This window comes from Zosterops lateralis (genome assembly GCF_965231275.1).
Source record: "Zosterops lateralis genome assembly, chromosome: Z".
In the NCBI taxonomy this organism is placed as follows: Eukaryota; Metazoa; Chordata; class Aves; order Passeriformes; family Zosteropidae; genus Zosterops; species Zosterops lateralis.
In genome coordinates, this window is record NC_139800.1 from 66,568,595 (window position 1) to 66,640,683 (window position 72,089).

Consider the following 72,089-nt stretch of genomic DNA (forward strand, 5'->3'; position numbering starts at 1 on the left):
AGGGACAATGTTCACCAGCTTCCAGTCAACCGAGACTTCTGTGGACTCCCATGAATGCTCAGAAATCGAGAGAGGCTCACGATGAAATCATCAGCTCTTTGAGTGTGCTCAGATGAATCCTGTCATGCCCCATGGATTTGTAGGGAGCCAGGTGGAGCAACAGAACCTGCACAGGCTTAGACTCTGCTGAGAGTTTGTCACTCTCACAGTCATGGTCCTCCAGCTCAGGGCACTTTGGACCCCCTTAGCCCATCAGCAGTGTTGGAGACAGAGGCAAGGAAAGCATTAAACACCTCTGCCTTGTCACTGTCCCTGTTTGGGAGGTGACTATTCAAATCCTCCAAAAGGCCAATGTTATCTCTGCACTGCCTTTTACCATAAATAATTTAAGTAAACTACTTTCACTGTCCCCCAGGGTTCTGGCCAGCATCAACTCCAGTCATGTTTTGGCAGCATGAATTTTTCTCCCTCATAGCAGCATCTCTATTTTTCTCCTGTGTCACCTGACCTTTCCTCCACTGGCCATATATGTTCTTTTTCTTGCCTTAATTCCAAAAGATCCCTGCTCAGCCAAGCCAGCCTTCTGACTTACTTGCTTGACTTGCCACATATTGGAATTTCCCGTGCATTTAGGAGGTGGTGCTCAAAAAGCAGCCAGCACTGATGAACTTCTAGTACCTTATAAAATGTTTTCCCAGAGACCTCATCACTAGCTCCTGAAGTCTGCTCTCCTCATGCCCACAGTTGAGTCACTTTTCCTCCTGTCAAAAGATTTTAAAACTCAACCACTTTGTGGTCACTGTGGCCAAGATGGCTATCAGTCACCTCCTCTGGCCACCAGACTTCTGTTAATGAGCAACAAATCAAGGAGGGCATCTTTCCTACTCCACCCCTTTACTACCCGTGGTGCCTTGGTACTGTCAAGTACCCAGGAGCTTTAGTAATATTCTGGACACCTGAAGGACACCATTATCTGTCACAGCCAACATGGCTTCATGAGGGGAAAGTCCTGTTTGTCAACTTTTTCTGACAAGGTAACCCACCTGGGTGATCAGCAGAATCCAGATCAGCAGATCTGCAGAATTTTGGACTTCAGTAAAGTTTTTGATACTCACGCGATCCTTCTGAACAAAATGTCCCGCTCATAGCTGGATAAACATATCAGGTGATGGGTGAGCAACTGGCTCACAGGTCAGGCACAAAGGGTTACAGTGACTGGGGTGTCATCAAGCTGGTGACCTGTCACTAGCAGGGCTCCACAGGGCTCCATCCTTGGCCCTGTGCTCCTCAACATCTTCATGCAGGATCTGGACACACGACTGCAAAGCCCACTAAAGAACTTTGCTGACGCTGAACTGGGAGGAGCAGGGAGGCCCTGCAGAGAGACCTCGATGAATCAAAGGGCTGGGCAATCATCAGCTGTGTGGAGCTCAGCAAGGCAAAGTGCCGGACTCTGCACCTGGGATGGGGCAGCCCTGGATGTATGGACAGACCAGGGAATTAGAGGGTGAAGAGCAGCACCGTGGAAATGGACGTGGGGATCCTGGTTTATGGCAAGCTGAACATGAGCCAGCAGTGCACTGGCAACTAAGAGGGCTAATGCTGTCCAGGGGACATAAGGCCCAACATCACCAGCTAGGCAAGACAGGGGACTGTTCCACTCTGCTGTGGGCTGGAGCAGCCTCGAGCCCTGAGGGCAGTTTTGGGTGCCACAACGCAAGATACAACGATATTGAAGAATGTCCAAAGGAAGGCCATGAAGATGGTGAAGGATCTGAAGGAAGAGCCTTACGAGGAGGTTGTGGTCACTTGGTCTGTTCAGCCTGGAGAAGAGACTGAGGAGACATTCCATTGGAGTCTGAAAACTTCTTCATGAAGGGAGGAAAGGGGTGGACACTTTAACTTGTAACTGGTTACCAGTACTAGGACACAAGGGAATGGCCTGAAGTTGTGTTGAGGGAGTTTGAGTATTAGGAAAAGGTTCTTGCCCCCAAGGGTGTTTGGGCACTGGAACTGGCTCCCCAGGGAAACGCTCTCAGCATCTGAGTTCAAGATGTGTTTGGACAATGCACTTGGGAGCATTGCACTGAGGGGGATTCTTGGGGTGCCATGTGCAGGGCCAGGAGCTGAACTTTGATGATCCTTGTGGGTCCCTTTCAATGCAGGATATTCTATGGTTCTACTCTGTGTTTGTAGCTGCAGGCATGTATCCAGCTGAACGACCATGTGAGATAAATACCTTCCATATATGTGCTTTGAACTTGCTGCTTAATTCAGAGGAGCTACGAAAAACATGTAATTTTAAGTCTTACAAATTCTGCATAAATCTGTAAAATGGGACATTTCACACTATCACAGACAGTACCCAGAGGCAGATCAACTTATGTGTGCCTCAGAGTAGATCTGTTAAAAGGAATGAACACAGGTGAAACAATCCTGGAGATTTCCAGTATTGCACCAACTTGGATCTAAAAGCTCCATTGTAACACAACCAAAAGCCAAGTGTGATCTGTATGCTGTCCATGAAAGCACAGGTATTTATTTGCCTGTTGCCAGGAGGCCTCAAGTTCAAAGTTTCCTGCCTGGTCTGTCATCAGTTACTGTGTATGAAAGCTTTTATTGTAAGAGACATTGATAGGAAGCCAAGTAATTCTTCACTGGGGAAAACATTAGGGTCTGTCTTTTTTCAGGAACACTGACCTTCTTGAAATCTCTTAAGATTAAAAAAATGTAGTAAGAAAAACAAGGTACAAAATATTATTTATATCAGGCACGAGAGTGCATAAGAATTCTTCGTATTCCACCACAGCCTACTTTCTACAGCCAGTTCAGTATTTTGTAGTTTTCAGTGGTATCTCTTGCTGAAGCCACCTACTGATCATTTGTGTGTCAGCTAAAACTTGAGTACTTCAAATTTAAAATCCAAATTAAAACCAGAAACATTTAAGAATTAAAAGGTTAAAACCACTTTTTCCAGCCCATACTCATTTACATTTTTGCATGGGCAAACCCCCAGCAACTCCAGACAAAATGTATTACGTGTTTTGGAAGATACAAGAAGTATACATGAAAAATCGAAACATGTTAGTTCTTACTGCTGGGAAGAGGACCAAAAAATAATTGCCTAAAGCAAAAGGTTTTTTTCCACCTCAGAACAGCTGCTCTACACTGACAGCATTCTTTCTCACCCTGCTTAAAGTTACAGATCCAAGAACCTAGACTACAAATGTGAAATTGCCAGCAACAAAAGTAAGTCTTTGACACAGTAAAATATTACAGCAGTCTCTAGTGCCACTCTTGAGAACTCATCTTCCCTCTTGAGGCAAGTCCTCTACTTCACAAGGCAAAATGCCCAAAAATCTTATTCTAGAAAAACAGGATTGGCCAATTTTACAGATACATCTGGAAGTGCTGGACTGCAAGATGGACTTAGTTATTGATCCAAGGCAATTGTCATAAAATTGTTGGCTACAGCTGAATTTAACACCTTTGAAAAGGCCAGTTTCATGTACTAAAAACTTGACTGGACAAGGACAATGCTGTCCTTGCTTTGAGGAATTTAGACTGCATGACCTGTTGAGGTCCTTTCCAGTCTGAATGATTCTCTGGCATGGCCATTTTGATACTCTTAGAAATTTTCAAAGAAACCAACCCAGGAAAGGAGTATTTTACCTAAGCTCTTGCATGTAGTTTAATTCATCAAGTTCTTCGACTTAGGAAAGCTGAGGAACTTGAAAATGCCACGCTGGAGTCTATACAGTAAAACATAACACACAAACAGGATTCCTTTACATGCTTCTTTGGTGAATTATTTTATAATACTTACAGTGAATTCTCATTTTATTTCATACACTATACACTAAAATTGCAATCAACAGTATTTCAAAAGAAACCAGTTTCCAAGTTCACCATACTTTCCATTTCAACACTTAGGCATTTAAAATACACAAAAGTTAGATTAATAGTAAGGTAGACCTGATCTGAAGTCAGAACTTACAAAGAGCAACATCTTTGTATTATTTTGCCATGACTACTTTCCATAAGTGATAACTACACAATGATTAATAATTAAAATGCGGATCAGTTTACAGCATTCACAAAAACAGACTTGCCACATGAATGTGAAAAAAGCAGCAGCCTCTCATAATTTAAAAGTGACTTTCCACATGCTTGTTTTATTTGCAAAAACCATCTCCCCACCCCCCATATTTACTGATGAAACCAAGGACTAGGTTATTTAGAATGATTAAAAATCATTTTCAGGCTGAGTCTGAAGGGGGGAGAGGGCAAAAATTATGTATTTCAGTGCTTTCTTTGCACAAAAAGAGAACTTAGTTCTGCTCCATGAAATATTTAAACTAGAAGAGATTTTAAATTACATACATCAGTGCTAAACAGTTAAGGAGACAATTTTATACACACCCCTCCAATCTAACAAAGAAACTCTAGGAACAGCCAATTGTTTTTTATGCTTTTTGTACACTTTGAACACCACTACTACTTCTACAACACAGATTTGTATGATTATTACACTTTCATATGGAGCATTAAACTAAACCTTGAAGTTATCAGTGGAAAGTCAACCAAAAATGGCACTTACACATACACACATCAGTTTCTATTTTGCTTTATTCACACACTTAGTTAATGCAGGCCTTGCAAACAAACTGCAAGACACCTAAATTTGCATTCTGTGCAACTCTGCCCCACACTCATTTTTCATCATTTTTATACAAAGCAAGAGACTCCCGTTTCATCTTCTGCCACACTGCAGCAAAATAAGTCTTTTATGTACCTCTAAATGATAACATTTAAGTCTACTTCAGTCACTTTTAGTTTCTATTTTACTCACAGTTCCATTAACAGTGAAGTTGGAAACATTTTTAAAAGACCAGTAAAGCCATCAATCCCCTACTTGCAAGTTCTTACAACTTAAGAAAATAAATTCCTTTCCACTGGCTAACAGTCCATATTAAATATTAGATGTGATGCTTATAAAGCAGATACTAACAATTCATATCCATTCCTTGTGTCAGAGAACTGATGAGAGGAAAAGTAAATCCTCAATGCAATCACATTTGAAATCTGATCCCCTTTGTATGACTGCATATGACATATTCAATTTGTGTCTGATATTTTTTAAATTTACAGTAAATTTACTGTAAATTTACAGTCCTTTTTTAATTACACTTTGGAAACTATATCCCCATTTTTAAAACAAGTTGTTCTACAGTGTAAGGAGAATCCACAGAGTAGATTCCCTGAAGTTCATTTTCTAAGCCATTTAAACAATAACTAGGTTAGCAAGTTGATTATGTCCAATATGCTAGATCCAGACCTAGACAGATTAAGAAACATTTTGAAGCAGAGTTGAGTAAATAATTTTGGTGAGCTGTAAAACTGCCATATGCAAGGTATATTGTACTATAACAGCTCCAAATCCTTTATAAAAACCTTGCATTCCTTCTTCCCGTTTTATAGTATTTATGCAGTCTTTCATTCCCTCATACTGAGTATTGATTGGAAGCACTTCATAGCCAAGGTCTGTATTGTCAATTATTGTGCGTGTCCCTTGAATATGAAGGCGGTGCAAAACTGTTTCCAGTGGGTAAAGCATGACATCAGCACAAAGGCTAGCAGCAAAGCTAGCAATAAGTTCTGGAAAATACGCATCCAGCATGTTCTGCACAGAAGTTGAGCTCTCAGTTGGAAGGTTGTGGGAATTATCCCTTTTCAAAACAAACAGGACAAGTTTCTGGACGATGGAACTGATGACATAGTGAAGAACCCCATGTAGAGCAGTGGGAAAAGTCAGGACCATCAGAGGAAGGAGACGCTTGCTATGGGGTACTCCCAAGCCTACAACTCTGCCAATTCCTTCTTTCACGCAGTCCAGGATGCCAGGATTGTCTCGAATGATTTCACTCTACAAGCACAAAGAAGGAGTTACAACTCATACTGAGCACTTCAGTATCATCCTGACATCCACTCTGACACTTCATCACTGCGAAACTTTAAAAAAAACAGAACTGAACAGTTGCTGAACACAATACAGCCGTACAAATAGAAGTCTTTTGTTATAACGCTCTTCACAACACTTGACTGAGCTTCTTTTTAAAGAATGGACCCATCTTAAAGAGGTGAGACGTTTTAATGTATATTGTAGTCATCTGTGTTTCTACCAAAGAAATTCAACTTTTAGCCTACAGCTGAAAGTATCAGAATGCAAACAGTCATGAACTTAAAATGTGTACATCTGGAGCAAAATGTGAGGAAGTACTTATTTAATTCAAAATTCCTTTACTTTAAATAGTATGAGTATAACCTTTGAAGTTGAATCTACATAGTAAAGACTTATATAATTAGTGTTGAAAAGTCATTTTTGATATGAATTTAATAGGTTCAGTTTTGAATGTTTTCATGGCATTATATGCACTTAAAGTAGTATTCTTTACCCATGCTGTCTCTTAGTAAAGGAATAATTCTGTTCATGTACTGGCAATAAAAATCATGTAATAATTATTTACTGTTACATTCCACCGGTGAGTGTAGGATTAAGCTAAAAACATTATTTCCTCTACCAATGGTTATACTGCAGTGCTTTATTATGTGGTCTACATCCAAAATTCAAGATTTTGTTGTTCTCCTAAATGTCCAAGTCTCTGAGTCCATGTGGTCTGTGTCCTGATCTCATGCCAGAATAAACTACCAGAATATCCCTCAGTATTTTGAGGAAATACTAAACAGCCTACAGAGCCTTCATGGTCTTTTCTATGTGGGAGAGAAACTAGTTTAAATGCCTGAAAACATAATGTTGTTGCAGACTCTAAGTACAAGTTAAGCAGGACATCCCCTGACTCCTCTTCTCCTGTCCCATATCACTACAGTCACAGCACTTCTTGCTTTGGCCTAACACGCCACCATGAGGTTTGAGATGCTAATGACAAAAGAACAAATTCAACAGCTACAAATTTCCACCATTTACAGCTATTTTGATGAAATGTGCTGACTTGGATAAGTGTCAAACAGATACTGCTGAACAGTATGGTTTATCAGAATTAAGACAAAGTCAATATAAACTTGCTAGTAGGAAACCCAACAATCCTTGACTTTTCTGGTTTGTCACTGGTCATTGTCCTCTTGCAGCACAGGAATGTATCGCAAACCTGGCAAACCAAGTTGCTCCCCTGCACCGACTAATACGGCATAAAAATCTTCACAAACACTATCATCACCTCTCTTGTGCTTCTAATAAGATTATGATGATGTTTCCAGTAATTCAAGAACATATTTCATACATCACACATACACGCACACTTGTTCACTAAAATACTTGCACACAACTGAAGCTACTGATCTCAAAATCCTCAGATCTCAGCGGAATTTTCATAACTAATCCATCACAGAGAAGACTGCCTGCCTAAAAGGCTGAGAGAGATGTTTTTCTGGTTTTTTTATTACTTTCCTATAAAGTTGCTTTCTAGCAAAGAAACCTGATACTTCTTTATCTGCTGGAACACATAGATAAAGCATGTCACTATTTCACACGCAATATATTCCAATTATCTACATTAAATGTCCTTTCTAGTTCTAGATTTAGAGTTAAGATAGTACACTAATATGTCCCTCATAGTAAACACCCATTTCAGCTAAATCATACAGTCTCAAACAAAACAAATGGAACTACTGCAACATAAACCTGAATTCAAAGATTCATTTCTCCACACAATCTATTAAGAGTAACAGTATCTTTGTAAATGTTCCAAATGTAAGTAAGTTACCTGTACAGTTTCAATCAGACTCGCAGAATAAAAAGGCATTGCTATCACATGTGTTAACCTGTAGAAATTAACAATGTAAGAATTAACATAATGACAATACTATAATTTTAGCCAAACAGGCACCTGAAAGTTGATAGTTATCTACCAAATTATTCCTGAAAGCGAATTACCAAAGCATAACTCAATTACTAAAATGTACATCAGCAAGTTGAGATAAGCTTCAGTCAAAAGTTTAGTTAAATTCTATTTCCATGTGACCAGACTGATAAGGATCTTAAAAAATCTTATCTTTTACATCAGTTGAGTTCCACAGACACAGGGATCTAGTATGAGAAAACCTGTGAAAGTAGAGTATGTAATCAAGATTGTTCAATAAATCAGCATTTGAAATGTACTGTTACCATCTTGTCAAGTAAACATAGCAGCAGACAAAACTTGCATCCATTTGGTAGTTTTATTATGTTTAGATAGTAAGACAAAACACACATGCTATACTTACCCTTTGAGTAAAAGGTGTCCACCTATCTGCTTGAGGTTCCATTTATGTGAAAGCTCTCTAAAACGAGAAGTATTTACCACAATATGAAAAATCACCCACACGTAGTTCTCAAGCAATTCTTCCATTACTGCCAACAACCAGCTTTCATACTAGTGTTCTACTATTTATGTTGAAGCATTTCCCATATTGGAAAGACACAGCAAAACATTTAGTAAATCATGCTTAACTTCTAGCAGTTTTTCAGGCTTGTCAGACATTCTATCAAAAAAGGTTTCAGTTGTGAATTAATAAGATGTTTGCAGCTCTCACAGGAACTGACTTCAACCAGTTCTGCATTTATTTAGCAACCGTATGTACAAGTGGTTAAAGCAATTTTCAGGGATTACTGGAGTACTTTACTTATCTTCATACTTTTCCTTTATCAAGAAATCATTTTTATTCCATTTTGGCTTGGTTGCACTCTTCTGTTCTTTAGAGATTATGTTTACCCTGCTGTTGTTTCTTTCCTGAAAATCTAACTCATATACTGGCAGTCAGACAAGAACAAATCAAGTAGAAGAGATGACACTAGAGGTTGCATAGTAATTCTGTACAGACGTAACTGAAGTTTTTTGTCCACACTTTTACTTAAACACTTCAAAATACAAACAGGAAATGTTTACATCCCACTTGACAGAAATGAAAATCCATCTAGGTCAAGATACCATTCAAATACCACATGTATTTACAGTGCATATGATAAATACTCTAGCTGTGAGGTATAGACACTTGTCTAAAGTGCTGGGCACACTAGACTTGGCATTTTTTAATAACAAGCTATATAGGGTTCAGCTTCAAGTATTGTCCAGGAATCACAATCAGACACTGCCTGTAGTTAAAATAACTGTATCTAAGAAAGGCAAGATTTTACTCTTTTTGGAGAATTTCTGTTAATAGCTACCACATTTAAAATACATAGGTTGACAGGAACAGATGATCATCTTTACCATTAATACTTGGATTACATCCACTTACCCATAATACTTAAATGATGTGGAAAATTAAATCAACCAAACTAATGCGTGAAAGCCTAACTGTCAATCCACAAGGCATAACTGTCCCTGCAGTGGAAAAACAATTATCCAAGAAGTTTGTCTAGTACAAAATGTTCACACCAATTTCTGGGCTCCTTCCCTAAAACAGGGATATTCTTTCACATAACTATAATAGACAATTGACATTTCACTTCTTGTGCTCTTTGGAGGCTTATAATGTAGTTAAATAACCTTTAAAATGAGATTTGCTGGCACTGCTGCTACAAGCAATAACCTTCTCCTTCCTGTGACCACCCAAACATGCAAGCCCCCATTAAAAAGGAACAGAGAGTATTCAGTAGAAACCTGCTGTGGGGTCGTGCATGTATGAGACAACCATTTAGCCAGATCACTTTCTCAGTCAATTTCCTGACTGTTCACAAGATGGGAGTAGCACAGAGGAAGGAATGACCTGGTTCCAGCAGAAAGGATTGATTCTGTCGGCAGCAGTACCAGCTGCTGAACTGGCCCATGAGTACAAAATCATTCCTCGCATTTATGAGAATTCAGAATTATGAAGATAGAAACACTGTATCACATCTCATGAACTTAAGCGTACCCTAGAGCTGTATCTGAAACACACCTGGAGGAAAGAACATGCCTGGAAATTTCAATTACCAATGAAACAGAACTGACCAAACCCCTTAAATACACACTCTATACAATTTAAATATGAAATGCTTTTGCTAATGCTTTTGAATTTACAAATGCCTACTTTTATTAGTATGGATGTATGCATCATAACAGTATTTGATTCAGGATAACTGCATTTCTTATTTTTAAACCCAGAGTAGTTTCCATGTCTCTGAATATTTTTAGTAAAAACTAAACTTCTGTAGCAGAAGACTGACACAGTGATGAAGAATGATGAATATTGCTTTAAATTAAGTCAGTAATTTTTAGTTGTAACATCTTTTTTATGAGAGTACAGAACAAGGTACATATAGTTGCTGGTCAAGGAAGGCAGAAGACAAGGCTGCCAGTCACAAGGACATTTATTTACCATGTCTTCTCATTTGCTAATGCAGGCCATTCTGTTCTCCCACCTACCAAAGACAATGCAAATACTCAGCAAAATGTCAGTGCTGGCTCATTAGCTGTGCAAGTTTTCTGTATTTAGATTAATAAGACTGAGAATTTTTACCTTAGATATGGTATTTGCTATTACCACACAATAAACACCTAAATAAAAGAAGAAAATTATGGGCTTTTAAAATTACAGAATTGAATACCAAAGACCAACTTGCTGCATTATTTCTATACTCAGACCAGTAAGTAGACACAAATAAGTAAAGTTCCTAGAAAGAGTCCCTCACTATTTATGGATTATAAGGTTGTCCTTTCAAGACAACCAGACTGTGTTTGGAAACACTTATTTAATGTCTGGTTGTTCTCATGAAGTAGTATTTTGAAAAATAGCCTGACTAACACTTCGAAATTAAGTTATTAACTTATAAATTTGTTAAAAGCAGTAAAAAACCCCACGCAATACCTGGGTAAAGGTGTAAATTCACTGATGATGCCTTCTGTTCCCAGGGTTATCCCCTGAACAATGAAAGTGCTGCCCATTCCTTTCCAGAGAGCCCTTGGACCCTGTGTGTTGAAATATGCAACATAAAACTCAAAAATATTTTCACCTTATTAATTAAAAAAATTCAGTAAATTCAGACCACAGAGGGCTACAGTTCCACCATTCAACTTTGTAATTAAATTCAAGTAACAACTTTTTTAATCTATGAAGAATTTTTTGTTTTTCTGTAATTTCGAAGACCTGTCAATAATTTTGAAAGCACATCTCCAACTGTTAATACTTTATATTATAAATTTAACACCATTTTCTATGGATAAAATGAGCTTGAGATGTCAAAAGTACATGCATAAGAAATTCAGATTTAAGAATTTCTTCCTGCCTTCTGATCTGATTTAAGGATTGCCATTCCCCTGCAGAATTGGAAGTGTACTCAGTACTATCTTTGGAAGGAGTCGCTTCAGCAATAACTTTATCCACATAACAATTAATGATCTTTTAGAACTAATGAAAAAAAAATTAGTTTCAGGGACCTTTAGTTTTCTAACATCCATAAATCTTTCCCCACTAAGCACTGTACTTCTGAAAAAAATAATGGTTTACTTGATCTTCTTGACACATTTCTGTAATCACAAAAATAACAAACCCTTATAATAGCCATGTTTTTGAACACCATCTCTATAAACACTTGGAGATTTCAATGTACATACATGCTGTAGGAACTCCCAGGCTCAGATATAGCCTGACACCAAATACTAACCTGTGTCTTATTGATGCAGTACATGATATTGACAATAGTAAATGGTGTGAGATGATAATTCCGTGCATGATAGTTAACCTGTTAAAAATATAAATAATGGCAGTCTTAGAAACACACTTGCAGATGCTACAACTCTGAAGGATAAAGCCTTTTCAAATGTAAGAATTTTATCTCTGTAAAGATCAGCTAAAAATATGAGTAAGTTCTCACTGAAATTTAGAGAAATGGGCAGCCATTTACATATTTTTATGTTGAAAGTTTAAACCATAAATCATACATACATCAGAATTTATGAAACAAAGCATCCTGCTCATAAACGGGGCTCTGCAGACCCCAAAACATTTACTTGCTGTAATTTGCTTTCCACTGCCCAAACAAAAACGAGCCAAATTTTTCAAAATAAGGTAAACTGCGGAAAACATGTATTCTACAAGTAAAACTTGTTAAAAACAGTAGCAGAGCCCCCCCAAAAATTGCAAAGCTTCCTACACCACATACTTTCATACAGAGTATGAAAATACAGAGCTATGACACTACACAGGAACTTTGGAATAGGGAATATAAAAGACATACCTGACACTGACGACGTAGAACAATGCAAGGATGTGCCAACACATTTTCTGTGAACAGGCTTTAAAGGAAAATTGTATTTAGTATATGGGAAGCCACTAAAAAATCCTTAGAAAAGGCTTGTTAATTTTCTCTAACAGCAACAGATCAGTATTTGGAAAAACAATGCATTTTCTAGTGAACATGGCTACTCAACAGCCTCTTGAGTAACAAGTTACATAAAATCTGACATACAGATTTACCATGACAAAGCCCCATATATATGTAGTATGAACGTATTTTTATAAGCAAAAAAATTATGAAATTTCTTAATCTCACTTTCCTTAAAGTATCAGAGTACAAAACAACCACAATTATGAGAGGATTAGTTCCCAGTTTTATGCTAATTCTGCATACTGTATTATTAATCAAGACTCTCCTTAGGAGGGCCAGAGAAGGACTGGTACTAATAGCTGACTACTTATTCACCAAGGACACTTCTGACCCAAACCAACTCTCCTACCACTGCCAGAAGTTGTATTTCAATCTAAACTTGCAAAGCAGAATTCCTGGTTGCAGCCATTCAGAGAAAATACTCATTCATCTCAAAGTGCCTGAGGGATCAGAGTACTTACCTGTATGTTGTTCAAACCTGGGACATGGATTAGAAAAGTAGAACATCCAGGATTTTTACAAACACCCCAAGCTACAGGATCATCTGTGGTAGGTTTCTGAATCCCAACAAACAAGCACAAATGGCACAGAAAAATCCTGCACTTTTGTAACTATTGAGCCAATCAGTAGTTTGCTACTAACAAAAGAGATTAAACTTTCCTTGGATCACCAGTATCTTAAAATTCACCACTTTCCCAAAAATACTATCAATAATCAGGGTCACCATAAAAAAGAATAAAATGGCCATTCAGACCACTTGTTTAGATGAACATTATGGTCCCAGGACACTGTGGTAACATACTTGGAGACATTTTCACCTTCTTAGGAAACATCTGCATTGCCTAAAAATATTAATAAAACTTGCAAATATCAAAGAAGTTTTCTGGTGCTACTTTCAGATTACTTGGACAGGGTACACACAGCCTGGGCATTCCATATGAAAAACTGTTTCTGACATTCATGTAAGTATTTTTTGAGCAACACTTAAAGAAAACAGAAACCTAAATGGGGGTAGTAGGTTTCTAAACACATTTCAACTGCTTATGGCTATCGGAATAAAAACACAGTATAAAAGTGTGTATAGGGTTTATAAGACAAGTGAGAGTTTTACTATTCCTGTGTCACTGAACACAACTCTTACCTTGCAAGGCCAATACCAAAGCCAGCAAATCTGTTCAGCTGCTCTGAAAAAGACAAAAAACAAAACAAAACAAGATCATACAGCAGCAATAATCACAAAATAGAAGAAAATGCCCTGCACAGAATCTGAAAAACTAATTTTAACCTACACATGCATCAGAAAATTAGAAGCAGTAAACCACAATATTTATGGCAGCTCACCAATACAGAATATAAAAAAAAATTATTCCCCCGGGAATATTTGCACTTTGGACTGCATTTGAGTTTGTACATACTTACATAAAACTACGCTTTTCTTATAGGGAAAAAAAGAAGAGAGAAAGCGAACAGTAAAACAGAGCACTTTAATATCTAAAAATGCAACTCAAACCAATTACTGAAAAATTTAGCATGCATGAGTTTACAGTAATTCTGAAACATAGATAACTGAGGTGAAAATAATGTTTAAACAGTAAAAAGGCAAAATTTTGGGAGAAGTTACACAAAAAGCCACAGATAGAGTAAAAATCATCAACATAAAGCAAATTTTCAAGCCACTTGCTTATCTCCAGTCCTTTGCAAAAATCTAGTTACTGGAGAATTACAAAAGTAATGAATTCAACTGTCTGTTGTCTGCTGCCAGACACCTGCACATTGGGAATTACCAGAAGTGATGACAAGCATCAGAACAATAAAGGCATTTTAAAGTTAATGCTCAGCCCTACAGTGTTCAGAGTGAAAGCAGTCTGAAGGGATGGCTGAAGTCAGTAACTTCAGTGGGGCTCCACATAAATGTGGCAGCCCTCCTAAAAATGGTAAGATACCATTTGCAGCTGCTGGACTCAGTGATTACAGTAACTCCTTATCAGTCTTCCAAAGTGCAGAAGGAACACACCTTCCATATGCAGATACGGGGGGAGGAAAAAATGCAGTGTCCAACCATACAAGGATACTTAAACAGTGCTTCAACCAGTGCATGCATGGAGGGAGTCCACCTAAATAAAGGCTGTACTCTTTGCAAGAAACACTGCACTACAGGTCACAGAAGAAAGACTGGCCCAGTAATATAATTCGATTTCAGCTAAATTAGTATTTTGTAAATACTGTGATACTCAAGTGTCTATAAACTGCTCCTTTTAATTAAAGAAGACAAAATGCAGTACCCTAGATACAACAAGTTTTCCTTAATTCACCTCAATTTCATGAAGACCTAAAATGACTTTTATTTATGTGGGCTTTTACTCAGTTTCCTAACAATTACTGAAAAGCCTTGAATTCAGTTGCTTCCTTAAATCCTACCAGTCCCACAGATCCCTCGCTATCACGCGTGGAGGGACGAGGTTTACGTCAGCGGCACGTGTTTTAAACCCGAGAGAAGCCACGCAGTCTGAAACATCAACACAAACGCAGCACTCCGAGACCTAAAGGCACTTCCTGCCCTTAAAGAGGGCGGAGTGTTCCTGCGAGACACTGTTTACATGGGGAATGAAGAGCAAGCTGATGGCACACCGCTCAACAAGAAGCTGCGGGGCGCGTTCTGGCACTCTGAAATCACATTTGCAAGGAGCTACACAGTGCTGGTGCGCAACAGGCAGCGACGGAGCAGTCCGTGTTTTTCTAAAGGACTTTCTTCCTCGGCGCTTCAGCACCGTCAGTAAAGAGGAGGGCCCGGGCGGTGCTCGGCCTGCCCCGGCACAGCCCGGGGCCACCGCCCGCCCGTCCGCCCTTGCCGGGCCCGGCGGGTCATTGCTGGCGGGAGGCGGGGGCCGGGGGCAGCGAGGGGCTGGGGGCAGCGAGGGGCCGGGGAGCGCCGGGCGGCGGCCACCTCCCCGTGCCGGCCCAGCCCGGGCCCTCCCTTACCGGCGCCGGGGCCGCCCGCCCCGAGGGTGGCCTCCTCGTTGGAGCTGGCGCAGCCCAGAGGGGTCCCGGCCCCGTACGGCGGCGTCTTCTCGCCCCAGTGCAGGTTGCGGCTGCCGGGGATGTCGGGCGGGGTGGTCACCCAGGAGCCCAGCTCCGAGCCGCTGCTGAAGGGCCTGGAGCCGGGGCCCAGCTCGTCGCGGCTGACCCCGCGGTAGCCGAGGCCGTCGAAGCCGTCGGGGCGGCGCGGGTGCATGGCGGGGGTGGCGGGGGCGGCCGAGGGGACCCGGCGGGGCCGAGGGAAGCGGGAGGAGCCGCGGGAGGAGCCGCACCGGCGGCAGCGGAGCCGAACTCGCCGCCCGCCCTGGCACTTCCGGCTGCGGCGAGGCCGCGCGCATGAGCGCCGGGGGGGCGGGGCCGGGGCGCTGGGCCAATGGCGACGCTCCGCCTGCCCGGCCCGGGGCGGGGCCTCCGGCGCGAGAGTGCGCGCGCGAGGGCGCCCCCTGGCGGGGGGCGAGGAGGGTCTGTCCCGCCCGGGCGTGAGGAGAGTTTCTGTGCCCGTCTGCTCCCGACCTGTTCCCGGCCTGTTCCTGGCCTGTTCCTCCTGCTCCCGGCCTTTTCCTCCTGCTCCCGGCCTGCTCCTCCTGCTCCTGGCCTGCTCCTCCTGCTCCCGGCCTGTTCCCGGCCTTTGCCCGCCGCTCCTGGGGGCTCCGGGAGAAAGAACAAGAGTTGGCCGGAAAAGGGGACTGTGCCGACGTTAGATAGCACTTTCCGGGGAAAAACGTTCTTCTTACCGACCCTGGAGATAAGAACAACACAGCAAGCGCAGGGATGAGAGCAAGAACGGGGGCATGGACTGTGGAGAGGAGTACAGACCACCCAAGGTCCCCAAAGCCCTCCCACCCATTTTCCTAAATGGTCTGAAAGAACAGATTGCCCGTGACAACTGACTGCACAGAAAGCGAGGAACACTTCAGGACAGGGCAGTCAGTCCATAGAAAGTATCCCCCAGGCCCAGGCGGTGCCCACAGGATATCCCACTGGCTAGATGGATGCAGCTGGGTGGATTCTGACACCAGGATTGACATCCCTTCAGCTGGGTCAGTGCTGGAACCAGGAGTGGTGATCTTTTTCTCTCTTCCTCTCTTCTCTTTAGTTCACGTCTTTCTTTCTGTCTTCCCTTTCATACTACCTCTTTATCTGAAACTCATTGCCATGTGCTTGTATAGAAGGTCAGGGACTAAAATACCAATTTCCATGCTGAGTGTGTAACTTACAAATAAAACTTTCTGATTATTTACAGGCTTTTTTTGATCCTTTCAACCATGAGTATTTATGAATCTTCCTTCCCCTTAGCAATGGGAGGTCGCACCTTGTGGGTTTAATGATCCCTTAGCTCAGAATCACAGAATCATTTAGGTTGAAAAAAGCTCCGAGATAATTAAGTCCAAGCTATGACTCTGTCAACCAGACCTGGCACGTCCTATCTTTCCTTAAACACTTCCAGGGACGGTGATTCCTCCACCTCCTTGGGCAGCCCGTTTCAATATCTAGTCACCCTTTCTGTGAAAGAAGTTTTTCATAATGTCCAGTCGAAACCTCTCCATGCACATTTAAGACCATTTCCTCTCACCATGTCATTTGTTGCATGTGAGAAGAGGCTGACCCCCTCCTCATCACAATCTCCTTCCAGGCAGCTCGTCTTTCCCTAAGAAGCCAAACAAGATCTCCCACAACTGAGTCTTAGTCTGACACACGGACGTTCTCATTTTGTGCACCAGGTTAAGCTAGCATTAGAGTGTTCAAGTCTAAGTATAGCACAGATAGCAGGAGTCATCCATAGCTTTGTGAGAGGGAATCTCATTAATGCATATAAATATCTCAAAGGCAGGTGCCAAAGGATGGTGCCAGACTCTTTTCAGCGGTGCTCAGTGACAGGACAAGGAGCAATGGCCACAATTTCAGCGCATAAAGTTACAACATAGCTGTACTCTGGTTTGTTACACAGTTTTAGTCATCCTAAAGTTGTGGAAATCATAAAATCAGAATAGTCAGAGTTAAAAGAAGTCTTTAAAAGTCATCTAGACCAGCTGCCCTGCAAGGGACATCTTCAATTTCCAGCAGATGTTTAGAGCCCTGTACAAATAGGCCGTGAATGTTCCCAGAGATGTTGCTACATCTTGTTTGACTGTGCTCCCATAGCCCAGAACCTATTTTCACGTGATACAGCAGAAGTTTGGCTGCTTTCTATTCTGTGAAAGAAAACACAACAGTTCAGAGGATTACTTTTGCAGTGGGAACAAAAGCTGAAGTGCACTAAGCAGGAATTACAGTGGGACACAAAGCTTCTGTGCTAATGATCCCTTAAATCTAATTCCCATGTGACTTAATATAGAGTCGGGCATAAAGTTTCTGTGCTTGGTCTGGGAATCATGACCAGCCTCCAGGAGAGAAAACAGAATGAAGATAAGAGAAACCAGTAAGTCAATAAGAGAAACCAGTAAACCACAGTTCCTCAGAAAAAAATTGGAGAAAGAAGGTTGTTCTAAAGAAACCACAACCTTTTTCCACACTGGAGAATAACATTATGATTGGAATGGCCAGATCTGCTGGTTTTTCTAAAACAGTATTAATTGACTAAGTATGTGTATGAGAGGGAGAACTATTCAGGGTGAGGAAACTGTATTAAAATTAAAATCTACAATCTCTTGGAAATTTTTGCTAGTAGCTACTGCTTTGTTAACCAGTTAGTAAAGAAGTGAGAAGACTGCAAAGCTGCTGACTCAGATTTGATTTACACCACTTCTTTGAGATCTGCACAGTAGGTAGCTGCCCTCTCATTCATAAAATGAAATAAGGCAGCTGTGTTCCATGGCAGCCAGGGGCTTCCAGCACCGCAGCTTGAAAGACAGTTGAATTTGGTCTATATATTGGGCTTGTGACTGCAGGAGTGGCTTCTGTGGGAAGATATCAAGAGCTGCCCTCTGTCAGGCACAGCCAGCTCTGGCTGGTTCCCAGCCAGATCTGCCATGGCCAAAGCTGAGCCCATCTGTGATTTTGGTAGCAGGAGAGGGTAAGAGAAAGGTGGTTTTTCCAGTTTCATACTATATTTTAAACTGGAAATAAATTAATCTTCTCCAGCTGGGGGTCAAGTTTGAATGTTAATTTGGCATTGGCTTAGATAGGACGCACAGTAGTGCTTATGTGATTTGCGGGGGGCAGTCTACACCCCATGCTCATGTTTTACTTCCCATAGCAATTCGGGGTGAAAACACAGATGCTTGAGCACCAGCAGGAGGCTCACTCACAGCCAAGGAGAGCAGCAAACTCACCAGCTTTTTCCTGGGTCTCTCAGCCCTGACATCCATAGCATCTTTTGTCACATCCCACTGGTGGATGTCCAAATAGCTCTTTCCCTTCAGCTGCTCATGTCCTGAGTGCTCTAAGAAGAAAATCTTTGGTTTGCCTCACAATTGTACTAGGCACATAAATAAACCCTCAAGCATCCCAAAAGGATTGGCAAAAGGGAGCCTGGGGTTTTAACATATGCTGGCAGTCTGGACTTGAATCTGTGACATTTTCCTGCTGTACATCTCTGCAACTCCCTGAATTACCCAAACGGGAAGCTGGAAGGTGCCACAGGCTCTTGGGTCTCTCCCTCTCACTGACAACTGGCATCTAGCATGGCTGTGCTTTGGCTGCCTAGTGCTTGCTCACCAATGCCCATCAAGAGTGATCTGGGCAAGGAAGAAGAGCCTGCAAATTGCCTTCATGGGGAAATTTTCATTTCTGAGATGAGAAGAAATGAGTTTGGAAGTAAATGGGTCTTTGCAGGGTTGTTTCTCATCACAGCTGAATCTAAGGTGGGTGGCTGGATCACCCTTTGCTGCTTGTGAGGTAACACCTCTACTTCAGTCTTCTTTTGTGTATAGTGTGTAGAACACCTGGAATTTTAGATATACCTCCAAACCATAAGAGTGACAACCAATTGCAAAGCCAGTATATGATACCATGTACATTGCATTAATGCTCTTCTAATGCTTTTGACAGCAGAATACCAAATTCTGTAAAATGCTGTATATGTGATTAATAAATAGCAAGCCATGAATAAAGAAAGTTCAGAATCTGTTCCTCAGCTGAGCTGAAGAAGCATATATGGGAAATGGGAATCAGAACTAAAGAAATGAAAAGTATCTTGTTGTAGGTTGTTATTGGAGTAAACCTACTTGATACGAAGTGGTGTTATCCAGGGGATTTGTCATGAGAAAAGTGCATTAAAGAATTCAAAGAACTTGTCTGTGATTACGATTTGGATGTAATTAATTTTAATTCATCTACACAACAACAAAGATGTTCAATGGCATATGTGTGCATGTGGTGTGCCTCCCTTGCAGTCCCCCGGGGCCTCACTATGATCTGAGAAATGCTCATCAGGCCTCGATCTTCACAAACAGCACCTGGGCTCAGCTCCTCCTGAGCTTATCAAAATCATTCTGATCCCAGAAGTTAGTACTGTCTAATGAGCTCTTGCTTTTAATGAACAGCCTTGAAACTTACTTTTCTTGCCTGGAAAACAGCCCAAGCAGAATAACAATTTTGTTACAAAACTTTCAAAGAACGTATTGGCTCAAATTGCTGTCAGGATGAAAAATTACTATGAGTGAAGCCCACTCTCTTGAACAATGGCCCAAAGTGAGACCCTTTGAGCTCTCTGGGATGGCAGAGACTGTGACCAGCACCTCCCTCTATGTGGGGCCTCTCAGAGCCAGAGAACTCTCAAGTTTGCTAAACTTGGAAGATCACTGAATGGCAATGATGGAGCCTGGACTGACACCTCCACTTCTCCAGGCTCAACCCTTTTTGCCCATTGGGAAGATCCAGAGGCATCAGATATGTGTCCTTCATCGAGTTTGAGGGGAATTTGTCGCAGGTACTCTGTGAGTGTTTTGTACAGACTCTTTAGGTCTGTATGCGTGAGGGTGTGAATATGCTATAGCAAATGCACAAGGAATTCTGCTCTCCTACATTCTTAAGTACTTCAGATTTGTCAGGTTAGGCCCATGAGTTATAGTATGAATCTGTATGAATCTTTAGATAAATTATTTAACTTAACCTGTCATTTAAGTGCTGTTAAGTGCTATTAAAGTGCGGGTTAAGTGTTGTTAAGTGCCATTAAGGCCTAAACGGTTGGTCAAGTCTGGGACAGAGTTTAGCAAATGGGTATACTCTGAAACTTGTGACACAATGGGAGGGTCTTCCTTGTGTTTATCCCTACCCCTTTCCTATCCTTATCCCCGGCCTCCACAGAGATAACTTTGGGCTGATTTTCGATTTTGATCAGCTGGTTTTGGGTTTTAGTTTGCTTCTTCTCTGTGTGCTTTAACCAGAGCAGTAGTAGTAAGTCATAGAGGGAACCTTGCAAATTAACTACATCATACTTTCTGTTTTATATTAAACCTGCTTCCATCTATGCCTTTGCTGTGATTCTTTAAGTGACCTTAAAACATTCATTTGCCATAGAACATTAAGAAAAATAAACAGATGCACATATGAATCAATACATTGGCACAGCATTAGGTTTCTGTTGCTGCCAGTGCAGGCTTAAGCAGTTCCTTCTTGTGACACAAATATGAAACTCTCTGTAGGGTCACACACCGGGGTGTTAACCCTGCACTTGCCAAGTGGAGAACTCAGCTTCTGGCAATTGCCAGAATCATTCTCCTCCCAGCAACCTCAGCCTTACTCTGTTTCATTGGGGCTTAATTTAAATGCAGACAGCTCATCCAGGTATCAATCAGCTCCCAGAGCACCCAATCAGGGAGCTGCTGGGAACTGGGCTTAAGGTCTGGTCATTTTAGTTTGTTTTGGATGCTGTATTTCTCTCATTATAGGTGTCCTGCTGGTTTATTAAGCCTTACCTGGTGTACTAACTCTTATCGTTGTTATAATCACACCAGGAGTGGGACTGATCTGTCTTCCTTGCTGAGGTTGAGGAGGAATGCAGAAGAAAAGCAAGCTGTGCATGTCATCAATGAGGCAATGCATGGGGTTTTTGAAGTTTAAGGACAGATGTCAGTTTAGATGCTGAGTTATAGGTAGCAAATCTGTCAGGCAGTATTAATAGACTTAATAGATTCCCCACCTATTAAATGACAGAGTGCACACACTTTCCTGCACATCAGTTCATCTTGGAGTGTGCCATCAACTCTCCATGAATAGTAAATAATAGTGATTAAAGCAAGAAATGCAAGAAAATCGTGTGACAGAAAGGAGGCTGTGGCTGATGGCAGAGCAAAGGACAGAGATGTGTGGGCTGAATGTCGCCTGTGACAAGGTAATGAATCTGATTAGTTTCAGTCTCAAATGCCTGATGTCATTTGCAGCTTCTTGGGATTTCTACTCCTTTCAAAAATTAAGCCAGCCTTCATGCTGTATAGGCTTTTTGGCCTGACATTTGCATCTAAAAAGATGAAAATAATGATTGCTGCCACACTCCCTGGTATCATTAATTTTTCAAAAGTTCCTGTTTTCTGTAACTGCTTTAAGGGAGGCTGTGAGGCTCAGTGCAAATGCTCAGACATGGATGTGGAGTGCTAAACATAGGCATGTAGTGTTAAACCTTAACATGTGAGGTGTCCCAGGATACCTGTTGGGCCCATCAGTCCAGAAAGACACAGGTCCTGTTGTAGGTCTTGTGTCACATTTGCTGGCATCCTCTGGGTGGTTTGTCTAAGCAAAGGTATCCTAAGTGTGCCACCCCACTTGGGTGCTATATCTGGGCTTTGGGATTGCTGAAGTTTCCTTGCTCTGACACAATTTCCAGGTATCCATTGCTATGTGTCACTGTGTGGGATGAACAGGGAAGTGCCTCCTCACCTCATGGCAGTCCTGGAGGAAGGAGCACACTCAGAACCTCACAAACATGCTCAGGTGTGATAGGTGGTATACTTCCAACAGCTGAGACAGTTATTTCACAATATAATTCCAGCTTTGTGGCATGTTTTTTGGCAGTGCTGAGGGCAGACACAAATCCTATTCCAAGGAGCTCACAATCTGTGAAAACAAATGACAGATGGATGAAAATCATGCCAATAAGTGACAAGGTGAATGAAAAACCTTAGTAAATACTCTCTGCTATTTATTCAAGTTATTTATTCAGATTTTTCTATTGATTCTTTTATTTTCCATACAGTGCTTAGTGTTTATAACTTTTTACTAGCTATCCTTGCAGTATTACCCTGAGGCTGATCATCTCTAAGTTAGGAACTTGAAAACTGTTAGAGAGGTTAAGTCTTCTCAGTCTCACAGTAAGACACTGAAAGATTTCCAGCAAGATTAAAAGACAGGCTTCAACTATGCACAGCTTTTTTGCAGTAATTGTTTCTATTTATCATGTGCTTTTACTTTCTTAAGAAGAGTATAATTCAAGCAACTTAACAAGATATGTGTTTCCTTTACAGATCAGAGTTATCAAATCAGACTCTGATCTTGCTCAGGCACAGATGTCCATGATCACACCATGCCCTGTGAGCTTTGGTGACCATTACATCAAAATTTGTCTGCTTCTTCTCTTCAGCATCCCATGCCAGCCAGCTGCTCCAGAGTGGGATGCTGGCTGCTCCTTAAAATAAACCCCTTTTGGAGTATTATCTTGACCTAGGTGTAATTTTCTAATTTTTTTGCAGCCAAAATCTGTATCCCTTCCTGCATGCTGCATGTCCCTGGTGCAAAGTCCACTGTTCCTAGACAAGAGACCACTTACACATGCCACATATCACTACTTTCCCCATCCCTCCACCCTCCACCCCACTCCCCATTAGCTATTCCTTAGGTAGCTATTCCTTACCCTTGCCATGGACAGGGAAGACCCTGATCCTACCTGCCATTGTGCCTTCTCACAGCACAGCCAACACCTGAGCTAGAAAAATATCCCAAGCAATTTAAGGCAATTTGGGTCATACCATGTTAAGAGAATTGGATTCTTTGGTTTATGCAGAAGGACTGCTGATGGCTCATTTAGTACAAAATTCCCAGTTCTCCATCTGGAATTTCTAACACAGATCTGTTCCACCTGTGCAACCCTTCTGCTCTGGTCTCTTTATTCAGGCAGCTCTATCCTATTTAGAGAAACCCTGAGAGTAGGATACATACAAGAAGGGCATCAAACTGTGTGAGTGTGTCCAGAGGAGGACCACTATGAAGGTGAAAAATCTTGAGGGCTGTATTTTCAAGGAAGAGCTGAGGTAAACTTGCTTGTTCAGCCTGGAGAAGAGCAGGTGAGGGGTGACCCCATTGCTTCCTCATGGGGGGTCAGCAGCTGGGGAGGTTCAGGTTGACATTAGGAAAAGGCTCTTCAGTGAGTATGGTGGGGCACTGTAAGGATTTAAAGAGCCTAATCACCTGTCTCAAGCGCTGCTGCTACAGAAGGACTTTGCTGTGAGATTAGCACAGGTGGGAGCAACAGGATGGCTCTAACTCCAGGCCTTGCGTAATTGAGATCTGGTTAGCACATCCTGGGTAATGGATGCAGACAAAAATTCCCTCTGTGGCAAACTGTGTGAAGATGCAACTGCTCATAGGGTCAAAGATCTCCTCAAGTTACGGATCAGATTGCATCTGTGACCACTGAAGCCCCCACTGCCAAATATGCCTACATGGATACCTGAAACCTGGACAGTAAATTAAGCCACTGTGGAGGGAACTTGACATAAGATAAAGGTGTTACTGTTGTCTCAGTGTTATCTCAGGCCTAGGGAGAGATAAACAGTCCTTGGAGAGAATAACATGTCACTAATAATGGACACAAAGAATGCAGCCAAAAGGAAAGCCAACTCAACAACCGTGCTGAAATCAGCTCTGAATAGGTAAAAGGTAATCCTGGCAGGGGGAGATTGTGACTGAGACTGGAATGTTAATGATTAATGACTCAAACAATCTGCCATTTGCAGTGATTGCCCAGGTGCAGAGGAGGTGCACACCCAACACCCAAGGCAACAGCTGAGTGTTGAACAAGGGAAGAGGCTTATAAGAGGCAAATCCTGTGAGGTGGAATAGTGCTTTTCATCATGCCAGTGTCCATACAGAAGTGGCTCAGCTTCCCTCTGAGGAAGCACCAGGACATTCACAGTGGGTCTGATGGTGTTCATCTCTGCCAATGGGCCATAATTGACACGACTGATACTACACCCATGTAAGAGGCAGCTGTAAAGTCTCAGAAATTGTCATAAACCATTGAAGATTCCCAAAGCATCCCTAGATCCACATTACATCATCCATTGTAAAACTCACCATGCCAGGAGAGGTACTTGGGCATTCTCACCGAGCCTGAGCCTATAGTAAACCACTAGATTTTGTGTTTCGGGGCCTTCCCCCACCCCATGTGGATCAAGATTGTAACCATCACTTTAGCAAGACTGTAAACAACATGTTGACCAATGGATATAAAAATTGCGAGAATCAAATCTTGCCACAGAATCCACAGGTGGTGACCATGTAGCTGTCTACACTTATCCTTTCTTTCTCTTTCCTTTACCTTATACATTTTCTTAAGTGTTATTTTTATACTTTTATATTGCAGCATTTCTAACCAAAATGGCTACATTTTAAAATTTGCCAAGGATCTTATTTTACTGTAATGTGCTAAAGTTTGCAAGTAAAAGTTTGTTATTGAACTTCTGGAGAATTTTGTTGTTTCTCCTGCACATTGCCGGGAGTACACCAAACAAGACTCCCCTAAACCTGCCAAGCAGACTGGGACATAACACAAAATGAGCACTAATTAATTAATTAATTAATTTTGTTGTTTTCTAGGATATATAAGTGGTGAAAAGTTTTGAACAATCTCAGGACTCCCACCGCTGAGAAGGCCAGGGTGATTAAGGACCAACAGGATGCCACTGGATCCTTGAGTGGTGACTATGTTCTGCTTGATCTGTCTGTCTCCCTCCTCTCTTTTCCATTTCTTTCTCTCTCTTCACCTCACATTATATTATTCAGTGAAATCGATATTGTTGACTTTGGCATATGATTGCATTTCTACCTTAATTCAGGCAGAGACATCTCTCAGTAATTAGATCATATCAGGCACTGGAACAGACTTTCCAGAGAAGTGGTCATGGCACTGACCCGGTGGAGTTCATGGAGTGTCTGGATGATGTTCTTAGTCATATGGTAGTTTTGAAAAGAGCAAAGAACTGGACTTGGTGATCCTTATGGGTCCCTTCCAATTTGAGGTATTTTATGACTCCCACCACCACATGTTCTCCCAATGGACAGAAACACTGAGGGCACAACCTGGTTAATTTATACTAAGTGTGGTTTCTCCATATTCACAGAAAAAAAAAAGGAGAAATCTGGATAACTTGCATGAGATATGCACACTGCTATTTTCTCCACCTTGCAGTGGTTTTGTGGTAAGAAACTTTCTAAAGCTGTACAATATTTCAGGTTTATTTACAGTGAGGTCTGTACTGATTAGTATAGACATTTCAATTCAATCAACAGTGTGCTAAAGCTGTACTTGAGAAAGATACCTTTTACTTAACTTTAATAGCATTTCTGTTTGGGAAAAATCAATGCCAAACAAAGAAACTGCCAGTGTCAGCCTTATCTAAATTTGTTTGATCATGCTGTAACATATATTTGAAAAGTGCATTCAAGTTTTAGAAGGAGAGTAAAGGTTAAGTATGAGCAACAATGGGCAAATGCAGCTGGTTACTTCATAGATAGTTAACAATATTATATGGGTGTCATGCTCTTCCAAAGTCATTACTGCAGTTCTGTCTTCAAATCACCATGGGGAATTTGTGATAAGTTTGACAAAAATGTTACTGAAAACAAAAAAGAGAAATTACAGTTCTGAATGTGATGACGGAAGCATTTCCAGACTGGTATTGTTTGTCCAAATCAATAGAGGAGAGCAAATGATTAAATTCCGCTGGCTTTATTTCTTACTGAATTAGTCACAGCCAAGGTTGCAGCTAGGAAAAAAATAAACAAACAAAACTCAAAAAACCAACACACTGAAATGGAAGAAAATGAACAGACAACAGCCTCAAGAGAGAATGGTAGGGGGGCCACTGGAAATTTCAAAACATCAGTCTTTTGCTGTAGTGGTTACCTTGCCAGAATGGCAGATATGTGCTTGCTTTTTGTGGATCCAATGAGAACGCAGAAGGCAAAGTGAAACTAGATGCTTAACGTGTCTAGTGCCTTTGTCTTTGCCTCTTCTCATAACATGAAGGAAATGCTGTATGAATCTTTGATTCATATTTGATTTTAGATCCGTTTTTACCCTAAGAACCTTGCACATTTCCCTAATCCACAGCAAACCAGTCCTGAATAATGAGAGTTGAAAGCAGGTGATAAGTCTGTTTCATCCCTCTGTCTCTAAGAATGGCTTCCCATGCAGAGGGGTGGAGGAATTCAGCAGAACTCCTTCTCAACTACTGCTTATACTTCTCCTCGGGCTTTGTATCATTTTATGGGTCCCTGAAGTGGTTCCTGCTCCTACAGGCACACCTGGAAGGTCACACCTGGTGCTTTGCAATGGGAATACCCACAGAAAGCAGAGTGTGGACAGCAGTGGGTGCCCTGCAGATCCCTCTGCTGTCTAAGCCTTTTCCAGACTGCCTATCTCCAGTGCTTAAATGCTCCTCACTACAACTTGCTCTCTCACCATGCTTAACTTTTGACCACTTTTCCACACTCCATGCCCTGCCCACCTGGCCTGCAGCATTCCTGGTCACCAACCATTTGGTGACTGCAAGTCAGCAGCAACAGCTCATTCATATGCCTACTTCCATCTCTGGCATCATGTTAAGTTTACCTGAAACCTTAGCTTCATGTTATGCCTCTGATCCTTGGAAAGCATTTAAGCACCATTACTTCTGCTTTTCCTCCCATTAATCATCTGGTTTTTTCTAATCAGTTTAGGATAAGGCATTATTTACTTTATGCATTAAATAGGTTTAAAAATCTATTATCATAGTAAGAAACTTAAATCTAGTGATTAAGGCAAATAAATTCCTTCGGTAGTTGCTTTTAATCTCACCCAGTCAAATGATTACATAGCTATCATGGGAAGGTATTTGCTAGTTAATGTGGATTTGCTTCAAAAAGAAACCCTATTTTTTATTAATACTCTATCTGACAATTCCTTAGTCTTCTCACATAATTTGCAATGCTGTAAATGCACTTTACTATCACTCTCTGCATCTACTTAGCCACCTGAACACTTACAAAAGCTTTTTCTCCAAAGACAATGTGGAACAAACTTGTTCCCTGCTTCCTCCATTGTCTTTTGGTTCTGTACACATGTACTTGTGTGAGTTCATGTGGGGTTGTAGTCTTTCTGAGGCCAAAGGATTTCCCTATTGATGAATATAAAGCTATACAAGGGTGTCACTCTTTGAGACTGAGGAAATTAAAATCTGACCTGCAAAAAGTTCAGGTGATGATTATTTGAAGAACCTTACATTGCATCACATGTGATCCAGTAGTTTTCATCTCCCCTGCCACTTAATTTTTTTACTGTGATGTTTGCCACCTCCCTTATTCCTTTGTTCATTTCTAGTCACTTTCTAATGGATAGCCATCTATTTTCCTGTTTCTTAAGTTGCATACTCAAAAAGATTAACATTTTTGCTCTTATGCTTCCTTGTAATGTTCTTTTACTATTTTCCTCTCTCACATTTCTGGAGGAACAGAGGCAGTTAATCCTCTTTACTTTGATTGCCTCAGGTTCTCTCATGTTTTTCTGCCTAAATTTTTTCTTTTAGTCAATTCCATTCATTATTTTCTTCAGTGATCAAGACATTTTTTCAAGAGAACAAGCATAGCCATTACCAGCCAATTTTCTTCTTATAACATTTCCACTGGATATAACGAAGTCATAGCTGCTCCTCCCTATAAGACTTCATTCTTACAGTCCCAACTCTCATAGTGAAATCTGGAATGTTTGGAAATATCATCCTGCAGTCCCTTCCTTCCTCCTTTTGTTCTTCCTCCCTTCCCACCCTCCTTGCCCACAACTTAATGATATTTAAATATGTAGATATTTAGTGCTTTTACTAACTGCAGTAGGCTCTGGGTTAGGATGTCTCTAATTTTAATCATCCAACAGAGAAACTGAGATCAAGCCAAACAGGATTCGCTTTCAGTTGTGCTCTCACTTTCAAAGGAATCCAGTCATGCCAGGCAGAATCCTGAAAGCAAACTCAAACAGCATTTAGTACAGCCCTGCCCACTGACTGCCTGCAAAAAATTCCCTTTGTTATTAAAAACACCTGTGGCCAAACGGGGCACAGTGTTTGGCTATGAGGACAGCTCTGGGAGTCTGTGGTAGTGTTACCATACTGTTTATTTGTGTGTGATAGGTCAAGTGTCCATAACCCTAAGAAGCGTAATATCTTTTGTGGGGGTGCTGAAATGGTATCATAAGTTTCTTAGTTGTAGGTTTGATGTGATTTGGACTTTAACCCTAGCCAGGTAAAGTTCCTGTCTTGGATTGTGCTTATCAGAGGTTGATAAGAGTTGCCAAGACAACTCTAATCCTCTGCCCTGGGTTTCGATCATCCTATTGTATTTTCCCCCATCCCATTGTATTTCTCCTCCACATGTCCATCATCCCCCAGACCCTAGAACCTTCAGGAGAGGTGTCTGACAGTGATTGGTGAGTCTCACAAGACCACATCCCAAATTCACCTGATTTGTTAATGTTGTGTATTGCATTTTGACCTTACCCACCTGGCTTTGTTTCATTAGTCTGGTAACTTGTGTCCACCCCCGAGATTCTGGGGGAAGAAAAACCCCCTGCAAGACAGGCCGGGGGTCACTCCCCAGAGGCACAGGCCTGGAACCAGGGGCTGCCCCTGAGTTACCCGAATAAAACCTTTCTCCCTGGGCCTGGAGTGTCCCCTCTTTCGAACCACGGCCGAGACAGCTAAGGCAAAAGCACTACGGAGCCAAAGACCCACGCAAAGGTACTGTTGAACGTATCAGAGCTAGCAGGGTGGCCCAGCCGACGCTGAGCTGACCTGAGAGACAGATACGCGAAGCAACAATCTTTGAAGAGTCAAAAGCGTGTATAGTAATTATTTTTGTCACTTCCTATTTTTGTTTATTTCTAATTTTAAAAGGGTGACCTTCATACATTGACAGTATAATGAGACAGTATTGTATAGTCTTGGCACTATAATGAGTTGCCTTGGCATTATGTACCTTTAAAATTATCCACAATAAGTTTTCTTATGAGATATGAACCAAGAGATTTTTTTGGTTTCTGAAGCTGTAGTACATATCATCCAAGTACTTGAAGAATATTTCATAAGAAAATGTTGTTCTAAAAAGAAAAAAGCACATCTCCAACCACACTGAAAAGCAGAGACTATACTTGCAGGCCAATAACTGCGTTTCTTCAAACTGAAAGTACTTAGCCATTGTCAAAAGAGATTTTCTCCAAGTCACACAGATGTAGTTCCTTATAATCATGTATTTTCAAAAGTCTGACTCTGTAAGAACAGGAATATAGCAGTATAATGGCATTTTAGATATTACTTTTGAATGAAACTTTCCTGTCCTATTAGGGAAATTTCAGAAAAATAATTCAGAGGAGTGTAATATCATTCATTTTTCCTAATATCAACCACGATACCAGAATATGTTGGATTTTAAACTTCCAATGGTTTACCGAGTTACAGTGCTGTCTAATAAACAACAAAAAGATGAACAAAAGAGAATTCTGGAAGGGGATTTTGAAAGTTCTTTACATAAAACAAAGAAAGGAAGGCATACGTAAGGTGCAGCAAATAAGTAACTAAATATATGTGTCTAAAATCATTTCACTAAGTTTGTTGAACAGTATGTGGTTAAAATTTTCCTTCCTGTAGATCATTATATTTCAGCAAAAAACTTCTGATTTAACTAATGTGTTACAGACTAAATGCCTCTATTGTTTGGTTCCTTAGGACTCAAAAATAAAAGACATGTGCTTACTGAAAGCAAAAATGATCTGTCTGGGCACAAAACAGAGAGATTCTCAATGCTGATTGCTCTCAGTTTGCTCTTTTTCTTCTCTGTTATATTTTTAGGAGTTTAAACATGAGATTGTAAAAGCTGTAGTTAATACTGACTTTACCAGATACAGTATGTTCAATAAAAAAATGTCATGGTCTTATTTTTCTTACTCATTTGAAAAGCTGGCATATTTTATTATTTCGTTGAACATACCACATCTTGTAGTCATACCTGCTATGTTGGAATGAGTGTATAATGGCCTCTGGCTGAACACTGCACTCTCTAAAACTTTTGGTCAACAAACCACTAAAATTTTTCTTATTATCTAACCATGCTAAATTCTACATGGTTTGAGATGACTGATGATAATCCCGCAAGACTTGTAGATTCTCCTACTTGTGTTGACAGATTATTCTTCATCCTCAACTCTGTCATCGCAGGACCTTTGATCTTTTAATTTCAATCTGAGATTTTTAGTTCAGAAGTTCCTTTGTCCAGTAAAACTAACTTTTCAGAAATGAAAGGTTTTAGATTATCAATGCAAGGAGCCAAAAAGTATATATCATTTTAGAGTATAGAATGCCATCAGACATACAATGAAAGTCAAGGAATTAGAGGGAGCAAAGAATTTGCTATAGAATTTTGCTCTACAAAAATTGTCAGCTTGCTGGTCTGTACTGCTTTCCTTTCTGTTAATAAAGAAAAAACCCAAAACAGAACAATTGTTTCGACTTAGAGTTGAGATTAATACTAAATGATTTTTCCCCCCTGTCAAATCATAGCATGGCTTTTCATATCAATTCTATATAAAAAAGGGACGAGTTTGCAGTATGGCTTCCTGGGAACATATTGACCAGACAGCAGGGTTCCTCTTGTAGCCCATTTGCTGACAGTGGGACAACTGGCTCTGGCAGTTAACTCAGAGATGGAACAGGGCAGCAAACCCTCAGAAAAATGTTAGTCCTGGGGTGACATCAATTTCACTCTCTGCCTGAATTTGCCTCTGAAGCATTTTGTGTGGAGTCATGTCATTATGGATCCATCTCTGTGGGCAAAATGACCCAAAACTGACCCAAAGAACTGCAGCTGCTGCTTTCTAAAGGTAGTGCTGCAGATTGTATATGTAGTGGGGAAAAACGGGAAACATTTCTATTGCAATTTGGGAAAGAGTGGCTGAGAACCTGTGGAATTGTTTTTTTATGCATTAGTCTTTCACAACAATCATCCAAGAACTCATTAAAAATAAAAATAATTATTAGAAAGACAGATTAATCTCAGCAGAACTAGTACTGATCTTTTAAGACAGTAAAATAGTAATTCAGTGATTTGTTTTAAAGGTAGTGGGTAAGTTTTATTTCAGTAAGCTTTCTTTGTGCCATCATGTATGTATTTTGAAATAGTGACAGAATATAAAATACTGATCATCCCTGTTTCTAAATCATTCATGTTTGAGAAAAGAAACATACTTTTACAGTCACAGGTAATTGTTTTTGAAGCCTCCAAACTGGACAATGGACCACTGTCAGCTATAATTATTGACTCAAAAGCCTTTGACAAAATCTTTGTTAAGATTATATTCTGGAAACTAACTGCAAGCAGGATTAGAAGTGTATGACTGGCCTGGATAAGAAATTGGCTAAAAGATTGCAAAGCAATGGTTCCTGGATTATGTTCAACATTGCAGAAACCCTTTTGTAGCACGCTGGAAGTGATGTTGCCTAATATAGTTATCTATTGCTGGACAAAAATATTGTGATCAATTAGAAAACAGATTTTGCAGATGATACATAGTTATACAGGTTAGGCAAAATCAAAGAAAGCTGTGAAGCAACTCAGGGAGACCTGGTGAAGTTAGATGAGTTGACAAGAGATGGAGGTAATAAAAGGCATGCTGAAAGAAGTATTCTGAAATAACATAAAGATATGTTTAAAAGGGAAATGGAAAAAAAATCCAAAATAGTTTGATACATAGTTTCAGGTACTATTATTGCTTTGAAGAGATATCCTTACAAAATCAAACTGGAAAAGTAGTTGTACTGTTTTCCCCAGTCTTGGGCATTAAGTTAACTTAAGAAGGAAAAATTTTATAGTTATTTATGAATGTTTCAGTAAAAATATCACTTCTCTACATAGGATGTATACATGTACATATATATTGTATATATGTACAATATACATTAATTCCTCATGTGAAAGACTGTCATCAGTGTTGATGTTCCTTTCTCAAAGTGATCCTGTGTTAGGAATGTTGTCTGTCAACAAATAGAAAAGATTTGTTGGCTTGGGCTAAAATAAACAAGTATAAAAAGCAATAACTATGTATACTGTGCACTCTCATTTTTCCTAATAAAGGATAAGAAGAGATACAAATAGATTTAAAGGAAATACATTTAATTTAAGAAATATGGGAGGGTACAAAACATGGTTAATGAAGTCAGTTGTTGGAAAGATCTTTGCCTTGAGACACTTTTGCATTAGTACAAATACATACAGGGCATGTTATAACAATCACTATAGATCAAGAATTAGAATTCTAATTAGTGCAAGGATAATATCTTAATTGTCAAAATTAAGAAATAAATTTTGTGCAAGGATAATTTCTTAATTGTCAAAATTTTTACACTTCTGAAATTTGGAGTTTGCTGTAAAGACGTGGCACTGGAGCACATGAAACAGCAGTGTAGGCTAGCAATTGCTGGGTTCAGAAGAGGCTTGCCAGACCAACCCTAACCTAACTTCATTCTGGGCTGAAGTGATTGGGAGAACATTGGTGGCTTGACACCCATGTTATCCTTTGGTCATTTTCTCAGTATATATGAGCCAATAATCTATTTGTTAGGTTCCTTTGCTGTGTCTTTCAGAACAGAGGATGGAAGATAAGGGGACCTGACCCCTGCTGATAACTCCAGGTGAACGAGTTGAGATTGACTTAAAAAAAATGGAGATTGCAGCAGATACAGAAATGAAGAGTAGCTTTTCAGGCATGTGGGGTAAAAAAATGACTATAAGCTGAGACCAGCCTGAGATCCATTCATGTCCACAGCTTACCTCCTCCTGAATGAGATGCAGACTGAGTATCCAGCTGTCACTAGTGGCATTTGGACTTGTAGAGTCACTTGTATTCCTGCAAGGACTGAGGAGTTTTATTGTGATGTGTTCTTCAGGCCCAGATTGTAAAAAAAAGCAGTGCTTTTAAGCTGGTAATGTAACCCAGCCAGAGAAAAAGGAAAAAGGAGTAAGTTTGAAAAAAAACAAATGAAAAGGATGCTGAAAATATACCCTGCATATTTTAGTTTTAGTAAGAGCATCAATTTTCTCTGTAGAAGAATGAAGTTAAACAAGTTTTTTTACTGAAATATGTTTGGTAAAACAAGAAATCATCATATAACTGGGTCATAAACATGATGTGGTTCATAGGGGGCAGGACAGAGGTGCTGCCCAAGCCTGTCAGCTGCCAGAGCAGTGGCTTTTTCCCTTGACTTCTGGCAAGTGAAAGCTGACTGGGCCACAAAGGCCACTCTCTGCTCCTGCTCTGCACGGGGGCCAGAGACAAAGCTCCCCAAGGCCTCCTGTTTGCCATGACTGGCAAGCTCTCCTGCCCTACCATGGCCCATGGCACCACAACTCACCCAAAAGTGGCGAATGCACGAGCCTCTGGGCCAGATGAGGATGATCAAGGCGGCATCCTCATCGCTGTCTTCCTGCTGCAGAGCTTCTGCTGCCTGTGGCACTACCTCCTTGCTGGTGCTCAGCACCCACAGCTGGCCCAGGACCAGGCAGAGCTGTGGGTGCAGGGTGTTGCCCTGGCTGCCAAAAGCAATAAGGGACAGGTGGCCTCTCTGGCATCCCCTGGTGCAGAGCTCTGGTGCATACCCTTTCCATAGATAATTTTGAGATGGACTATCCCAAAAGAATAGAGATGCCCTCTTGGACTGGGGCTTTGTTTCCTTTGTCTGCTTTTCCAATGGCAGTTGGAGCTTTCTTTAGATGGCCCTTGCAGCACCTTCTCCCCAAACATGTGGCTCCACCACCTGCCCAAACCCTTTTATGGTTTCTTGGCCCATATTTACACAGCTGGGGGATTGGCTGGGCAAGCCTGCCTGTTTTCCTTTAGCCCCCATCAGCACTCCTTGCCAAAACCCTCCTGGATCCTAAGGCAGGCATCTGCTAATTTCTCCCAATGACACAACCCAGCACCCGCTTCAGTTCCAAAGGTTCACTGATTGCACCTTGCTCCGGCAGAGATGCCCAGAGAGAAGTGCACCAAAGGCAACTTGAGTTGAAAAAGGAAATGTATTACAGCTTTTTGTACCCCTGCTTCTTCCATACAATTAATAAGTTCTGTTACAAACTTACTGTACATAGTTATGCTGACTCCATGGCAAGTGACAAAGATCACTACCAGTTCACACCAGTCTCATCCCTGACAGGTTACAAAACGGCAGCTGTACAGAGAGTGACTAACATCCCTGGCCCTCTCTAAATACCCACAGAACTGGAAGGAAATTGCCCAGTGTGAAACAGGTTTACATAGACAATGATACAGGGATAAAACTGGACAACATGATGCACATTTATATAGGAATTGATACAGAGAGAAACATAATGATCTGCAGTCATTGTGTAAATACACTGACTTCTGTATAAAAATGGCTCTACACAGCGTGAACCTGTACAGAACTATACAATGACCAAAGTACCCAGCTACACCTTCATCCATCCCCCTGTAACTAAAGACATAGGACTGTGTATAGCTTTACTGCTCCATACAGAGGTAAAGCTGGAGACAGACAGAGACATAACTACATACAGGCACAATGGTAACCCAGTACATATGGGGGTAGGACAAGATACAGACAGAACGAGGCTGGTCCACCTCCCCCTGCTCCCCCTTGGTCGTTCAGTCCTGCACAGAGCAGCCCTTCTGGAAGTGTCGAGCAGACGGAGATCTGTAGGAAGAAAAGGGAGCACTGAGTTGTTTGCAGCATGCCCTCAGCCTCACCATAGCCTCAGCACACTCACAACCTCCCCAGTCCTTCCAAAGCCTCTAGTCCATCAGTGTCCCCAGTGCTGCCATCCCCCTGAGTGTCCCCAGTGCCCTGAGCCCCATCAGCCCTCTCTGGCCCAGGCCTCTTCTCTCCATAGTTTCCTGTTGGGTTCCTCTGCCTGGGGACAGTCTGCAAGCCTTGATGTGCACAGTTGGATTAGATGGGCAAAGCCAGAAGGCACAAGCTAAGGCCCTTCTTGCTGGAGCCAGTGTGAGCGCCTTTTACCCTCTTGACTTGGGAAAGCACATCAGCCTTCAGCCTTATCCAGGGCCTCTGTGGAGCTCTCACTCTCTTTGCTTGGAGGAAAATCTGGAGTCACTTAAAGCAGAAATTATGGAGATGTGTTGCACTATTGTAGAATATTTCTGTGCATTTAATTTTCATCTTCCTTGTCCTAATTTTTAATTTTTTAAAAAATAATAATTTTTGGTGAGCTTTCTTTTATCATACATGCTTGCTCATGTTTCTCTCTTTGTGACTTTTTTTTAGTGCACTGCGTTGAGTCCACCATTTGTCGCCATTTGTGAAGCTTTTTTTGTTTTTTTGCAGTTGTCAGCTACTTGTTAAAAATAGCTACATTATACTGCTATTAAATATTCATTAAATTGAGTTGTGGCAGGCTATGAGAAATATCCAATTAAGCAGTTCACTTTCTACACAGAAGTCTACAAACGAGCAATCTTCTTTCTTTTCAATAATGCATCACAGGCTACCCTTAGTATCTGTAAAATAATTGATAAGGCAAAAGTTATTTGTAAAATACATACTAGAAATAGAAAAGTAGATTAGAGGAGATGATTTGCCTTGGGACTTTCTTCTGACTGTGGGAAAAGCACAGCATACTTTAATTTTTACATAGCCTGGGGGAACCTGAAATGCCATACCTAATAATTCAATATTTTCTATTTCTGACATGCATTATGTATTACTAAGTCTTAAAAACCAGAGTAGGAAAACACATCATAGGCTTTATTCAGCCTGAAACTGTTACAGGGCACTAAATCTGCCTGGGTCCAGGCAAGGCACAATGATGTTTTGGATGTATACACTTTATCTCTTTTTTTAGCTAATGCACTGATACACCTGTGGATGTGTGTGTGCCCAGGCTGCAGCTGGAGGCAGAACTGCCATCTGTGCAGGCAGAACTGAGCAGGTTGGAGCAGTAGTGACAGCAGAGGCGAATTGGCTCAGGCTTCAGCATAGCTCATAACATCTCTCTGAATTCCCAGGGCCAGCCCGTGCTGCTGACCCCTCCCTGGCACACTGATTGAAGGCATTAAAGCTAGCTAGGTTTGCTGTAGGCCTTATCAAACAGCTCTCTGCAGTGCAGAACTGCCTCAAACCCTATGCTAGTTCTGCCAGAGGAGTGAACAACCTGCAATGAGGCACTGCAGGGACCCGGGGTCTGTGCCCTGAGCAGCTGGGCTGCTCCACAGGTAATGGTGCACAGGGCAGTGACATCAGCCCGTTGCAAGTCTCCCATTTTCCCAGCCCTGAGCATGTCCAGGGATTAGCCTTCTGTGTAAGCCTCTGTATCCTAGGTGATACATTCCATGCCTCTTGTGTTGTACCCACCAGTTTCCATTTTGCCTTGTATGTATTTTACCTGCTGTCACTTGCTGATTATTTCTCACCTGTCTTTACCTACTGATGTTAGTTTTAATTCACCCTTTATTTAATTTCTAATACTAGGGCATTACTTCCAAATGTACTTTCTGGTTATTACCAAAGCCCTGTGTACATGCTCACCCTAAACTCCATAGGACATTGGTTCAGCAGACCAGAAGTTTTTTGGTGACTTTGTTCCCATTTAAAATGTAGGATTTAATTGACTTAAGGATGAAGCAAGCACTACAAGATGTACAGTACTTATTTTTCCTTCTTTTTTTTCTTGTTTAACTTGAGATAAAATCACAATTACTTTTTTTTGTTCCTACAGTGTAATGTCTGAGACACAAAATCTTGCATTGACCTTGCATTGATGTCAGAGAAGGGGTCCTATGAATGTGGCAGCTAACAGTGACCACCTGAGCCTTTCAGAAAAATGAAATAGCCTGGTAAGGGACCCAGCTCTGAAGGAGGGTGTGCTTTTTGATATGATTGAGAACGATCTGCCACTGCAAACCCCAACAATACCCGAAAAATGTGGTGAAATCCAGGGAGAAGGAAATTTATGGGAGCAGTGGTAAAATTTCTACTTGAGAAGCAGGATTTCTTATATGGCAGAAGTGAGCATGCATCTGGGAACTCAGCAACAAGCTCCTCATTCTTTACTAATTTTTCAACTTGCCCTTGAGGTAGTGTGCAAGAAAAATACTTTGTGAACATTTAGATTGTTTAGTACAGTATCACTATTAAACTTACATCTCAATTAAAATCTTATTTTAAACTCTGAAAATAATACATTTTCTATCATAAATGCAAAGCACAGAAAATAATTCCATTAGAAATGAAAAGTAAAGCTGCAGTTTTGTTTTCATACTTTTCCCATATTTTCTGCATTTTTCTGGAAATCACAAATGCACTCAGAAGTCCAATCTGTCTGAAAGTCCATGCTTGTCAGATGTGTATGTACTGAAAGAAGAAAACAATTTCTCTACTAGGTTCTCTAGAAGGTTGTGGTGCAAATGTGATTTGTCCTACATTCCAAATAGAAAATACAGAGATTATAAAATACACTTAAGGCCATATTTTCAAATTATGGACTTTTGTTTGTGGAGTTATCCTTTTTCCTGTGTTTTTTAAAAAAGGCAGGAAAAAAGCACTGGCTATAATTGGCACCTTAGAATGGGCATCTTAGTGAGCTTTCAGTGCTTTTGGGCTTGAGTTTAGCAATCCATTTTTGTCCAGATAAAGCCTGGGTTCATTTCAGCACAAGCAGTAGCTTTATAACACATTCTATAATAAAGAAGCAGCATTTAGTGAATCAAAACCTAGCAATGAAATAAAACAGCCTCAGCTTTGTGCATTTACTGACAATGTTAATTCTGCAGTCACAAGTCTGAAGTGGCTCACGTGTTCTCAGCAGTGTAGACAAAATTGAATTTTGTGGCCTTAAGGTTATGAAAAAAATAAGTAAACTATGCTTATTGTTTGGAAATAAGATGTGGTGCAGCTGTGAAACTGTCCTTCTCCAGCAATCACTTTTAACTCTGCCCTGTCTGATCTTCTTAGGTTCTCTAGCAGGAAAGCCTCTAGGGTTGTCTTGTGCAGGCAATGTACTAAGAACTTTTCTGTCCCTTTCTGTAATGATTTTACCCAGCTTAGACTCCCCCGCAGAAAGCTTCCTGTTTTTCCTTAGCTTGTGACTGGTCCAGTCTTTTGTGTCGAAAGCTGCTGCCTTCTCAATAGCTACACCAATGTTGAGAGAGGGTAGTAATATTTTAATTTCTTAAAGGTAGAATTACTGGTGCTTGAAGCCGACTGTTGGTGTCAGCCCTCAGCATCACTTCTAGAAGGGTGGTTATAGTAAAACAAAATGTCTCTTTTGGTTTTTATAGGAATTGCTAATTGTAAGCAAAATGCTAATGAAATTAATTATGTATTTTTCCTATTTAATAACTAGAATGTGTGGGAAGACAGATAGAGATAGTACTAAAGGCAATCCTGCCTCTGAAATCTTGCAGCTGTGTTAATTACCAAAGAGTGGGAACAGCCTTGCCCTCACAGCTATGGGTGTGATAAAAGAGTGAGTTAGTTGGTAGAGGGTTAGTTGGAATCTGCTGGCTGTACTGGGAGGAGGAAGGGACAGGAGGTTGTGTGAGGGCTAGATAAGGTAAGACACTGTACGAGGGACAGACAGGATTAGGCAGCCATGCTAGGGACTGGAAGAAGCTGGAACTGCAGAAGGAAGAGAGAAGGAGAAAGAACCAGAGCTGTGTGGAGCTGCCCATAGGATTGCTACATAGAAAAGGTATGAAAGACATCTAGATAACAAGGTGCTGATACTTGAAGCCCTCTGAAATTTGATTGAAGCACTCTGAGTGCATGGCTGTCTCAACTCTGATAAGAATGTTCCAGCATTTTGGCTATTAAATACTTCTTGTGGTTAAAAAACACTACATGAGAAGAAAAATCTCATCTTGTGAGAAAAAACCTGTTTTGATCTACAAAAAAAATCTTCTGAATGACAGAACTTCAAGGTAGACCAGAGTAATGCATTTTCAGATTTCCCAGCTATTTTATTGCTGCACTGGTTATCATAGAAGTATTCTTGCACTACCTTGGCTGGAGTTACAGATATTTCAAGAGATGATAAATGATTGTTTTTGTTGGAACGTGTTTAAAATGGGTAATAAAGCCATAATTTTAGGTATGAATGCCTGTTCTTACTTAAGTTCTAGCTCTGGAGTTCTAACACTGATGTGTCATTAACTGCTGCTCTAGAATTCTACATCATTCCACTCATTCAATGTCTCTAAAATATGCAATTTTCTTTCAAATTGTCCTAGGGTGATGTTATGATGTTTGTATCCCTAATCACCTGTTGGCTTTGTGTTGGACATTGCCCTGTGTGCTGTCGGTGTTGGGTCAGGGAGCTAGAGGAAGGGAGAGGTGTGCAGTTTGTTTTCGGCTGGCCTTGAGAGTTGGAGTCAGCAACACACAGGATGGAGAGTTCTTTTGTTGGTGGTTTTTTTTTTTTTTTTTTTTTTTTTTTTTTTTTTGAGTAGTTAGTGTGTAGCTAGCAGAGGGGGAGAAGATTTGCTTTTTCTTTTCCTCCTGGTGGTATTTGTTTGTTTGTTTTTTCTTTCTTATATTTTTCCCCCTTTTTTTAGCCTTCCCTTGGAACTGTTAAAAATCTCTCTGGACTGAGGACCCAGGGAGTGCCGTGGGGGCTAAACCTGGAACGCACCGAGGTCGACCCTGTGCAGCAACTTTTCCCAGCGCCAGGGGGACTGAGACAGAGCAACCACCTCCAGGAGGGACTTCTTTTCCAAATCTGTTATCTCTCCAGAGCGGCACGAAGTTCTTGTCATTGGGTATTGTGAAACTTATTGTGCTGGAGCGTGCTTTGCCTGTTTAATATACAGGGTTCTTTCCACTTCTCTCTCAGGAGGTTTTCTTTCTGAACCTGTTGGAGGAGTGGAGGGAGGGCCCCTTAGGAGGTTTCCTCCCAAATTTACCCTAAACCTCCACACAAATGTAGCTGGGTTTTCTGCATGTAAGAAAGATGTCCCATTAGATAAATGAACCAAAAACTTTTTTTAACTTTTCTTTGGTGTTTCATCCTTTTCTTCCCTAACAGAGAATATTATGTCTTAGCATTTCAGATTCTAGGGAGCATACAAATTTTCCAGTAGCCCAGAATGAAGCAATTATGCTGTCTCAGTGTAAATGTGACACTCAAGAAGGTACAGTTTCCTTAAATTATATTTCTGTTAATTACTCTAAGCCTTTCTAACTAAGCTGTGAAAAGTAACTTGATTGCTCTCAAGTACAAAATTTGGAATAAAGCCAAGATGAAAATGTCTTCTACTTCCTGCTTCAAGAAGAAAACTTTAGAAAAATATACTGACAGTATCAATGAAGTAGATACATTTTCTGTCTGAACTTTCTCTTATTCTATTTAATCTATCAAATTGCAAAATCATTTCTATTCAAGCACCTGTCATCTTACACTTCTTATGAATAATGTCTTTATAATCTTTTCAGAAATAACAATAGCTACCATTAGAATAGAATTTAATGATATCAAACTGAAAAGTTTTAAATAATTTTTATTCATGCTTTTCTTTAGTTATTCTCATTAACAAAATCACTGAATATTGAGATTCTTTAAACTAAAAATGTTAACTAGTTTACAGTTTGGTTTTACATATGGTAAATTTTTATGTAGTGATTATGTCTCCTTGTCTATCCCCTCAAAAAACTTATCTCTTCAGTTACTTACTGTAAATCAAACTTAGTATTTCAGAGTGTGAAGTTGCTGAGGTTTTCTGCAAATCAGAAGCTAACTAGAGAAGAGGATCCAGTGCTCTACTGTGTACACCAAGGGAGGAACAGTCATAACTCAGAGCCCCATCCATTTTAAGAGGCAGGAATCAGATGCCTCGGTCAAGATGTGCATATGAGATGGTCTCTCAGTACTTTGAGAGCTCCAAACCAAAACTGGCATGTGCTGACAGTCTGTGAGTCAAAGAGAAAGGGGCATTGGAAGAAACAGGGAAATACTGTGAGGAAGAAGAAAAGGTGAGGGCAATAGGAGGGTGCCGAGCGTAGTAGAAGTACTGAGGAGGTGCCTGCAAAGATCCACATACAAATTCACATACAGGGAGGCTTCCTGTTGTGCTCTTTGTGGAGGAACTCTCAAGCATTCTGAATCACTCTTGGTAAACTCAGATAAGAGGAAAAGCTATGCACTTACCTGAACAGCAAATCATCTTTACTTTCACATGGAGCTTTAGGTAGAATAAGATTTATGTAAGTAAAGCTTTATTAAGTAATTTAAAACAGGTTTCATATACACTTCAGGGCTTTTTAGCAGTTGAAGTGCAGACCAAAAAATGTGATTTACTGTTGTAGAGGGGAAATGAGAATGATGGATGAATGTGTGTGCAATGTCCATGATGTATAGTCCACAAAGCTGATGTGTAGGACAAAACAAAGTCACTCAGATTTTATTTTGTAGGAAAAATAGTGCTATGTGTTACTTTAGTCTCAGGGGCAAGGTCATTACCTAGTAAATAGGAACTTTAAAGAGGCCTGAGTTTGGGGCCATGGTTTGCCATATTGTACCTTGTTCAGAAAGTGCTGATGTTGACAGGTACAAATTTTCCTAATGAAAATGCAAAAAAACAGGAGCACCAGTTTAACTAAGTGCATATTATTGTTAAAATATCTATTAGAATTTGATGACTGACTCAGAATAAAACCTTAGAGATCCTATTTACTTAGCATGCCACTAGAGTACTGGCATAAATCTATGGATGTTTTCATGGTATTGGAGAATAGACTTGTGTAGGAGAATAGACTCACATGTCTACTTTTTAAACCTTTACTGAGGGGGAAAGGGGATTTGTGTTGTTCATAATACATGAATCCTGTCATGTGGCAAGTCAATTATCAACACTTTTAAAATCAAATCAGTTCTAAACAAACTAAAGGCTGTTCTTATCACCTGCCTACTAAGATGCATTATATACACTTAAAAAATAACAGCAATGCACTGTTGTGCCAATGAACCATCAATCCTTGGCTTAGCCACTTGTTGACTGTGTGGCAACTGCATGAATATCAGGCTACATGACTACAAAGAACATGTAATTTTAAAATGTTCTGCTCTTCAAGAATCCTCTGAAGCTGAGAATGCTGATGAGGAGGTTCAAGAGCTTGCTTTCATCTTGCAATAAATAAATTAATATCTCTTTCACTGGCTGTGGAGAGGAAAAACTTAAAGATTGTTTTGAAATCAAGAATGTTTTTCTTTTCATGTTGATATGTTGGAGAGGAAAGGACCATCAGAATTTTACAGAACATCTCCAAAGAGTTCATGCAATGTTCACACACTGTACCAAAAAAAAGGAACTGTACTATGAGTTTGTACTGAGATTCTTTTTCTGTGGATACAACTGACCTGACTATGAGTAGATTTCCAGATTTAGTATAGAAGTCTTTCCTAAAAATGAGCTTCCATAGAGTTAGAATTCCTCTGTCCTGTCTGTGTAACAGGTTAAATCTGGAAAACTGTGCTGCTTCTGTGATTCATCTTCATGTGAAATATGTGTCCTGGACACCTGGTACTCAGCAGCAGTTAATCTCTTTTACAGATTTACTCCTGCTGGGCTAAAAGCACTTACTGGCATAAATATAGCCATATGGAGATGACTTAGTGGGGAAAATATCAAGAAATGCTAAAGGAACTGGACAAAAGGGGCCTTAAATATGGCATCTAGGACTATATGAGAAATAAGAGGTAAGTACTTACATTCAGTTTTTAACAGGAGAAAAGCTAGGACTATAAATTGGGATCAGCAAATTTGCAAAAGCTTTTGTTACCAATATACCTAAGCATATTAAAAATTCCCCATACTTCATAGTGGAGTATTCTGATGTTAAGAAGTACAATATAATTTAAGTGTCTTACTAAAAGATTAGAGACAATCTTGATACATTTCTGCTCTAATACTATGTATTTTTGGACCTGACAGTGAAATCTTGTTTCACACCAGGAAATACCAGTATCTCTCTCCACTACCAGGTTTTTTTTCTTGCCTTTCCTTCTTTTTAGTCCCTGAATTTGCCTTGTAACAACTGATGCCACACTAGATCATAGTGCAGGTCATGTGTGCAAACTCAGCACATCAATAGCAAATTTCCAGAATCCTGTTCTTAGACTAGGAACTCTCCTGATCCATGTTTTCTGGACAGTCCAGTGGTTTATAGGTTCCCAGGCAATCACTTCTCCCTCTCACTCTGCTTGTCACTTGTGGAGCCCTTGCTACAAGAGAGGAGCATAGCTGCTGTGCTACATTTCTGCTCTGCATTTCCCAGGCCAAGTAACTAGGTCAGCATGGGACTTCCATGGAACTGATTCAGCTTAAAAGATCTGCTTATGATCTCTAGATGCCTGCCCCTGCCTAGACCTTCTACAGTGTTCACCATATTGCATTCCCAGTACAATGCTTACACTAACAGAAACTCACATGTGGATGAAATCTCATTTCTCCAAAAATTCCCTTCCCAAGAGCTTGCTATTTTTAGCAACCATTTTAAGAGCAGTGCTGCTGTACCTATGTCTTTGTGTTCCAGGCAATCTGGCCCTGCTGCAGTTAGTCAGGGACAAGAAACGCTTTTTAGAGCTGATCTGCCCAAATTCAGCTCTAGTAGTGAAATTCCTATTATTAACACACCTGTGACACAGGCTCAAGTGGAAACACTAAACATCAACTTTGAAGGAAATTTTGCTGCCACTGCAGCTCTTGCTGATGTTATTATTACTTTCTCTGCTTGACAGCAGTAGCAGGGCATGGCTGTGAATCAAAGGAAGATATGGTCAGAAAGGAAAAGACAGCTTTTACCAACACTATCCCTGAAAAAGCACTGGCCCAGACTTCATGAAAGTGCCTGGTGTGGTGCTATCTGCTCCATCTCCAGGAGACAGACCATTCAGAAGAAGGTACAGCAAATTATCAATGAGGTGAACCAGACAGTCATGAATTCTTGATTGCTTTTTTTCTTTTTTGTATTATAACTCTATTTACATCCAGGATCACTTTTTTCAGTCCATTGAATTTCTTTTGCTAAAAGGTTTCTCATCTTCTGAATCAGAACTCTCTTGATTAGGGCTGCAGCTTATGGCAATGGTGTCCTACACCTGATAAGCCACTCTAACTTATGTCCTGCCTTTGGTGCCTGTGGTGCTGGAAGACCTCTCTTTTGTACCTGTGGATTAGCCTGCCATGCTCCAAGAGCTCCTTTTGGCTCTAAGGCAGTTGTTGTTCACCTGGGTTCTGTTTTCCCTCATCCTTCTATTTGATGGCTGACTTTCCCCAGCCTTTTGGCCTGCAGCAACAGCCAGTGGTACCTAAAGGTCAATCAAGCAAAAGGATGCCCTAAAACGTTATGTCCATGTGCTCTTTGTCTCCTTGAGAGTGGTGTATGAAAATGTGCTGTTTGGTGAAGATGGGGCCATACCATTGGTGTTGCCCCCAGCCAGACTTTCCTGCCTCTGTGTTGGTCTGTCTCTGCTCACTAGACAGGGCACTTTTAATTGTCCTGGAAATGCCTGATGTGCCTCGTGTGAGCCCAGTTGGGTCACCTGCTAGACGGAATTTTTCCCTTGCCTCAAGTACTGTCTCCCACTAAATTCTGTATAGCTTTTCTTGGTTCTCTCTTTTTTTGCAGATCTGGAATTTCCATGAAGTCCCTTAGATTTTTCTCTTCTTTATTGTTGCTTCTTGCACTTTTGCTGATCTGGACGCCAGGTGCAAGAACATGCATAATTTTTATCATGTTGAGAGGTGCCTTGAAAGAGCTGCCCATCTGGTCCTGGCATTACAAAAATTAGTATAAAAAGATGTAAAGACCAAAAAGCTTATTGCAGCTGTCAGTATGGAGAACTGAATGACCTGTTTTGGCTATGGTGTAAATGTACAGAATAACATGGATTTCCATGGAGAATCTGTACAAAGGAAACAATACAAACTAGTATCTTTTTGTGGACATCTGAATATGGTTGCCTGCATGGGAGAGGACAGCATAAGTGTTTCTTGATGGGAGAGAGGAGCTCAGGTGACCATCTCCCAAACAGCAAAACACTTGAATCAGTGCTAGTAATCTACTTTTAGAGAGGTAAATTACACCCTGACTTCCCATCTCACTTGTGATCTCTAGCTGTTACTGTGCTATAAATAATAACAACATTTATTTTGACAAGAAAAGGAGATTGAGAAATTAACTAGGAGAAAGACTGATTTTTTTTTTTTTTTTTTCATCTTACAGCATATGGCTCATCAAGATGGGGAAGAGAATGTGCTGAACTTGGAAGGTTTGTGTGAGGGCATGGTTCCGCTCTTCCTTGCAGGATTTGCAACATTTCTTTTCCTGTACAGAAGTTGGCAGATAAAGCAGATAAAGTAAAGATTAAAGCACAATGACAAGCAAATTTGGAGAAATTTGCATAGTAACTGCCAGGCTAAATTTTTCCTGTGAGATCTATAAATCTGTCACTTTCATGAACACAAGATTCTCACAAATCATTAGCCAAAAACTTAGAGAGCCATCACTTATTTTCACAGGAAAAAAAAAATAGTTGTAAAAACAATTTAACCATATTTCCAACCATGAAAAGCTAGCCTTCCTTCTCAGCCATCATTTTGTATGGCTGTGTTCACTGATAGAAAGAAAGATCACTGTGTGCACTAGTGACTGATATTACACAAACTTTTAAAAGATAAACAGAACAGGTTTTGTTATATCCTATCAATAAACTCTTTGTTGTTAATTTAGATAATTTTGCATAAAACTCTGTGATACCTTAGCACAAAACATGAGTAATAGTTCAACATACTTTATCAAGGAGAGAACCTCACTTCTTAAACAGGCTGTTTTACCCATTTAGAATTTAACTGTAATATGCACAATATAATAAATCTACCCTAAACTCACAAGACACACAGGAGAGAGCTTCATGAATTAACTTTCTGTTTTGTTTCTACTGTAGAAACCTCAGTAGCACTTTTAATTTGTTTGGACAGTGCTCTGATGAATCCAGAACACATATCTGCCTTACTTTTTATTGCAGTCTATTTTATTTAAAACCACCTATGATGCAGGACAGAAATTGCACTTACATTTAAAAAAAGCCCCTTAAGTTAGTAAGACTCTGAATTTCTAAAATTGCCAAAAATTATCCATTATATGTCATAGTCATCAATATTGAAAATGTTAACTGATTTTATAAAAATTTTAGAGACTTCAGATTTACACCTTTACAAAATTAATAGAATCTGGTAAATTTGCTAATGTGCTTTCATTTCAGTACTTGAATTCTTTTGTCCTGTTTGCTCACATTTTGGGTTTATAATCTACAGTGCTAAATACTCATATTTCTGGAATTCTAAATGAAGGCTGAAAAAAATGTCGATGATGTAACTGGCAGGGCAATGTTAAATGCATGCCTCTCTTTATAAAGATTTTATCTTGCTTTAATTGATGGTGCTTCCTGATAAATTATTTTGATTATTATCCTCGTACCCGCACTATCTGTTATGTAGAGCATCTGTAAAAAGAAAGAATGATTCTGTAGATTGGTGAATATCCAACATACGGGATTAATCCAAATTACAGATTTTCCTCTAAAATTTTGAGGAAATATTCCAACCATATTTAGTATTTTATTTATGTTTGGCTTTTTGTTCATGTCCCGGAAATATTCTTTTTTCCATTTTTCTTCTAAGTGTTTCTTCGGGATTTTTTTGTAAGATAACTGCTATAGAGAGAAACAATGTAGTAAGAATTGTGCTGATGGCTTATATGAGCACTTAAACCCACAACACTAGGCTTTTTTTTTTTTTTTTCTTTTTTTTTTTTTCTTTTCTTTTTTTTTCTTTTTTTAACAGGGTGAAAGAAAACTAAGATTTGGTGTTGCTAAACCTTCTATTTTGCTATGTCTCTTTACCTTTCATTAAAAGCATTTTGACTGAAGTAAATCCTGATATTTTATGGGAGGCTTAAGCAGGAGAAAATCTGCTATCTCCTATTTTTCCTAAGGAATATAAGGGTGTGCTGTTCCCCCACATCTCTGGAAGAACAATTTTCACACCTGTTGAATTTAAAGTTCAGACAATACTGAATAATTTATTTTGAGTAGTAAACCACGGAGAATAAAGTATCTCTCTGTGTATTATTATAGATACAGAATGAAGTATTTGTACCATGTGTTCATGAAGACTGAATTAATTTTACTCAAAGCTTTAGAAAGATATTCACCTTTCAGCATGACTTATACATGATAATAAATCTTATTATAAGATTTTATATGGAAAATAAACAGCTCCAAGTAGAGTCTTTTGCAGTCAAAATAGTAGCCAGAGATTTATGCCATCTGGACTGAATTTAATGGGAAGATACCTCAAAATTTTCAGAATACATTGATTCTGAATTAAATTGAAAACTTACTGTGGCAGGAGAAGTGCATGTAGAAGTTCTTATGGATCATGAGGCTAATGAACATTGTGGAAAGATAGATGATTTCCATCAATAGCGAATAATTTATTATTCAGAGTTTTTTATGCTATATAGATTTTGCTCATTTTGTGAGACCTGAAGTTTCTTCCCTGTGGCGTTTAGCTCAGGCTTGCAAGATCAACATATGTTTTAGTACATTTGTCCAGTTTCCAAGCTTTTGAAAACTTTGTTAGAGGGGCCCAACAGGGCTAACAGCTGGTTGTTTCGTAAGTTTGACTTCTTCTTATGAAAATGGTATTTACAATAACAGACAGCTCCAAGAGATTCAGCAAGAATTCTGTCTTCTTAGTATGTATAATTCTGCAGGCCAAACCAGTCTGGATCTTTCCACATATTTCTTTTTAATATTTTTAATAATTATTATACACTAGGGAACCTCCTTGAAGTGAAATGTACTTTCTTTCTTCTGTTTAAAATATGGAATTAGGAAATTAATTTACTTTATGATTTTTTTGTGTGTCAGATGGACAGCAAGAAAAGAGACAGGAGAACCCAGTCCACATCAAACTGAAAGTTGTGAGAGTTTCTGTCACTGATATAGAGGTGAACAAAAGTGAAAGCTGCGGAATATCTCCCATTAAAGCCTTGAATCTACTCTCATGTTAATTGCTGTGAATCTGAAAAAGATGAAAAGAGGAATTATTAAAAAGAAAAGGGAGAGACAAATCGAGTCTCATGGGTTGATCACATAGTCTACATGAAGTCTGCTGCCATTAGAATTTTATGAAGTTAACTCCCATCAATTCACTTCAATGTTTTAAAAAGTCAGGATTATTGGACAAGTGAAAAGCATCAGGTCTTCCACCTTATGCACAGACTGTGACAAGGAAGACTCACATCATTACACTATCAATAAAAATGAAAAAGAAACCAGAAGTATCCAAAGCTCAGGAACAGTTCATCTTGAGGCCAACCTCTGTCTTACTCTGGCTGTTCATTCTGTCTTGTAATAGCTCTTCAGGCTTCTATGTACTGAGTGCTGGGTACCTGGAGTGCCTTGGAGGGTGCAGTGGTAGCAGTGCCAGCTGGACTTTTCTCTGTGCTGACATTTATATCTGCAAGGAGCTGCAAGTGGCAAACTGAGCCTGTAGGGCAGGAGAGGCAGGTGGGGAGACAAAATCTTGCATTGAAATTTGCTGGAGAGACTAAGCAGTGCAGAGAGGTGTAACAGGGGTTGGATTTTTGCTGAAGAAAAGGAAGGCTCTGGGGAAGAGATGCACAGAAGTCATTATACTGCTGAAGGATTCGTAGTAGTCACCATTCAAGGATATGAGCCCAAAGATTAAAAAAAAAAAAAAAGGTCAAGAGAAATAAAAAAGTTTGTTTAAAATACTTGCAAATGTTTTATGCTGTTTTTTTATGCATAGGAACTTTTGCTGCCTTCCTGTCTAACTGGAAATTGATGAATTGGAAGTCAGATACTGGAACTTTTATTACAAGAACAAATTCTCTCACTTGTCTCTGTTTATAGGCTCAGATCTGAGGCTGAAAAAATTCTCCCAAGATGTTTATAATAGAAGATATCCATTATTTCCCTTGTTACAACCAGAATTCTCTCTGTCACCTACATTTGTCACAGTAAATTAAGTGCTATTTCTGCACCTTGCTCAGGGGTCTTACTTGGAGCCATTGCTTTTGCTCCTCATATTCTTTCAACCTCCTCTTATTGCCTCTTCAGCTACATTAATCCACAACATATTTAGACCCTCGTTTTTCAAAAAAGCAGTGATTTTATTTTCTCTAATCACTTGAAGATGTCCAATCATTCTAACATTTAAAATTCTGATTGGCTTTCAGAAGTTTTCAAAATCATGTTCATTTTCTGTAACAATGGATATAAAGAAGCAATTAGTTCTCTTGTTCTTTTTGTAGGCTTTATATTTTTTCACACAGCTCCTTTGATCTGTAAGACCACCATTCAGGTCTGTGAGCCATCAAATGCAAAAGATGATTCTTGTCCTTCAAAATGGGCATGATCACATAATTATATTGACCTTTTTTTTCCTTTCCCTTTCCTTCTCTGTCTTGTGGTGCCTCAAGATGTAATAACTTTGGGAAATTTTATTTTTTCCTTTAGGCTTTTGAAAGTCCCCCACAAAATTTCCAAAGCAACACTGCACCTATGCTATACATCCTTCACGAAAGCTGATCCACGGTAGAATAATCAATTCATTGGAATTACACAATATATGTAAACTTCAGCCAGATTTTGGGTTTTGTTACTCTAAAATGTTTTCTTTCTTGAAGTTGTTCTTTATATACACACATCAAATGGTTTGTTGTACCATCAAAAAGCTTGAGTTTTTTTCCATTTTCATTTTGAATGGCTTCTTGATAAGCTGAGTTTTTAAGACATCTTGTTTTCCACCTTTCTGGTAAATAAAACCTTTACACAGAATTAAAAGGTGAAGGACTGTACATTGCCAGTACAATTTTCATGTCTTCCTGAAACTAATTTTAACTAAATCAGGAACCAAACTGATATGGGAAAGTAGTCAGCTATTGATATATGTTAAACTAAGTGCAGTAAAAAAGAAAACATGGAAGTGTAGATAAAAAAGGGAAAGAAAATCAAAACCACTTCATCTCTGACGCATTATCTTGAAAAATACTGTTCTGGAAGTAGGAAAGGTGGATATTTTTTAAAGTTTAATCTAACTGAGATCCTCCTTGCAGTGTTGGTAATGCTAATTACTTGTTAAGCCATTTCTGACAGCGTTCTTAGACATCACTGTGTATTTGAGGTAATGAAAGAAGACTGTTATCAATAAGAATAAAAAATGACATTGCGGTATCCTTAAGCTTCTACCACTTTAAAAATTGCATATAGACTAATCCTGCAAGGTGTCATTCAGGGAGCTGAAAAACTTGGGCTACATTAGAAACAGAAACAAAGTAATTTCTGGTTTCAGCCCCAGTGTATTTATTTAATCAGTGTTTCTGCTGCAGACTTCCATGGCAGGTGCCCATGTGGGACTCCATGGCTCACATCCTTTGGGTGCACTGCATGCAGCACATCAGTAGGCTGCTGCTGTGGTAAGACTGCAGAGGCATTGCGGTCTTGCTGCTATCGTTGGTTGTCATGGCCACAAGTAATATACAATTTGAAGCACAAAGATTCAGATTTTTTTTAAAAAATACCACTTTTTTTTCCTGATTTTTTTTTCCTTTTTCTTTTAAAAAAGATTTATGCGTAGTTATGGAAAGCAACTACACACAGTAACAGTACATTTGTAACTTCCTCTGGTGCTTAAGGAATGCCAGTACCTACATAGATATGTAACATCCAGGGACTAATTTTGGAAAGACTTGAATTCCTCTTATACATGTGCTCTTGGCATGTGTGTATTAGATCTTCTATGTGTACAATCAGATTGATTAACAAGCTTGCTTTTTAATGAATTTGTTCAGTGTCAAACATAATTAATGACAAGCATGAAGTGACATTTTCACTACCAGTTTATTTATATAACTGCTGAATGTGAAATTTGAAAGTCATAATTGAAAAAATAATAAAAAAAATAAACTAAGGATAGATTGAGTTAATGAAAATTGAATTAGCTAGTAATTAAGAGTTATCCAAAATGCATGTGCTTATTAAATGACTGAAGAGAAATTAGAGAAAGAGAAAACTGTTAATGAGAATTTCTCAGACAAGAGTTATTCTTTGGTTAATAGAAATCTAACTATTCAGGCGGATGGGCTGTATGTCGAGTTCAGGTTGTATAAACGACATGACACGTGGATGATATGTGTAATATTTTGTTGCACCACAAGAGGTCACACCACAATTATAAATCCAGGCAGTAGGAAAATGGATAATGGCTAAATCTGCAACAAGGTGAAGTTAAATCTCATCCACAAAGTAAAAGACAAACAGAACAAATTGTAAAACAAGATTTTTTTTTCCTGTTAAAACACTCTCAGCCTGCGTGGTCTGCTGTGAGCCATATCCAAATATCTCCTATACATTTCATGATGAAGGCAGGGAAAAACATACTGAGCTGTGGTACCTTCTGAATCATTACTAGCACATGATGTAACCTTGGAAGAATGACAAGATCAGTCTCTCCTTGGCATGGTGGGTAACGTAATCAGATGATATATGATGCATTGGATGGGATTACAGTGATCAAATAAGCATGTTTGGCAGCTCAATAAAAAGCTGGACAAATTGCTCTTAGTTCAGGAAATGATAGATGCAGGAAGATTTTTATTTTGCAGAGATTACAGCCTAATTTGTGAAACAAGATCACTTCCTAAAGATAGCATTCAGAATTTTTAACAGAAGTTGCAGCATTATGCAGTGATGTAATTCTTGGTGTTTTGTGTGGCAGAAATACCCCTCTGTGAGTCCTGTTTCCTCTCGCGGTCTCTGAATTAAGCAGAGCCAAAGAATGGAAGCAGTGTGGTGGGTGGAGGAAGCTGGGAAATTAATGCTGTGCCATTCTGTGACAGGGCACGACTGGAACAGTCTTGCTGTCAGGGGAAATAGGTTTGGGAGGAAGTATGAAGAAGCTGGTTCTTCATTGTCTGCCTTAAGGCAGACCTGCATGACATTGCACAGGTAGGGAGATGGATGCTCATACCTCACTTCTTCCATCAATAACTCTTCCTTCTGGAGGGTTGTTGGATCACATCATGTCAAGGTTATTTCTGAGTGCTTTTTCTACTTTCTAAGCTCTATCTGTTAGTGGGGAAATGATAAGATCATAATTATTTGACACCAAAGAGCATATCTTTATGTAATTTAAAACTGCCTAATTATGTGCCTGGCTTACAGACTATTATAACTTCAGTAGTGTCCTTTGGGTAAACAACTCTTCTTTCACTCAGGTAAACATGTAATTAGCAAAGAAGGAATAACCCTGGGAATGAACTGACCAGTAAGCATTTTTGCTTTCTTCTCAGATTTTTTTTAAAGGTATTTAATGAATTGATAATTTTTGGTTCTTGTATTTTTTTCTCCTAGGAACTCACAAAGCTTCTTGAGAAAGAATAAGTGTATTTATCTCTATTTATAAGTGTATTTCTATCTAGAAAAACAGAGCTAAAACCTTAAACTGTCATGAGGGATAAACAGTCCCAAAAGACAAAATCTATTTCAAACTTATAGCCTGAAACAGCTTACCAAGTGGGGTCCTCTCTATTCTAAGAAAGGTCACACATAGATAATGTCAATTATGTTCTGTTTTATATAGCTAGTTATGTTAGCTTTGACTTGAGTTTGTGTACATAAGCTGTACCCATTGCAGGTCTTCAAAGCAGCATGAGAGAGACTACAATTAAATTAGGGTTTGTATTTCAGTTTCTAAAGTAACTTCTCAGGACTGCACACTCTGAGACATTTATTACTTACAGCAGAAGAATAATATTTTCTGGAAGTACCTGATATTCAGTAAGCCATGTTGTGATTGGATGAACTCTTGCTGCAATCTTGAATGAGTTATTTAATACCTTTACACATTAATTTCCTTGATTATCTCATATTTTTTTAACATTTAATACTTCTATGGTGATTGGGGGAAGGAGGATAATTTTTAAATACACAAAATAATAAACTGCCACATTGCTAAAATTGACACTCCTTTCCAAAGACAATTTATTCCAAAAGAAAAAAAAAAAAAACCCACCAAAAAACCCCAAACCAAACCAAACCAAAAACAAACAAACAAACAAAAAACAACCAAGAAACCCCAGAATTAAATTCCTAAGGAAAAAGGAGGACTGTTTGTTAGAGAAAAGCAAGGGAGGGTTGAAACAGATGGGAAGAGTGAGAATGTGACACATCCTACAAGCCTTATGTCAGGGCAAGGCTGTAGATGGAGACTGTGCTCTCTCTTCAGAGAGCTTGCAAGACCAAACAGACCAAATTAAACTTAATCCACCACTTGATCTCAAATCTCTAATACCATGAGGAGAGAGTGTCAGTGACATGACCATTATTACATAAGATTTCAGGCAAATATTGTGCCTTATTACTAACAGTTGTCAAACAACTGAGATATTGTCATGAGAATAACTCAGATGCATGGATAGGAGGCTTTGGGAAGGGTTTATTTCAAGTCTCTTGTGTGAGGAAGAGAGGAACAGCATAAACGAATGAGCAGAGCAGGAGCAGCCTGACACATTTCACCTCCATTGGTGACCAGATCCAGCATATGAACAGGTTGCAAACAAAAGTGATAAAATCAAAACTAATCAGTCTAATTCACTCTGAACAAGTTCCCATCGAGTACAGAGACAAAAGGACACCGAGTGCTCTCATAACAGTGGCTTCTATTAATTAATAGGCATGTCTTGACTACATGGATCATTGGAGAAAGAAATCAAGAGAGAAATGAGTAGTCTGATCCAGCACCTTCCTGGCATGCTTTGAGATCCTTTCAGTTCCACAAAGTGCAGGGAATGTCTAGCACACTGCAGTGATAGTCCATTACCAACCTTTATTGAAACATGAAATCATTTTAAAATCTAAAATAACATCAGCAGATGGCATTTGAAGAAATCTCTTCTGAAATCCAGATTTGTCTAAGGTTTTTGAATGTAACCATTTCTCCAGACTATGCTGCTGATAAATTATAGATGACACACACCTACTCTTTTCAACAGTAGATTGCAGCAGCTTCTTCTCTGCCTATTTTTATTTTCCTTATTTCAAGGTCTACTGTTCTTTGTCACAGTTACAAATCCCTAAGTAAAAGAAACAAAGCTGAGTAGAATTTAGAATATTAGACAAGTTCAGGAGAGACAGGTAAAACATATAACAGAAGTGGATTAATAATTAAAGCTTAATTTTTGAAATTTTTAGAAGCACTCTGTATAATAAATTAAGGCACTCTGTAATAAATTATCCCTCATGGTTTACCAGAATGAGAAGTAGGATGTTTTGTCATGTCAGACTGAGTGACCTCTGAATCACCCTGGGTAATTTAGAAAACAATTTCAATCTAAATTCAATTCTCTGATTTTGCTTAGTCTCTGATTCATGTATACAGTCCCTCAGAGGCTTAATACAACCTGTCATCTGCATGAACCTATGTGCCTGCAAAATGAGGGCTGTGAGTTCATGGGGCTGTTTTGCAGAGCTCTTATGTGGGGTTATTTAGAGTGGGAAGTTCAATATGGTCAGTGTTTCCTGTGGAAAGACTCTCTGGCAGCAAAGGGGTCCTTTAAGAACAGATGCTGTATATATTGGCAGTATATCCAGTATATACTTACCCTATGTGGTCATGCAGGGTGATTGCAAATGTATAGCCACTCTGGCTTTAGTTCAAAGCCATTTTCATAGTTAGAAGGAATTGGACATTCTGAAGATGTAATAATTGATGATACATCTCTGCAGAAGAATATTCAGTCACATGTTTCAGGGTTAGAGCTAATTTTCAGCTCTTTGAGAGAAGGATGAGACCAAAAGCTGTTGGAAAATTTTCACATGTCAGACATCAAAGGGCTTCATCATGCCCCAAGGTCTGAATTATAAATATAGTCAGAAGCAAGACATTAGGCTAGCAGGACCTTTTGAGCCTGGTGTAGATCATCTAACAGATATCAGTTACATTAGAGAGAGTACAACACCACTGACATGCACATAATTAATTTTAAAATGGATTTTTTTCTCATATTGGTCGAGTGAAACACTTTGGAAGGGGCTTGGAGCTTTGCATTTGAACATGTAAATCCTCTGGCATTTGTTTGATGCTATTTGTTTAGTTTATTTATCCTTTTCTACTTAAGTGCAGACCCTGTTGCCATGCCTCTTTGAGCTGCTGGTAGATTCTTTAGAGAATAAGTAGTAAAAGAGTTCTGGTATGCAAAGGAATACACTAGCATTTAAATTACATAGCTGCAACTAAAAGTGCTTTGGACTGTGTTTTTCAGTGCCATAAATGCAGTCTCAAGCTATAGGTATACCACAGAGGAGACCTCCGCATGAGCAGAGGGATGTGAGAGTGGAGATCTGACTCCAGATGCTGAGGCTCAAGCCATCTTCATCACTGCTGGTGCTTAACTGCACTATCCCTCTGCATGGAACAGCAGCAGCATTTGTACTGCTCCCAATACCTTGGAATTGATAGCAGCTTTTAACTTATCCAGTCAAAACCCCATTTTCATAAAGCTCATATCTGAGTAAAGAAAGATCCCATGGTGGGTAGCCTTGTTACACATACTCTGTGAAAAAGTGTGTCTGTGGAAAAATAAGACTTCATGCTAGACATAGTAGGAAGAGACCAATCCTGAAAGAATAGAGTGGACAGTCTTTCTTGAGACACAGTGTGAAAGAATACTTTGCAAAACCTTTTTCAAAACCAAGAGAATATGTTTACATTTGGAAAACTGCAGCAATTCAAATTCAAATAAAAAGATCATACTAATGAGTTGGGTTTTTTTTAAGTTTCCTTTCAACTATAACCTATCAATATCCTCATAATTTCAAGAAGAGTCTGAAGTTGAACACTTCCTTTGACATAACCAAATGCAAAAAACCTCAATTCATGAGGCATCTTCTCCTCTAAGGATCTTACACCAATTTCACATAATTCCTATGGTAACAACTTTTGTGTTTAGAGGTTAACAACTCTTAGCTACTTTCCAGAAATTATTTATAATCTCAGCAACAAAAGCAGATATGTTTAAGGTATTTTGCATGCCTTCAATATGTTCAGAAATTGCTACTATCTTTTTTCTGCTGCTTGAAGCACATAAAATCTCTTCCTAGTTTATTTTGTATTAAATTTGTTATTGATAAGGGCTTTGTTCCTGCACTTTAAGTTGCCTTATTTCCTGACTATTTAGACAGCAGAAATGAAACATACTATTCTTCTGAGATTTTTTTTTGTATTTGTGAACTAAAACAAAAACTAATCTAGAATTAATAAAATAAATTTTCATTGGAATGCTTTCTGGTATGCTTTCTGTTAATTTAATCATAAAATATATAACATCAAGTTCTGAATTATTCAGCAATTGTCAAGCAATTAAAAATTTCCACAGAACAAATATTATGTACAATTACAAATATTCCTTTGTAAGATGGTCTGTTTATAGAAAGATAGAAGATACTGGCTTCACAACTAATCTCAGCCATCCCAATGATCAGAGATGCTGATTTCTAACACTTAAATTTAAATGTGAAAACTGCAGAAAATCACATCATTGGAAATAAAAAAATCTGACTCAGAATTTGCTTTTACTCCATTTTGCTTCCTTTATTTTGTCTAGCAGCAATAACCCAGCCTGTAAGAAAAGGATACATCCTAAGGATATATCTCCTAGGATTGAGGCTCCTGTGAGTAAAATCTGTTCTAATCCAGCCCAAAGCAGTCCAGAGTGGATTTTCTAGGCCTGAAGGCAGACAATCCTCTTCCAACAGAGGCAAACTGTCCAACTCAGTTTCTCATGCTCAGGGATGAGGACAGAAGGGTCACCAATGATTCCAAATGCCCTGCACTAGGGAGGGGTTTGGTGCCATGAAACTGTACACCATGCTGCACGTGTGAAATGTTCCTCTGACAGAATCAGCTGTCAATGCTCTATGATCTGAGATGTGATGACATGAAATCACAACCAGAAATCACAGAATATTCTGGGTTGGAAGGGACCTAGAAGGATCATTGAGTCCAGCTCTTAAGCATATGATCCATAAGAGCCCAACCCAAAAATGATCAAACCCAAAATGATGCCACCTGGAAGCCAAGTGGAAAAGTGAGAACAGGGGTCTCTGATGTGAAGTTCTTAACAGAAGGTTGCATGTTCTTAACACAGGTGCATGTTAGTGGGATTGCTTTTATATCTGGCTACCTGTCTCAGAGTCCAAAATTCAGGGACAGAGTATGACTGTCTGTATGAAGATGTGCCCACAACTTCTCCAGATGTGTATATAGCATTTCAGCATCTCATGCATGCTGCACAACAATAATATTATGCCTTTTTAGTAACACATGTATGAGGCAAGTGCTGCAATGCATGTAAAGTAATGCTTTGGTTTTACTTTGGAACTGAGTTAGTTTATGATTTAAAAGCTATTTAAAATCTTCCCATTTCCAAATTACCTCCTGTTGCAGCAGCCCTCTTGTTAGGTGACAGAAATGAGCCTAGACACTGACTACTTGTTTATCACAGCATAAAAAGGGTCCTGGTTTCTTCCTCTTTACAGCTTAGCCATCCTGACCTCGACTATTCACTGGCTCTGCTGCAGCAAGCTCCTGCTGTAGGAGGTTTCCCATGCAGCCTCTGTCTGCTGGTTATTTCCTGTTAAACTGTGACTGCATGTTTTGGTTTGCAGACTCTGAATGCAGGCTTTTACCCAGCTACACTAGGACTGCAGGTTCCAACAACAGACTCTAACTGCAGACCCAGACTGACCTCACAGCAGTGATTCTCTCTCTCCAGGATCCTCCTTCTCCAGGATTCCCCCTCACCAGCTAACCCACTTCCTATTATCACACTTATCTTTATGGATATAACTGTCACTCATCAAGGGCAAGGCTGTGTTGGGTAATTAACACATCTGTTACTTACCAGGGGCAAGGTCACCTATATTCCCTTCACCTACAACCTCCAACCTTCAGTAGTTCCTAGGCCTTAGTAACCTGGGTGTACAGCTCTGTGCACTACGTGTCTCTTTCTTTAGAGATGCTGGCAAGATTCAGGGAAAGAAACACAGGCCTGACTAAAATTCAGGTTAAGATTCTTTCCTTTGTTCCATTAGGCCTGGGCCAACAAAGCTGTCTTTGAGCAACTTCATATTCAGAAGGAGCTCTGTCCTCCTTTGACCTACACCAGCAATGACCCAGCTCACACATCAGCAGACAAAACTGCTATAACCACCTCCACATGCTTTCACTGTACAAACTCTTCGCTGTCAAGAACACCTGCTTCCTCTGGAGAATTTTTTGCATATTTTATTGCTGGGTTTGGCAAACAGAACACATACAATGGATTAGGGAACTCTGTTACATGCCAGATAATTGTTTTTTAAAAAGAGGTACTTGAGGATGTATAGTGCCTGCCCAATTATTAGCTTTTAGCGGCAGATGATTTTTATCTCAAGCTATAATTGATGACTCCTGTAAAGCTAATAATTAAAATAAGCCATATTCACCACTTCTAAAATTGAGTCTGTTAGATATTTAATCACGTCTTGTGCACGACCTCTGAAGGATAAATTTATCCTCCCAAATCTTCCCTGCCACTTATTCATATTATTCATTATTTGTATTATTTATTGCTTGTATATGTTAGAGACAGCTGGATATTAGGTGTTCCATCTTTGAAAGACAGATGCTCTGAGGAGTTTATTTGGATTCCATGGAGCTCAGAGTCAAAAAGAGACAAATTTGCCAGGGCAAAATTAATAAACAGTGGGAATTTAAAACATACATATGTACATGTGTATGTATATGAATCAGCTAGTTCTGTGGAGGCTGCAGAACATTGTAATGCATTTTGTTCAAGCAGGTGAAAAATGATTTAGAAATATAATTATTCTATTCCCAAGTAGGACTGTTTTTCATTTTTGTTTTTACTGCCTTTAGTATGCATTCAGACCTTAGGGAAAATTGTATCTGAGCTGCTGCATTTTCATGTAGGGAAATAATGAACTAGCTTGAACATGCTGCTGGAGTAAGATTTGGTTTTAATATGGTCCTTAGGATGAAAAGATCCCCAGTCCTAACTGTACCTTTAAAAGTCTTAGAATTTGCAATAAATTGATTTGGAATTTGAAGCAATACAGAGTAGGAAAAAAACCAAACTCCTATTGTTCATTAACTTTGTGAGAGAATACTTTCAAAAACAGTAATCCTGGAGTGTTGCCCTGCATTGTCTTGCTTTCAAGTGTTTGAATCTTTGCAGCCTGATTCTCACACTGTTTCAAGAAAATGCAGGGGCGACACTGGAGCACTTTATTAAATCCTGCTTGCACTTTTATTGTCTATACATGGTCTCTGCACGCTAAATAGCAATTGATCATCTTCTATTTGTACCTGGTAACATTAAGATCACATGTGCTTCCATTTCCAAGGCATGTCTTCAGTCACATTGGTTTTCCATGTATGGTAAAAAAATACATAGAGTGAATAGTTGTGGTGGTTTTTTTTGTTGGTTTTTTTTTTTTTTTTTTTTTTTTTTTTTTTTTTTTTTTTTTTTTTTTTTTTTTTTTTTTTTTCCCTCTCTGTTGCCTGCATTTCTTTTGCTTCCATAACTGTGCCTTCTCCTTTCCTGGGTGGGACTTTTCCTCCTAGTGCTGGTGCTGTTAACAACATAATTCTGATTCCTAATGGTTTTTGTTTTTCTATGTCACTATTCTTTTTTCTCTTCTTCTTGTCACAAGCCTTTTGTGGTAGCCTGCTCATGTATTTTTTTATTTTTTTTGGTTTGGACATACAATCAGAAATAAATCACTAAAATTTAAGATTATTAGAAAATGCTCATTATATTCTGCTTTGATTATTCACTGCTTTAATTCATGTAGGCCAAATAGTGATCTCTTAAACGTTCAAGATAAATATTCAATTATGCTTTTCTAGAACACAGGTCTGGCAAATCTTGCCCATGGTAACTATGTCCTTGCTTAATGACTATTTTAGTATAAGATCTTGCTTACACTTCCACTGACCACCAAATAAGTTTCAGTCCAGATCCGTCTAGGGGCATTGGTCATCTGCTTAAACACAAATCACACAAGCCAACAGGCAGGCAGATGATTCTGAAAGTCAGCTATTCAGAAATGCCAAGGAGAGGATACTATTTAATACCTCAGTTAAATGCAGCCCTAAATTTACTGCATTTGCGAGATAGAAATTCACAGCCTGCAAGACTTTCACAGACTTGGATTCCTAATGAAACTCTTTGTAATAACAATTTCACAACTGAGAAGCAGAAATTTACAGCACTTTAAATCTAAGGCTCATTTTTCCTTCTCCCATATACTCTTCTCTTTAAGGTTTCTGCTTTCATTGCTAATCCTAATTTTCTTGTGCACTTCTTTATAATTTCTTCATAAATATAACAAAAGCATTTTCTTTTCTGAAGAGTTCAATATGTAATTGATTCTGAACACATTATTCTGTGACAGTAGAAGTTTGTATGCAGCCATACAATACTGGGATTAAGTCATTAATTCTTTTCATCAGTGAGCGTTAGGTCACATTAATTTCTGTTGGAGACTGAGACAATAGATAAATCATGAAATGCCTGTACCTCATCCAGTTCTAAAGGCTGACAGAATTATGTAGGTCCTCTTCGTTGCTCAGGGATTGATCTAATTTGTCTTGACAAATGGCCCCATAGCCCTTTAGTGATATGTTTGCTGAGTCAGAATATCCTTAAATAGCCTAGAATTCATCTAGATAGTGCTATAATGCTGTAAAATTTAAACAGTGTTAAAACATATATAGAAAATAAAACTTGTCTGTGTTTTAAAATCAAATCTAAAATGATTCTGTATGCTATTTTTGTATGCTGCTGAAATATTTTTAACAGACTATTGTTACTATGGACTCTGTTGACCTCAACATCCTTTCATTTCATTCCACATGAAATCTATATAGCCTTCTCCATAATGGCATACTTTAAGTTTGAATCTCAGAAACACCTTTGCACCTTCTCTACAAACCTCAGCCATATCTACAGAAAGTGACAGGTGGTTCCATCTCTTTTGTATTTATGCAGGTAGTTTTTCTGTTCATTAAAAATGCAAAAGCAGTTTCACCTTATTCCCAAAGCTTTAGGTGACACAGTCCAGATCTTGTGGACTTGCTATGTGATTATCTTCTCACAGACCACAAACTCTCAGCTGTTATTCAGTCATAGTATTGTATCAGTGCTCAAACTTGATGTGCAGTTTCAAGCTCAGAACACCTAATTTCACAAAGGGAGATGTAAGGCTAATAACTAAGAGCTTCCTGCTATACCATGGCTGATCCAGGAACCCAAAGGACTTGGCATTAGACATAACTAATTCAGCCCAGTGGTTTTCCACTTTCTCCAGCACAAACAAGTTGTGCTCCAAACCCTTCCCCAGCTCGATTGCCCTTCTCTGGACAAGTTCCAGCCCATCAATGTCCTTCTTGTAGTGAAGGGCCCAAAACTGGACACAGGATTTGAGGTGCAACCTCACCTGAGCTGAGCCCAGTCCAGGGGAATGGTCACTGCCTTGGTCTTTTTTTTATTTCTGAAAAGTAAGTCAGAAACATGCTCTCAAATATTAAATCATTATTGTTGTTCATTGGTGAATTTTGTTGGATAATTGGATCCTTTTGACAGTTTTTAACAATTAAATTAAGTACTCATGAAATTGTAACAAGAATACTGGCATGTTGCATTACCCTTTTTTCACCCATAACAAGATGCAAGATACCTTATAACTGTAGCTGTTTTTCTTCTGCAGCATGAAACTTGTCCCATGAACCGTATATTGGTACTTTTTGGTTACTGTCAACATTTTTCTTTCCAGGTTTCTGCTTATGCATATTTTATTTGTGTTTCACATTAGATTCTTCAGTACAAGAACTTGCATATTTCACAGTGAATAATTTTGCTACTCTTCATGGTGCTAACCTTCCCAATGCCTCTCTTTTATATGTCAGTCTTCACTGATTCTTGCTGCATTTGTCAGTTATTAATGAAGATGGAGACTAAAACCTGACATAATATTGATTTTTCTAAGTGATTTGCTTGAAATGTGCCCAATTTGATTCACGGATAGTTCATGTTTTTCTTGTTTACTTGTCAACAAATGATGACCAATCATATTTCTTCCTTTCTGATTATCTACATTGTATATTACAGTAAGGCCAGTATGATGGAGCTGAGAACTTCTAACTCATTTCTTTCAGCAGATGCATGTTTAATGGCCATTAGGGACAGTTCTCCTCTGTTAGAATAAAGTGGCATTGACTGTAAGTTGGTCTGTCTGTGTAATGTACAAACTAATTCATAGCAGGATGCAATTACTACCAGAATACTTGGGTAATCATTGCCAGATTCCAGAGACATTTCCATCACTGACAACAGTCTTGGAGCCCAGGTAAGTTAGGAGGCTCTCGTTATATTGGCCCTATCTCCACCAGTACAACAAAAATAACTCACAGTAATATTTCTAACAGTGAATTATTGTTGTAGCAAACCGCAGTGAGTAGGGTGGGAAACATACAACTTAACAGACACTATTTTTAGCACACTGCTGTATGTTGTCTATTCTTGTAACATCTCTAAAAGGATCTCTGACAAATCAGGATGTTTTCAGGGCATATATTTTGCCAGACTTTCACACTGAATTCAGTAAATCTTCATAAAAATTTAGCACATCTTCATTTGCTGTTAGATTTTGATAGTAACTGACTCTGGCAAATACCATAATTTCCTGAATCTAATTGTTTTTTGTGAATCAGTAAATGCCTCTTATTGACAAGTAGGTTTTATATTTTATAAACAAATTATTATTTTATGTAACTTTACATTTTTCTCTTTTTTTTGCATGCTGTTCTGAAATAACTGGATTGCATTCAGAGAGTTCAGTAAGTCCTCGGAGGGATGGCCAAAATGAACTTGTACTTCTTCAAAATTTTAATGAACCAAACAAGACATTTTATTTTTACCTCAGTGTGTGTATGGAGGCAGACAAAAGCAGTGTAAGTTCAGACATAGAAGGAGGTGTGTTTGTTAGAAATTATAAATTGAAGAGAAGTAGAACATTTATTTTCTGTGCTGTGTAAAATCAAAGGTCATCATGACTTCAGCACTTTGAGATGGAGTAGAAGAGAGACTGGTTGCTAAAATAGTAACTAGTAATAGTAATAAATTAAACATCTGGGAAATAATTCTGTATTACAGAAAAGAGGAATGACAGAATCGTTATTTCCTCCACTAAGTTAGCTCCTTCAGTTAGTTTGGGGAGTTAACATGAATAAATATGATATTGGATTTTAGTGCCACATTCAGATTCCACTATGTAATGAAAAGAAGGCCAGAGGCATCCTGGGCTGCCCTAGGAGAAGCGTTGCCAACAGGTCAAGGAAGCCATTTCTTCTATTCGACACTGCTGAGGTCACAGCTGGAGTGCTGAGCCCGGATCTGGACTCCCCAGTAGAGAACAGACATGGAAAAGAGTCAGACTGGGGACTCCAGCAAAAGGTATGAAGATGTTAAAGGGTTGGAGGATCTTCTATATGAGGAAAGGTGGAGAGATTTGAGAGTGTTCATCCAGGAGAAGAGAAGGCTCAGGGGATCTCACCAATGTACACAAACACCTGCAGGGAGGGTGCAAAGAGGATGGATCCAGGCTCTTTCCAGGGGTGCCCAGTGACAGAGGGAATGTGTTACCCCTGCCCTTAGAGGGGTAACAAGTTGCGACATGGAGGTGGACCCTCATAGAGGACAGCAGGCAGCAGCAGGGTCAAACATGGAAGGTTCCTTATTATCTGACTCCAATCTACTTATATACATTTTGTACAGAGGGCCCAGATTGGCCCAAGGAGGTTACAACCTCCTGACTCCATTGGTCACTATGACCATCAGTCAAATTCTCTCTCAGAGAACAAGAATGCAAAACATACAGATAAATTCTAAGAATACACATTGTTTACATGAAGCAGCGTGAGAATCAGGCTGCAAAGGTTCAAACACTTGAAAGCAAGAAAGTCAGGGGCGACAGGAATGGGCACACACTGAAACACGGGAGGTTCCCTATGGACACCAGGAAACTCCTTTTCCCTTTGAGGGTGACTGAGTGTTGTGGTTTGAAAGCAAAATGAATGAGAGGCTCCAAGTCAGAGATATAATTTAATAAGAAGAAAAGTAAAAAGGTAAAAATAAAATAAAATAAATGCAATAACATAAAGGATCACTGACAGAGTCAGGATACAACCTGAGCAGGGTAGTGGAAGCAGTCCAGGTGAGGTGCTCTTCCTGAAGCAGTGATCCTGTAGAAAGGTCTGGTAGCTCTGGTCCTCTGGGAATCCAGTAGGTAAGTGCTGCTTGTACTGTCACACATACCAGCTTATATCCAGGTGAGAATGCTTGGCTCCTCCCCCTGGGCAGAGCATCTCACAATGGGATGAGGAGTTGTGAAGTGGGTCCTTGATGGCCCATTAAACAGAGATAACTCCTGGAGGGAGTTACCTGTGACTCATGGGCCAGGCGTTAATGGGCCATTAGCAGAAGACACCCCGAAGGCAGGGGCTTGGGAAAACACTAGTCCACCTGGTTTCAACAGTTCATGAAGATGGTGATAGAATAAATACTTTGTGTACATCCTACACTGAAACCCAGGACACTGAGCACTGCTACAGGTTGCCCAGAAAGGTGCTGGTGTTTCCATCCTTGGAGATACTAAAAAAGCATTGACGTGATCCTGGGAAACTGGGTCTATGTGGCCCTGTTGGATCAATGAGGTCTGTCAATGACCAGACAACTAACAGAAGACCCTTACAACATTTCCATTGCTCTGTACTTCTTTCTACAATACAATTAGGCACTTTCGGTAGCTGAGATAGAAGTTCTTTAGTGTAACAGATTTTCTGGATGCTTCTCATTCCTTGTAATAGGAAGAGAAGTCAACAAAAAATCTGTAATCCTGACTGAGAAATAGGCTATTTGCATATATCTGTATTCCAAACTTATTTGCTTAAGTCTTGCTACCTCTGAGCTACAAAAGAACCCAACCCAAACCAAATGAAACCCAAAAAACCACACAAAACCCATAAACGCCCCCTCCACAATAAAAAGTAAAACTAAACCTCCCCCAAAGCAAACAACGCCCCTCACAGGCTTTATCTGGATTCTTCGGTTCTACAAACTTAATATAGCATCCTGCAGAACTAAGGGCAGCAGGTTTTTGTAAGCTTTTACTATACTGCCTTCCAAGTGACCCTAACTATCTAATAAGTCAAAAGTCCACTTCTGCCACTCCTGCACGTAAGTTAATGTTATGAGTGTGTAAGAGTGAGAAGAATTCTAGCAACAGAAAATAGACTTTGGTGTTTGGTGTTTAGCTTTTGTTTTCCAGAGCATTTGGAGACATTTTTTATTTAAGTCCCAAGCTTCTGTTTAGTTTATTCATCCTAAGAATTTGATACCACTTGATTTTAATGGCAATCTATAGCCCAGTTTGTATTTTCAGATTTAATTTTCAATAAGAATACTTTACAAACCAGAGGTTGAATGTTTTTTCTTTTTCGGCTTGTAATACAAGGTACCCTCTTACACACAGAGAAGCAATGAAAGTAATGCACATAATTATTTTTTGAAATGAGAGAATAATTCTGATTATTTGAAGCTAGCTTTTTTTCTTATTGCCAAGAGTGCTATTCATCAGCAGTAACGGTTTTTAATATAGCTAAGAAAAAAAACTATTTATCTGCATTTGGATTTTTTTAAAAATTAACTCTTTTAAGGTTGGAAATATCAGTCTGGTTTTTAAGCTATAATTTCAGCATAGCAGTCAAAGAAGGTGAAGCATAGCAGCAGCAAACATAGGGTCACTTACATACAGATTGATTTTCCACTTCCCAAGTAACAGTCACCTTATTCCAAAAATAGTAGATGCAGCTTTCAAGGACAAGTTGAATTGTGTGAGAACAAAGCTCTTACTCTGTGTATTACTCATTACTTAGTTTAGTGTCTACAGGACCTTCAGAAAAAAAAGCATGGACATATAAGGGTCTTATTCAACATCCAATGAAGCAACAAAAAAGATTTAATTAATTGGTTTATAGCAAATGGTTCCCAAATACTTAATATCACTCCAGTATGCATCAGATTTACAGTGTCTGGTTTGTCTCAGTAAAGGCCAGGTAAAAAAAAAGAGCAGGATGTCAGGAGAGGCAGGGATAAATTTTTTATTACAATGAATGGAAATTATACTGTAGCTATTCATTAATAAAAACAAAGGTCAGCAACCTGATTACTAGAGCCTGTTGGCATGCTTCTTACCTTTAATTTTAGTTATCACACTGTGATTTTAAATGTTATTCATGCTGGAATTATTCTCATTCATATGGTGTGCAATCTACTTGTATAAATAATAGCATTTACAGGTATGGAAGAGTACTTGCACCACAATGATAATTTAAGGCCGCTTTAATCACAGAATGTTCATGTATTGCAGGCCAGACTTAAGTGAATAAGGTATGAAAATCAGAAAAATAAAAATTCCATTCTTCATAGCTTATTTTGTGCATATTAATTTCCCTCAATTCTTAACTGATCTGTATTGAAAAATTACTAAATTTCTGAAAAGTGAATTAATTCTTTCTAGAAGATTTTAAACATCTATTCATGGAATGAATCTAGTTGTATAAACTTTAAAGACATACAGAATTCTAAATCAAGCATAGAAAATCCTGTTTACTATGCAAAGATTATGTGTACTTGTCAATCTATCAGGGTGCCAGAAAAGTAATTTTAAAGGGATATAACTCATAGAAGTTATGTGTTGTCCAACAATAGAATATAGTGCTAATACACATGATTTTAAGCACTTACTCCAGCTTAATACTGCCCTTAGAACTCTTCCTGGTGTTTGAATTTCCAATCTAATGTAAACCCATTTTTTATGTTTATTATTTTTGATTCTCCTGTGCATAGACCACAATCAGCATCTCTCCTCCCATAACCCCAATTTCCTTAGTCTTTCCCCAGTTATGTAGACTGAACAACTAAGTTCCCATGTTGTTTATGTGCACTGGCTTGTTGTCATGTCTGTTGATATGACATTTGACTGTTTTGCAGTGATGTGATGTTGATGACTCAAGCACAATAGCTGACTGTTAGTAAATATAAGTTAATTTCTGAAAAATTCATTGTTTGGCAGTGCAGCCTATTATTTCTACCTGCTTCACACAATCTGCTTCCTCTTTCTCTTCTCAAGATCATTCTGTGTTCTTGTCTTCCAAATACTCACATTTAGTATCACCTGAAAATTTAGCACACCTTTTCTCCACCAGCCAAATGACTAATGGAAATACTGAGCAGCATCAAATTCAGGACAGGGTCTATGAGATCTCACTTGAAGCACACCTCTATTCTCACTCTCTGAGGAGAAAATGAGCTCTAATTGCAACTGTACCACTGAATGTTATATTGTAATTTTTTGTTACTCAACCATTTGTATTTTGTAGTTTGTCCAATTTCTCTCTTTTTTACTCTGCTAAAAATTGTGAGCCTTTTCATTATGTCCTACAGGTTGTCATCCTCCTTTGCATTCTTGATTGAACTTTGCATGGTTACTGATCAGAGGCAAACCTAGAAGAGTCCCAGCCACAACTGACATAATCTGATAAAGCTGTGTTGTTTGTGTGGCATCTGACACAGTAAGAAAAACTTAAAGATGCTATAAAAATACAATGTTCTGCTATTTACTCAAGGTTCTAAGTTATCCTCCTCCAAAGAGGAAATGGTAGGGTGTTATTAACCCTTTCAAAAATTATCTGCATAACTTCAGCTACCACAGGTTAATCCAGAAGTTTAGAACATCATATTTAAAAACATCAACTTCAAAACAGAATAACTGAGGACCACACATCTGACATTCACCATCACCTTTTCATTAAACATAGTAGTTGCAGAACTCTAGTGAACTGGTTATTAAACTGTAGCCCAAAAAATTGTTCTCTGAATTTACGCCTGAACTTTCATGTAGGAATTTTCCAAAACATAAAATCTCACAATCAAAGGAAATTGTAATACATTTGTCAAAATGTCATATTAATTTCTGGAGGGTAAAAGAACTCTTGAGCACAGTTTTCAGTATTACATATTCCTCCATTCTTTAATCCTTCCAGAAAAGCTTACATGGAGGAACAATCATGATAAAAGCAATGCTTTTTTTTTTTAACCTTTTAATACCGTGTGACTTTGTAATGACATGCAAAAATTCAGCCACTCTGGCTTCTTTTTCTTGCTGCAAAACAGATTGAAATTCGTCTTAAATCAGTTTTTGGTTTTGGAGCTACAGCATAGATATTCCATTTTTTAAACAAAATACAGCTCAAAACAAGGTTTTCTTTTAATTAATGAATTAATTTTATTATAATGCTGTATACTGTTGGCACAGAAAACAGCTCTACTGCTACAGGTGGTGATATAAAACCTCTTTCCCCAAAATTATTTTAGCATTCTGTTTAGTCTCCACTGTAACAAGAATAAAGAAACAGCAATGAAAAAAATCAGATATTCATAAGCACTATAAAAAGCTGGTATGGCCAGCTCTGCATTTCAGGAACATACCAACATCATCAAAAAATGGAGGCACATACCTTTCCTGCCTACCAGAATTACAGCCCAAGAGAATACATTCAATAAGATCTTTGTATATACAAGTCATAATATCCCTGGCAGAATTTAGGCCGACGTGTTGTTGGGGGAAGAAATTTTAAAAATTGCTTTCCATCTCACATTATAGACAAGAAGGTGTACAGAGGGTAGAGGATCTATTTATACTGTAATTTGAGGAATATCTGAAAGAAAACAGAGCATTAAAGCAATTCTGGACAGCTTTAAAAGCTAAAGCTAAACAAGCATATACCCAGATCCTACATCTAATTGAAATAAGCCTCAGTGAAAATGAACTTACAGTATAGACAAACACAATTCAGTAGGAAATTTTTCTCTGTAACTGTTTTGTTTTCTGCACTCACATTTCATGATCTGGACTATAGAAGCTTGTATAGAGAATACTATGTAATATGCTATACAGGATATGGAAAATCAAAGTGCTTTCACCAGTAGCTTTTACTGTAAAAGAAAAAAGGGGTAACAAAGCAGGGTATTTAACTAAAGAAGTACAGAATACATTGGGTTAATTTAATTGTTTATTGAAATTCTCCATGGTAGAATGTAGATTGCAAGGCTTCTGGTTATGGAAAGTAGTTACATTCTTTAAATTTGAATATGTAAAATTACACTTTCTTTGTGGCAGGTATTTTAAAGGCCTCAACAGTACAGAGATGTTGGGCTAGAAATTTTTCCGTCATTCATTTCATCATGAGGAATTTATATGTGGCAATGCAGTAAATTACTTTCTTAAGAGGGGCAAAAATTCAGAAGAACTTACTGAGTTCCTATGCCATTTAAGTAAAAAGGTAACTACAAAACTTCGAGTGGGGGCATACATGCATTCAAGTTAATTCTATCTGAAATAAGTTTAGGAGACTGTTGATGAAGACAGAGAGTTAATGGCCATTTTTATCCCTATATATAAAAAGAACTCAGAATTTGCAGCACTACAGTCAAGACAGAAGAATGTTTCTCTTTTAAAACTGACTTTAATTAGGAAATGTTTGTCTTTTTGATATGAAGAAGTTGTAAGTTGAAATTAACTGCTAAGTTCCTGGATTTGGAGCATATTGAATTGAAGGTGATTCAACCACCTCAGCAAAGCAAATGCAAAACTCAAGATATAATTTCAAATCCCTTGGGTACCAAAAGATTTTCCTGTCTTACTTCCCTTCCTCCTCTCCTCAGTTAAGGACTTCCAGCACTCAATTTTTTTATATCTTTGCCAGGATATCACTTGCTGAGATGTCCGGGGCACGTTTCCTTTCAATATATTTAGAACACCATTTTTGATAGCTGCTGCTAGGTCACTGTCAGAAGACTGTTTTGTGATCCTGAAGGGCACCTGGACAGGCAGTGCTGCAACAGTCAGGTTTCCAAGCAGTATCTAGATATGGTTATTGCACTGCCACCTTTTTTTTTTTTTTTTTTTTTTTTTTTTTTTTACTTACAAACCAACACATTGCCATCTGTCTTTATAAACAGATTGGAGGGATGAATTAGCTGTGTGACATTTGAGTGTGATAGATTCTCTTCACAAATATTCTTCAAGAAGCCTGTAGCTGAGTTTAGATCAACTAGAGAAGAGCCATATGGCTCTGTTACTGAATCACCAATGGTTTTAAAAGGAATTGTGACTTGCTGGTACATACTTGATTGAACATTTTTTATTACTTGCCATCACTCTAGTAGATTTTCAATCAGGTCATTTCAGATTTATGGATTTTCTATCACAGTTCTAATACATTGCCATTTCTTTATATGAGATTTAGAGTATGCAAAGAGAAAGTTTGTGTGAAACAAACTTGTTTCTATATTTATGAAAAGGAGTGTACTTGATGATCTTCTCTAAGGTATTAAACTTTCTAAATCTTTGGCTTTAATTATATTGTGTTAGTAAGTACAGTGACATGTTCAATTTTACATAACTTTCTTTTTAGCTATATTTCTAGTTGGCTGTATTTACTCTTCTGTCACAACAGCACCATTTTTCCAAGCCAATAAAGCATTCTGTATTCATGAGAGGATATAAACAATTTGCAATTAGTAAAATAGCAAAAGAAATAGACATTCATATCATTATCACACTTTTAATGCTTATTGCTTCAGTAAGACAACCTCTGTGCTATTCTTCCTCTTCAAATGGCCCCTACTTCTTATCCCATCTCCCAGAAGCAACTTTGAAAGATATATTTTGTCCAGTCTGTAGTGTCTGCCTGAAACCACCTTCACCACTTCTCACCACAAGAGAACTATTAAGTGGTGCCATCAGTTTCTATTGAGAATGAGTGTAAAGTTTCCTCCTGGAATCTGAAACTTTCACAAGGTCATTCAAACACTTAATAGACTGTGTATCTCCCAATATCTTTACTCAACTCCTGCTCAGATTCTGCGCTCCATTGCATGTCTGCTCCCTCTTCAAGTATGACACAGTGGGAGGACAACCTTCTTTGTAGTTCATGCCATGTGGGGAGAGCTTCTTGTGCCTCTTTTCTGCATTTCATCAGAGGTATCTCCACATAGAAAAAAAAAAACTCCAAACACCGTTTTATAAATATATTTATTGTTCTCTCTGTTGCCAAAATGTGTTTGTTTTTCTTAGCATCTCTTTTTTTCACTTTTGATGTGATAATAGATTATTTATAGCTGGAAAATACTTTGCAGTATATTTTATATATATAGTTCTGGAACAGAAATGGATTTTGTGCATGCCATGCTAC

General features: G+C 39.1%; 1 protein-coding gene across 1 annotated transcript; it reads right to left on the reverse strand.

Moving 5' to 3' along the window:
- Positions 1-3,712: 3,712 nt before the first annotated feature.
- SLC25A46 (solute carrier family 25 member 46) lies at positions 3,713-15,676 on the reverse strand. The gene is made up of 8 exons (XM_083884023.1): positions 15,344-15,676; positions 13,506-13,548; positions 12,215-12,272; positions 11,642-11,719; positions 10,846-10,946; positions 8,281-8,337; positions 7,782-7,839; positions 3,713-5,926 (listed from the first exon to the last, which is right to left on the reverse strand). Exons 1-8 carry the CDS (start codon positions 15,594-15,596, stop codon positions 5,348-5,350), a joined length of 1,227 nt encoding a protein of 408 aa, XP_083740149.1. The 5' UTR covers positions 15,597-15,676; the 3' UTR covers positions 3,713-5,347.
- Between the last annotated feature and the right edge of the window lie 56,413 nt (positions 15,677-72,089).

What these genes read in the sequence shown, in the direction of transcription:
- SLC25A46 (XM_083884023.1), bottom strand. Translation starts at nt 15,596, where the DNA reads ATGCACCCGCGCCGCCCCGACGGCTTCGACGGCCTCGGCTACCGCGGG. An exon ending in TTCTACGTCGTCAGTGTCAG is followed by an intron (nt 11,720 to 12,214) that starts GTATGTCTTTTA and finishes TATTTTTAACAG; the next exon opens with GTTAACTATCATGCACGGAA. An exon ending in ACTGCATCAATAAGACACAG is followed by an intron (nt 10,947 to 11,641) that starts GTTAGTATTTGG and finishes TTCAACACACAG; the next exon opens with GGTCCAAGGGCTCTCTGGAA.